Raw genomic sequence first — 70,826 nt, 5'->3', positions numbered from 1 at the left:
CTTTTTCTTTTGTCTCTTTTTATTTCACATTTTGTTTTCAAAACAACGAATGTCGGTCGTGCTTTCTTATTCATTCCATTTTTCCTAAGCAGAAGCTTTGGAGTTAAAATTGGAATTTCTTTGGATAATAAAGGTCAGGCGATGAGCAATCTTTGAATCTGCCCTTGTGGTTTTAAAAGTATTAATTGTGTATGGGCATCCCTAAACCATGGAAATTAAATACTATAGTTTCGATCAAGATCAGTTACGAGATATCATGGTATAAGGTGTGGTGTTGTGTGTGTGTGTGAGAGACGGTAGCAAATATACTAGCACAAAAATCACTCATCTCTGAAACCATATGACGGTTGGAAAAAAGTATCAGGATTTCTTTGTAAATTCATATTCTTTGATAAACTTCACTACAAATAAATGATTCGAATTGTTTAAATACATTACAAAGTAAGCTCTACAAAAATGTGTGTCAAAAGTTATAGTGCCACGGATAGAGGCAAACCCGTTGCATTATTTTTTTTTTATATTAAGTTAGTCTAACATTTTTATAGTTCTGCGCTGTATCGGAGAAATAGGATCCTCATGGGATGAAGATTGCGGACGGTAATATATATACACACAGGCAAACAGTTTTATATTACAAAAGAGTATTACTCCGCGTATAATGCGAATAATGACAGTTTCTCTGAAACTCCATGGCATTGATAAAACATTACTTAAACATGAACGATCCAATATGATCCTATATTTTTGTTCAGATCTTATCGTCTGGATGGAAGTTGGTCGTGATTGTCCATCTCCCATGATCTAGACGTTGCTGCTTCTTCTTCTTGAGTAATATTCGGATTAGGGTGATGATACGAAGATCATATTTTATAGACTACATCTAAATTGTTTCTCTAATAAAAATTTGATTTTCCACGAAAGCTTATTGTCATTATATATTGAGAGTGACTTATATTTTCATAAATTTGATCCACGGTTAACACTAATCCTCCTTCGAGATTATCATATATGTTTGCTGGCCAATATTCGGCGTCTTTTACAAGGCTTTATTAATATTCACAACCTTGAACATATATACGGTGAGACAAATTAGTATTGTTGTATGTGGTTTTGTGGTCTTGAAATTATTTTATATATGATAATAAGCATTCAAATGGTGCACTCTTGTATTTTATTTTTTCAATAATTAAAAAGAAATCATCTCGCTTTATTTACCCCACTTACAAAATTCGATTAGTGGTTTTCACTAGCTCAACGATTAATTAAGGATCTGTTTGAAAATTCTTTAGTAACAATGGTTCCATTAGAAGCCTAAGATATTTTTAATAAAAAATGCAAGTGCTTCTTGGAAAAGACTTGAAGTGTTTATTAAAAGAAACACATAACTAGTGTCTTTTTGAATCCGAAAGCACTTTTAACTTTTTAACCAAACATGGTTAGAATAGCTTTTGGTGATCTTAAAGCGGTTTTAACTATTTCAAAAATACTTATAGACAGACCGTACATTTGACTTACTAGTAAATGGAATGTTTAACGTTCAACTCACTTAGATCATGAGTTTGATACCTAACTATAGTTAACCAATTTTGTTGTTTAGACGAAATCCCCTATCTCAATGTATCGTTTTTGTATGCAATGATATTCTAAAAGGGGGAGAGAATTGGGCTCAAGCCATATCAAACTCAACACAAATATAATAGGCTGTCACTATCTATTTGAGTTAAACTTGAGACATCTTACTTGTAAATAAAGAAGGATACCGTTAGACCGTAAAACTAGTTGGTAATATCTTTGTATAATACTTTTGGAAAATAGTCGAAAGCATATATTTTCTCACAAGGAAAATACTATATTTTAATAGTTTTGGATCAGATTAATCAAAAAAATATCAACATGGTATAAGGTCTTGTGTCGTGTGCGTGTGCGAGAGAGGGGAGCAAATACTAGCAGATACTTAAGTTTTTTGTTACAGTTTTACTTGCATATATATGCATGGCACTCTTGACGGAATGAGAACTCCTATACTATGCTTTTGTTTTCTTTTGTTATGGTGGGACATTTCAACTGCTTATGGAAAAAAAATAGCTAGATTTAACGTTGGACACGATTTAGTCTTTAATTGTAATTTAAATTTAGGTTTAATTTTAAAACTTGGATATATAATTAGGTGTCAAGCATCCCAGCACCCCATTTTGAATTTGGTTGTGTCGTAGTTAATAGGTTATTAATTCTTTAATTTTGTGTGAATCTTTCTTAGTCCTTGACCTCAAAATATGACAATTATTTTGTACAAGATTTTGGGTGAAAAGGCAGAAGGCTACAATTTCTGGTTTCACATGTTCCATTTCATTGTTCATGTCACTTGCCATCGTTGTCACTTAACAGCTAAGCTTAAACAACTTATTCTAGATAATTTTAAGTTTTTTTGTCAATACGCCTCGTCAATATGGTTTTCTGCAGGTATGAATAATATACATACGACAAGAACTCTCAAGTAAAATGGGACATATATATATATATATAAGAAAAATATAGGTTTTGAATGTTGTTAAGTTTTTCATCTTTCAATGGAGTTAAGAAAATGGATGAATACGGTTCTACAAAAAAACCCTAAGTCCTTAATTCAAATGTCGTTTCAGATTTGGGTATTTTTGATAGACCTGATCTTTGAGCAAGATCTAAGAATAGATGGGTCAAATCATTGAAATACATTACGAAGTAGGTCCCCATATACATACAGGGGATGGACCCGTGACACTATTTTTTTTTACCCAACTTTTGACATAAGCTTTTGTGGGGTCCACTGCTTAATATATTTTAAATATCCGAACTGTCTATCTTTAGAACATCATTCATAGGTCATCCTTGCAAAAGTTAGAAAAATACAAAACTATTAAGTAGTGAATGAAATTGACGAATACAGAAGAAACCCTAAACCCTTAATCCAATGGTTATATGGTTCGGATCTAGGTGAATTTTAATAGACATGATTTTTTTTAAGGAATACCTAAAAGATATACATTTGGGATCATTGAAATACATTATGGATTGCGCCCACAAAAATATGTGCCAAAAGTTGTGTGCAAAGCGTTGTATCACGGATCTGAACCCATGTATATATACACTTACACTATGTTTGGGTGAAGAAATTTAAAATTATTAAGGAATTTAAAAATGATGGAAATTGAAATGACGAGATTTTATTTTCTAGAATTTGTAAATTTTCTTGTTTGGTTAACCAAAAAGAACAATGGAATTGAATACGGAATTTGTTATTTTTAAACTGTCAATCATAGAAATTGAGAAATGACACCTATTTACATGGAATTTGAACTTGGGATTTGAAGGTCCCAAATTCCAAGTTTTTTTTCCACGCGGAAATTCTAAATTTCTATGTTTATGAATCCAAACAAGAGAATTGGTGCCTGTCAATTTATAAATTCCAACTTTTACCAAAATTCTATATTTATTTCCCTCATCCAAACATAGTGTTATGGTACCAAAGACAATTAAGGAATCCTAATTACATACTAAAATTGTTCTGTTGACTCACACCAAAACTCTCGATCAAGTTGGTGCATAGATATTTCATAAGCCCAATTTGTCAAGTTAGTCATGAAACTCTCCAGTAGAAACTCCATGAGTTAGAACATCTGTTAGTGAGTCCAACCTCAAGAATGAAATGTTCTCTAGTTGAACATCCAAATTGTCCTTGATAAAATGTCGATCCACTTGAACTTGTTTAGTCTAATCATGTAGTGCCAGATTATTAGTTATCTCTCGTGCTACTTGATTATCACAAAATAAAATCATAGGCTCCTTGAGCTTGAATCATATCTCCGTGAGTTCTGATGCCACAAGAGTTCACAGATACGATTGGCAGCTAAAAATGCAACTCATAGCTCAGTTTCTGGGAAGCTTGGCTTGTGCTAAGCGTTTGTAAGCATTTCCCTTGTCCTGCTTCCTTCTTTCCAGGAACCAATCCGAGTAGCCATGGATTTTGAACCACGTTTCTTTTGTGTGACGACAATGACTGCACTGAAGCTTATCCTTCTTAGCTTCATCCAAATCCTCCGAGGAACATGGAGTTCCTATTGAAAGAGACTTGATGACCATAGCCATTGATGGACTACTATAAGCATTCTTGTCGCCAAGCATGGTAATTTGTCATTGTGCTTCACACTGAATGGTATTGAAGCACTCTTTAATCCCTAAGATTGGCTTTATCCATAGAAGACTGCTGCGAATTGGATCAAAAACATCATCGAGTTCTGTGAGAAAATCATACAGACGATCTTTTTGGAGATCATCTTTCCTGGTCTTCAAATCAGCCGCACATAATGCCTTATATGGACGTCCTTTAACCATAACTTGCCACACATTTATCAACTCTACGTAGTAGAGATTTACTAGGCGCCCATTATGCTTTGTCCTCGTTGCGTTGCATCACAACTCATAGTACTGAGATTCATCAGCCCTGTCATGGAACAATTGGGTAACACTTATCCCAAATGTCCTTGGTTGTTGGCAATTCAATGAAGAACCCAAGCAAATGCAACTCTATGGTCTTCATCAATCAACCTCGTACAATTGCGTCCTCAGTAAGCCAGGATTCGTCTCATTAATCACCGGGGTCTGTCCATTCATTTGTTCAACCTTGTTCAAGCCTTCAACATGGACCTCCATCATCCTCAACCATACCTTGTAGTTTATATCATTCAACTTGAACCCAATAGGCAAGCCATGGATGTTGGAAGACTCGGTTGAGCAGAGGTCTGGCCCATGATTGGGTTAAGAACCTTTTCCTCAGCCATTGTAGCAGCGGATTTGAGATTTAGAATTTGGTTTCTGGGTTGAGTCTTCTGTCTCGAGACTAGGGTTTTGATTTTAAGGTTCGAAGACAACAAAAACTTCACGTCCGCGGCTAGGGATTGGAAGAAGATCACAGGTCGAAACCTGCTCTCATACTAAGACAAATTTGATTTTGAATCTGTTATGTTATTCAAGGCTACACTTATGGTACAAGAGAATTAAAGAATCCTAATTATTTTACACACTAAAACAATTCTGTTGACTGGCATTAACAATATACGCGTGTGTATATATACATGTGTGTGTGTGTGTGTGTGTGTGTGTGTGTGTGTATGTATAGAAAATTGTAGCAATGGTCCTTCAATTTTAACCCAATTAGAGTAATGGTCCCATAACTAAAAATCTATGATCATTGGTCCCTTAACTCATCAAAACGTACAGATATGGTCGTTTTCGTCAACTCTGTCAAAAATTCTGTCAAATGAGTCATGTGGGAATGACCATTTCTACATTTGGATTAAAGTTAACTTGACATTGCTCCAATTGTATTAAAGTTGAGGGACCATTTCTCCGATTAGGTTAGGGTTGAGGGACCATTGTTACAATTTTTCTTATTTGCCCATTGTTTCATCCTCACATGTGTGGGAGCATTTTTGCTCACCACCATTTAGTGTGATGTATGCTCACCGCCCTATTTATCACCGTTAGATGAATTTGAATTTCGAGATTTGTGTAATGGATAAGCACAAATCTCAAAATTCAAACTCATTTAACAGTGATAAATAGGATAATGAGCATACACCACATAAATGGTAGTGAGCAAACATGCACTCTCACATGTGTGGAACGTGACTCATTTTAACGAAAATTCTAACGGAGTTGACAAAAAAGGTTATAGTTGCATGCATTGATGAGTTAAGGGATCAATTATCGTGAATTTTTAATTAAAATACCATTATTCCATCGAATTAAAGTTAACAATTCCTACAATTTCCTTATATATATCATTTTTCATTTCGTACTTTTTTTCTAACTGTAAACCAGTTATATGCACTTTGCAAGAGAAATAAAATCATGCGATTAAGACTGAAGATGAAAACACTTTCTGGGCGTTGTGACAATTTTGGGGTGAACCAAGAAACAACGTTGCGCATGATAAACAAAACATTAATTAAAGTAAGAATGACAAGAAAAGAAAAAATTCAGACATATAGGCGGCCTCATTTGGCATAAAGGATTGAATTAGAATGAATGTGTCATTATTATTTACTCCTTGTTTCAAGCTTTAACTCCTCGTTTTACGTTAGCAGATTTACAGGTCAAGGCCGGATAATTCTATGACATCTACTAATAATTATTTGCACATATAATGTAACAAAATGTTCATGGTGTAACAATCATCATTAGTGCAGTGTAATAAACAATACCATTCCATAACCTTACCATTAGTATGTGACGTAGATAATAAACTTTAATTATTATAATGTAATTTTATTAAAACAAAGGCCGCCATAGTATTTCCCTAATATCATTCAAGGTGATTTGTTTGTGAATTTTCCATACGTTAATTGAAAGTATGCATGATTCTCTAGTAGTTAATTTTGAAAACTCAAGGAAATATTGTTGAGTAGCAATCTCATATGGGGAAGGAAAGGACTTTGTGTATACTTATAAGTAACTGGGTTGCTCCTCACATTCACAGGTGGATCCATTAAGGGTTAAGGGGGGTCAATTGAACCCCTGAATTCCGGTGAATCTTAATGGATGACTCGGGTGCTGCCTTTCGATGTTAGAGTATCTTTCATAAATGCCCTCAAACTGCTTGATAAAATGCTTCAAAGAGGAGTTGCCGCTCTTATTATTATTATTTTTTAAATATCAATTTGGGCATTATTTCTATTATGCATTCAAGTAATGAATTTTCTCAATTGAAAGGAATTACTAGTCTTGCAATAAAAATTGGTTAAGACGGGAAGAACATAGTATAGAATCATGTGTATTTGCTAATTACATTGACTTTGATATTATCGGTTGCTACTGCTTCACTGGAGATAGCCTTTTCCACTATGAATATTGTGAAAAGCCCATTGCATAAGCGAATGGGAGATCAGTGGTTGAGTGATAGCATGGTTTTTTATATTAAGAGCAATGTTTTTTTTTCCATTGATAATAAAACTATATATAATGTAGCGTTTTCGAAATATGAAAACATGTCGTGGACAAGTGTAACTTGTATTGTTATTTGTTCTATAAATTATGAATGATCACAATACGGTTTAATTTGTAAGGTAATTATATATGTCTAAGAAATGTTTCTGAACTTTTACATGTGACCCTCAAAATAATTGCCAATTAGTTTTGCAGTTAAACCTCAAGTTCTTCAAGCACAATGAAAGAGCATTGTATTACTTAATCTAAATGATTCCATCAGTTTACTTACGGAACACTTTCCTCCTGGCCCTTGCAAATATTATATGGAGGAGAAATTGACTTGCTACAAGAGAAATGGAAGCTCAATGGAAATTGATATCCATTATACAACTATACAATTTTTATCTAATTATGTATAAAGCGTCATAGCTTAGCCTGAATAACGTACCGCCAAAGATTTCTTGTTCAAATTTCACAGCATTAGAAAAAAGAAGAAAGAGAGGGATTGATACTTGGTGAACATCTCTTTCATATTTTGACCAAATTAGCTAGCCATTCCTTGTTCAGTGTGTGTGACAGTATGCCGGGCGATATTGAAACTGGACCTTCCGAGCCTAGCCCTGCAGCTACCGCACGAGGGCACCGAGGGGAAGAAATAATTCCCGAGGGTAGCAATACAGAAGGGCACCCGGAGAATGAAAAAGAAGAAATTCCAAGAACAAGGGATGGGAACTCGGTGTCCATATACAAAGTTCCTGCCAGCCTCGCTGAAATCAGTCGGAAAGCCACTGAGCCTGAAATGGTCTTCGTTGGGCCATGGCACTGCGACAAGAGAAGCCAATCGGAATTTGAGAGCACCAAGCATTTGTATCAAGCTGCCTTCCTTGATCGAACAAAGCGTAACAAAAAAGACTACTTGGAAGCCATGAGAACCATAAACGAAAACACAAGAAGTTGCTACTCCAAAGATCATCATTGTGAGTTCTTCTCCGAGTTGAAGGGAGATGAATTTGTTGAAATGATGGTGCTTGATGGGTGCTTTATCATTGAGCTTTTTCATCGTATGAATACGGAAGATCCCATGGAGAAAAACGATCCCATCTTAAGCAGGCCATGGTTGATTCCAATTGTTACTAGGGACCTCCTCAAGCTTGAAAATCAAATCCCTTTCTCCGTCCTCCAAAAATTACACTTTGTCTCCACGAATCAACTTCAAGAGAAAGAAAAGGGCTATTCTCTAGTCCTTCTTGCGCTGAATTTGTTCAATAATTTGTTGCATCGACCTATTGACGTCCTTAAAAAGTCACAACCGTCAGAGGACCCCAAGCACTTACTTGACTTGGTTTACTCGAGCTTCCGTCCCCAAAAACAAAGTACTAATCCAAATGATCCATCGACCAATAAAACCAAAAAACAAAAAAATCCAAATGACCCTTCTCCAAAATACCGTCCATCCTCCGAATCAATCCAGTGTACAGTACAACTAAGATCCTCCGGGATCAACTTCAAGCCACAAAGAGTGGACAGCTTCTTGAACATCAATTTCCACGGTAGCATATGTAAGGTACTACAAATCCCACCTATAGCAATTAACGACTTCACCACTACCCTCTTCATTAACTGCATGGCCTGGGAACAATGTTACCAAAACAGTCCTACGTGGTTCACCACCTATATTGCTTTCATGAGCAGCCTCATCACTTCACCTAGAGACGTCACACTCCTTTGCTCTGATGGGATCATCACTAGTGGCTTCTTATACAATGACCACAACGTAGCGGAGCTGTTCAAAAAGTTGGGGGAAAAGGCTGTCTTCAACATAAGGGAATGCTACCTCTCCAAGCAATTCAGAGATGTGGAGGCATATTACAGCAGCCATTGGGCTACTTTCATCCGAACTTATTTTAGCAAGCCATGGTCCTTCATCTCAGTTCCCTACGCCATCGTCCTTCTTGTTTTAACTGGGGGCCAAACTGCCATGTCTATCTTGAGCTACATAAACGACCGTAGTAAGAATTGCACGAATGCATGTGGGTAAAGCCGCTCGTTTTGTTCTTGTCTTTGGATTATCCGCCTGGGAACCTTGTGGGTGTGTGTGAAACGGCCTAGAGCCTTTGGTTATTTGTTTGTTATCTGTGCATTGTGGTGGTATGTGTGACTCTTTTTCCTTCACAGGAATTTTCTCACGTAGTTTTATCTGGGTAATTTTTTCATAGTCAATTATGTTTTAGTTGTCAGCTTTATGTATGTTTTTATGTTATTAATGAAATTTACATTACTCCTATAAAAAAAAAATCATGAATTAGTGTGATTTAAAAAATATCTTCACATGTATATGGCATTGTGACACCACTTGTATGTGTTGTATATGTGCTTATTAAGTTTTCGGAAATTAAAGTGAAAATTTGAGTTTTTCAGTAGGATAAGACTGTCAAAGGGTGGCAGGAATTGCTCGTTTTGTTCTTATCTTTGGATTATTTCGGTGGGTACCTTGTGAGTGTGATAAGGAATGCATTCTTTAATCTTTTGTCATAAGGATGGCAGGAAATGCTCGTTTTGTTCTTCATTTCTGCCCGCCTACTCTCGATCAAACCGCCTTTGCGAATGGCACTTCATCACATTTTACGTTGACTCAAGATTAACTCAAATTTGTACATCAATAAAATTAATATTCTTAATTACATTGTTTGGTTGGTAATTTATTCATGTCTACTATCTAATGTAAATCTTTATTCTAAACGTGCTTCCTAAATCACATTATGTGCTATGATCAAAGACTCTTGAATCATATCATATAGTACTCTCCTTCTAAGTTGAAGGTTAGAAATCTCTTATTTTACACTCACATGGTTTCATAAATAAGTCTAGGACTTCAATAATGCGCATAAGAAACCATGTGGTTATGACATATTGTCAAAATGGTCAAAGACATATCCATAAGGTAACTATGGTGTCTCAGATCAAATGACTATTTTACATTATCTGAACGAGTGAGTTGTCATGTGACATGAGTACAAGAACTCATGTTTAATTGCATTTAGTGAACTCACCTTCTATTAATCACTCTCTAAAGAGAGACATAATATATAGGATGTACTAATTTTATTGGATTAGTACATTTCTAATATGTACTAATTTTATCGGATTAGTATGTACTAATTTTACATTCCCTCCATTGCTTATTTCTTGGGCTTATTATTTAAGTGTATAACATTTAATGAGAGAGCTATAAGCAATAATTTTTGCCTTTGGATTAAACTAAATCAATTTAATATTTGAGATGTCGTAAAATATCATCTCATGATTATGGCACATTTCTAACTCCATGACCACCACCACCCACCTTCACCATTTCATCATTGTCACCACCATTGCCCCTGATCGCCACCGCATCCTCCACCATCTCACTTTCACCGCCACCTCCACCACTACTACCATATTATTCACCGTCATCATTCTCGCCACCAAGGCCACCACCACCTACCTCCACCCTCTCATTGTCTCAACGCTACAACCTCCATCACCACCACCATCCCCCCCCCCCTCCACCGCCATCACCCTTATTATGACCACTACCATTTCCACAATCCTCGCCACCTTTCAACCACCATTTCTGAAACATCCCTTATGACCATTGTTAACACATCAGCCTCTGCCATAGTTGCCTCAACCACCACCACTCCCTCCACCACTACCTCGTTATTGCCACCACCAATATTCCACCATTACTAACATCTCTATTGTCACCATTACTACCAGCACTTCAATCACTATTGCTACCAACACCACTATCATTGCAACCATCATCTTTACCACCACCGCTGCCATTTTAATAGTTTTACAAAAACATTACTATCAAATACAAATTTATTACTTTTTTTCTTTGACATTTTAGATATTGGTACTAGACACATTTTTAATGTTTTCATTTCAAAAAATCATTCTTGGATTAAACTACCAGATGCGATCAAAAGATCATTATTGGGTTAAACTACCAGATTGTTCTCAGATCATAAAAATGCAAAATCTTATTTGTCGTTTTGTTTTATAAAATAGTTGTCCAAAAATTATTTTGTAAAACAATACCGTATGGATCCTTAAATGCTTTTGAGTTTTGTTTGTAAAATAGGGTGCCAAACGGCCCTAAACTTTGGAAGAATATTTGGACAAGAGGCTGTAAAGTTTCCAGTGACAAAGAATATAATCCACATAGAGCAAGACTAAGGTAACTAATCATGTTTAATGTTTAATCAATAAAGTGTGCAATATAGGCATCAAGGCCAAGACAGAATAAAGCCGGGCACAATTTCATCAAACCAAGCCCACTGGGGCTTTTGCCTAAAGGGATAAAGAGATATATGTTGAGCTTACTTACAAAACGAGTAATGTTGAGAGTGCATTCTATACAAGGAAAGTAAAAGATCTTTCGTGTCATAATAAGTTGGACTACATTTTATATTGTCAATTGTTTTATAATGGAATCTTAACTTCCTCCATAATATCCTAGCGGGTTACACATATCTCGACCACAGTATACATGTTAGGCTTCCACACGTGACGAGGCATATTGAGAGGTGAGTCCTACATCAAGGATGGAACCTTACACGTACTTATAAGAAGTTGATCTACTCGCTATGTTTCAAATTTAGTTTTATGGCTAAACCTCAACTTCTTCAATTTCTTTTAGGATCAACCTCTTCAATTTCAAATTTGGTTAATAAACCAGCCAAATTGGGTAGGAAATGACACAAGCAATCAAATAGCAATAAGCAATCATATTGATGATACCTTATAGCAACCAACCCTGCTTTGTATCTCTTTGTAAAATCATTAGCCATGTACTTGATTCTATACACCCAAATTACATCCGATCTTGGAGGTTACAAAACGATGCCTATTATTGACACAAATATTCCTCTTTCATCGGTCTCCAACTACGTACTATTTGACTTTCGTGTAGTTTCTGCAACAATTCAATTACAAAACATGATCGTGTAAATGGCTGCTTCTGCATATTGGCAATAACTGAAGGGCTCGCCTGCATCCGAATCATGTCTGCACCAACAGATGATTTGTATAAGGAAAATTATGGCGAAAACGTTCTCTCCGATTAGTATGACCAATAAAACTGTTCAACAGCATGTAAATGAACACTTGAAAACACAGTAAGTAAAAGAAAGAAGCAAGCAATTGCATATGCATATAACAATAGATGGTAGACAATTAAACCTTTTCAGATCCCTATATCAATTTGTAATCATCAATTTGTAATCTTTGGTGCCCACAGGAATCCGACACCATGGACAATGATAAATCTTTGGTTTGCAGTTGCTACATATCTGCACCGAGGGGAAGAAAAATCAATGTCTTCTCAGCAATCACAACATATCTGTACTGAAAACTCAACTAAAAAAGCACCTGATGCCCGCAATACAAGACCATGTTCACTGAATTACCAGCGCACAGCGTACAATCCTGTACAAGACCGTACAAAATGTTATCCTAGTAATAAATCGTAGAATCATCGTAACATAAAGTTGCAAACACATGAAATTACCCATAAAAATGCACATAAAAGCTTCAAGGGTTTCAAATTCAACACAAGAGTCACAACTACAAAATTACAATCATCAAAGCACTAAATACTCGTAGTTACTACTTTCACATTTTGGTTACAGTACAAGGACTGTACAGAACAGAACAATAAAAAAACCAGTCAAACTATGCCGTACACAAAAGACCGGCAGCAACAATAGACCTAAGCTTAATCTCATGTGATGCCTGTCTTACAAGGTTTTGAATTCAACACAAAAGTAGCTACCACAAAACTATAAACATCTACATAGTAAATACTCGCAGTTACCACATTTAAGTTTAGGTTATTACTTTATTTTTCATGAGTACCCCTTTCATAAACACATCAAAATATATCTGCATATATTAAAATGAGCTTCTAATGTGCAATATGAGGTTTTTCACCTCCGAATCTAAAATTCCCTTGATAATACAAGTACCAGTTTCTTTAGAAGAACTGTGTGAACAAAATTTAGATGTGTCAGCTTAAAATTCTGTATACCTCATTCTCATTGGTAGAATTAACAGCAGGTGGAGCCCTCTTAAAAGTCTGACCACTGTTCATTTAAAAGAAAATATAATGAAAATGATGTCAACAGGTAATCAACAGCTTTTCACGGATAAGAAGTATAGAGAACATCGCGAGGGCAACCATTTGTTAAAATTGCCATTCCAACCACTGCCAGTTTTAAAAGAAGGAATTACACATGAAGAATGGTGTCAACAGGTAATCAAATGCTTTAACAGATGAGAAATATCGAGAACACTAGTACCCTGACATAGATAAGTTTCTTGTTGCGTTATACTGCGAAGGAATTTTCATCAGAGTTGCTTGTGTAAATTCGGCCTTCTTTTGTGAAGGGGGCACATTCTTTGTCACAATGTCCGTAAAATTCACAAACTACAAACAAAAGAGATGTTCTTTCCTATTCAGTATTTTCCAATAATCAATAAGCCAAAATCATGAGTAAGAAACAAGAATGAATGAAAGTCTGAGATCTTACATGGAGATTATCAAATGCCCGACTACGAGTAGAGTCACCAAGTCTCTTAATGCTGTCCCAGGGTCCATCACCAACACCAACTAATATAATTGATAGAGGGAGATTGCTGCAATAAAAGAAGCGTACCAGATCAAAAAATGCTTGGGCGAGCAAACATTTATTATTAAGACAAAGTTTACTACTCACCTTGCTTCAACAATGGCATCAATTGTCTTCTGCTTCTGCACACCAAGCTTTGTCACATATTATCAACACTTCAAGTTAGTCACAAATCATAAAATGCAGAAAGCAAGCATGCGTTTTGAGCTAAAAACAAGTTGATTTATAGCATGACTGGCCCTCTTGTTGCATGTTCAACTAAAGAAAACGATATTTAGGTAAAATACCTGACCGCTCGTAATTATCAACAGGACATGGAATTGGCCACCACTCTTCTCAACGATAGACATGGCCATTTGAATTATAGGTGCAAATGAAGTTGGACCTGCCAGAAATAAGAATTACGAAGAATGACTAGTTAGTGAATATAAAGACTTCTTGAACAATAAGAAGAATAAATATACCTAGGATGCAATGCAACAGTAAAACCTGCAAGTTGTAGAAAAGGAACAATTTTCCTGTAGGTTGTCAATACTTCCTCAAATCCATTGCAAAGTCTGCCATCCGGATAAAAACTGAAGACATCTTCATCATGGGTTGTCGCTGAAAGTTAGAAAAACAGTGTTTCTCGACCCGATATTCCAAAGAATAAAATTGTAGAGAAACAAAGGTAAGTAATCATTTAATAATTACCATCTCCAAAGCCAAAACATGGAATTGAGTTATCCTCATCGAAACCAGCCAAGGTTTCTCCAATAATGGATATCGCCTGTTCATAGGGATTTGGACAATCCCCAATGTGGTGCAAGCTTCTTCTGTTAAATGACCTTCCAACTATTTACAGAACAAATTTCAGCATGTTTCACTGCTGCAACACACAGCATAGTACATATATTTCAAGAGATTGAAGGCTAAACCTGTCCACTCATTGCTCTTTGTGAAATCTATACCCACAATAAGATTGGGAGACTCGAGACTAGCATGTTCAAGAGCCTGAGTCACCTGCAATCAGAAAAATAAACAAATTTGCGTCAGCAAAACTGAACACTTATGGCAAGGTAAGGAAATCTCAACAACAAAGGGAAGCTTGCAGAAAATACTGCATTACAGTGCCAATCTTACCTCAATCGGGGAATTGTAATAGCTCTGAGTTTCTTCAGAAGCTGGCAAATGGGCTTGGGGATATCCACTCTTTGAAGAAGGCCTTGATTGAGACGACTTTGCCCTCCCCCGCATTGTTGAAATGCATCCACCCATTACCTCAACTCTCAACAGAAATTCTCCAATTCTGGACCGGCAATCACAATGCAGGAGGAACCTACCACAAATCAAAACCCAGAAAGATGAAAAACTTGAATCCAAAGCTGCAATACACACAAACACAAGCATTGACGAACATTTGACTAATTTTAGGCTAAAACAACATGTTCAGGATTGGACCCCAAAATTTTCAAAAAATTGACAGATTCCTAAAGATATTGAATTACAGATTCTATTCATTGACAGACATATGCCTTCTCGGTTAAGTAATCTCCAATTAGCAACATATACTAGACATCCAAGTACCATAATCCGACTCGGGGATAGGATTTACTCTGTAAACCCACCCTCTGAACGAAATGAATTTTGCCCCTGAAACGGTGGCCTCGAAATGCATCCCCCCATTAACTCAACTGTCCACAGAAATTCCCCAATTTTAGAGAAAACACTCTTCCTGTCACTTCACAATGCAGAACCCACCACAAAACCAAGAAAAGGAAAACCTTGTATCCAAACAAGAATTCACAAAAACACACACGCTCCAATTTCAGACGAAGCACCCTTCCCGTCAGTTCACAATGCAGATCCCACCACAAAACCCAGAAAAAGAAAACCCTGAATCCAAACTGCAAGTAACACACTCACAAACATACAGACTGGTCATATAGAATTCCAGATAAGGGAAGCTTACGAAATCTCCTTGAAAATTTGTAATTTTCTTGCAAACCAAACACCAAAGGTAGTGTTGGATATGATTGATTCATGTTTTACGTAATCTCCAATTAGCGACTTAACCGATGAGATGACTAAGAACTACGTGGCCTGTAGATAATTAAGGGCAGTCAGGATGCGGCTTTATCATAAAGCCAGTTAGGATGCTTTTCCGGGTGGCCAAAGTCGGAGCCAGGACGGTTTTCTGGGTGGCCTACAGCTCCGAACCAAAGTCAAGATCTGTCCGAATTTCAACAGAACCTCATCAAAGTTTAAAAGGTTGAATTTTCATTACAAATCATAAAGAAACAGCATAAGTGTAAGCTTTAGCTTCCCAAAAAACAAAACCACAGCACAATATACAACATATCATTCAATCACATATCATATAAGAACATCGATCCTTCAGTATCCCAATTAAATCAAAACATAGAATTCATCACTTCGATCTTCGATCAGTGATTTGCTCAATCTTAATTTCTATAAGTAGAAAATTTTGAAGCGATAAATATATACCTTTTTCACTTGGACTAATCAGCCAAAAACAGCAGTTAACGATCGAGTGTGATGGAACACCGAACACGGCCCAAAACCCTGTTATGTCCTCTTCCGTGGTTTCGAATTTTTGTCCGTCGGGGCAATGTGGACAATATGCATGCTTTCACGGTGCTGCAAAAGCAGGGGAAAGATCTTCAGGCCCACTATCCTTCCCCTTAAATGATGACACGTGTAAATTCCTGTCTTCGTAAATTACGCATTCCAATATATAGGGCACGTACAAGAAAAACCTTTGCGAAGAAGTTCACCGTCGGCAGTAGCCCACCTCCCTTCCCACGTCGCTGCAGTTCATGTCCTCCGCCAACGAAAGAGAGAGAGGAAGGGGACTCTCGCTCTGTTGTCTGCATTGGGTGGAGGTCAGGAGGGCGGGGGGAGGGGTTTGGCGGCGTCAGCTCCGATTCCGGCAACACACTCCACATTCCCAGATCTGGAATCTTTCTCCCTCCTCTCTCTTTCTCCCCTCCGGATTGGTTTCTCTCTCTATATTCCTAGGATAAGGTATTAGTGGAGAGAGATACTTCGGCAACGGGTAATTAAGCGGCAGATTCAGTATAAACTGGGATTCATTTTTCCTTTAAGTGCTTTCGGCCCTGGAAGATAGAGAGAGAAACTGAGATAGAGGGAAGCGAGAGAGAGAGAGAGAGAGAGAATTCATATCAGTAGAGGGGGAGTAATCCGGTTGTCCGTGCTAGCGGCTGCCGTTTCTGTTTCTGGTCTTGAGCGGTAAAAAGGGAAGTTCATTACTTATCGGGTAAAAAGCGGTACAGATAGGTTTGTTTTGTTTTTTGTGAAAGGCGGCACAGAAAGGTTCAACTCAATACAACTAATTTTGAAGAGTATATCAAGAGCAAATGATATTTATAATATAGGTAGTTAAAACTAATGCATTTGTGATATAGGTAATTAACGACAAAAAAAATCTAGGATATAGATATATTAAATAAGTAAAAAGATAAGGTAAATTGCATTCTACTTCTTTATATATATGTTCAACGGCCTTTTATACAATATTTTAACACATTACAATCTTATACATCTATTTATTATTTCATTTCAATGTCATATATAGGGGTGGGCACGGGCCGGACCGGGCCGAAAATTGAAGGAACCAAACTAGACCCCTTGGAAAATGAAACAGGGTGGGCCGAGCTGGGTAACAGAAAAATAAAAGTTGGAACCTAGACCTAACTCGGTCCGTTTAAAACGGGCCGGTTCCTACGGGTTCGCTGGTCCACGAGTCATTCTCCCTGTTGTGCTTTCTCTTGACCTGCAACAAGCAGCGAACAGATCTATGAAGCTTCAAGAAATTTCAAGTTCCCAGGTCCCTACATGCATGTTTGAGCTCAAATTCTTGCAAATAACAACAACCCATATATCCAATCACCTACAAAATTAGCAAGAACCCAAAAAACACATATATAATAATGCAATCTTCAACCTAGATTAAAAAAAACAATTCAATTTTGATATGAGCGAGCTTCATACAATAGTAGGTACTACACACTGGAAATTTCAAGATGGATCGTCATATTTGAATACTTTTTGTTTGAAGATTTGGCTTTGAGATGGATCGTCATGGTCGTCAGAGTTGATAGGGGCTGAGGAGGGAGCTCAGCTATTTAGAATTCAGTTAGTCTTGGAGACTGAGAGTTGGTTAATCTGGGAGAGAGAGATTGAGAGGGAGGAAAGTCTTCGAGTTTAAGAATCGATTAAGATGATATGGGAGAGAGAGATTGAGATGAGGAGAGTCTTCGAGTTTAAGTATCAACGAAGACGATCTAGGAGAGAGAGATCGAGAGGGAGGAAAGTCTCCAAGTTTAAGAATCGACGAATACGATAGAGGAATGACAAGAACCGGAGAAACCAAGAGAGGAATTGCAAAGACCTATGTGTGTGTGAGAAAGAATGAATGAATACATGTGTATATGGTCCGGGCCAGGGGCCCGTGTATACTCAGAAATTGGACCCGTCCCGCCCCGCCATATACTTAGACCCACCCTGCCCTGATCCTTTTCGTGTATTAAATATAAGGCTTCGCCCCGAACCAGCCTCAGACCGCGGGTCCAGGCCCGTTTGCCCACCCTTACTCATATACCTGTTAATGGATTCGTTAACTTGACCTAAAATAGTGATGTGGCAAACTTAAAACCTACATTTATGTTGAAGCGTATGTCACAAATACGTCACATAGGCACAAAGAAAAAAAAATTTAAAAAAAAATGTTTTTTTTTTTTTGTTAATAAAATTTTTTTATAAAATAAAATTCTATTTTTTATTAACAATCAATATTATCTACACGAATGGGCAGGGGGTAAGTTTTGCCTCACAATACGCTAACAATAATATGATTCAAATTCACATTTGACTATAATCGAATCTAAAATATCTCACCTACAAGTGAAGAGAATACCACTCCACCTTAGTTTAAGTGACCAAACTAAAATTCCTTTAAGAGTAAAATAATTTAAACTTTTTTTATAAAAACAATGTGAGTCCCACCCATCAAACATAGAAGGAGAAATTGGTTGGGTGGGCCTACAGCTTGTGTGTTTAGGGTGGGTTTTGGGGAAAAGAGATCTTCTCCGGATCTCTCTCCAAAATCCAGGGATCAAGTGATCCTGATCTTTGAAATTTAATTTAACGGCGAAAAACAGATAAGTTAGTAAAAAAATTTAAAAGCTATAATAATTTTTGGCAGTTTGATCAAATTTCAAAGGTTCGGATCACTTGATCCTTGGACTTTGGACGAAGAGATCCGGAGAGGATCTCTTTCCGGTTTTGGGCTCTCTATTTCCTAAGGTTATATTTTTGAGAAATTGAAAAAATGATGAAAATACAAATTCAAATGGTTGAATTAATTACTTTTCGAGATTTTGTTGATATTTCGTGAATATTAGATAGATTGATCAATGTGTGATGTCGTCATTATTTGATTTTGAGAAATTGATCGATGTGTGATGTCGTCGTTATTTGATTTTGATCATTTTATTAATAAGAATTTGTAAAATCCTTATGTCAGCCATTTTATCTCTGGCAATTATGGGCCTTCATTTCATTTTTATTGAGGAGAAAGAAATTCAAGCTCGGGTAATTTTAAAAAGGTGGGTCTATCATCACTCATAAAAATAATAGGAAAACATAGTCTGTTTAGGCAATAGCAGTACTAGGAAATTTTCACCGGATGGGTTAGCTTATAAATTTAATCTTTATAAACAAAGAAACTTGATACTATATTTTTTAGAATATGCTCTAGCTTAAGAAATTTTCACTAGATGAGCCGAGAATTTTCGTTATTAAACAAATATGTGTTAAATTTCAAACAAATCCAAACTTATACATGTACAAGAAGCGATGAGAAAAAAGATGTAACTAAAAGAAATTATTTGTAAACTGTATTATATAATTTTATATGGATTATGATTAATGACTAAATATATAATGGGGTACATTAAAAAATCAATAAAAATTACGTGTAAAATTTTAATTTTTTACGGAAAGCTCTTAACATGGCTACGCCATTGCGGTTAGGAGCGGCAAGACGGCAAGACGGCAAGAGTGTGATCCTATAGAAAGAAAGATAAATAAAGAATTTGATGAGCAACTTGGTTGAGATTGGAACCGCCACATTCATTCAATAGGAATTATGCTGTTGCTGTCATTCTCCTACCATAAAAGGGATTTGCAGACTTTGTATTGGATCATCATGATTTATTTTAGGTTATCAATGAAGATAGCATGCTATGCATGCATTACGTAGCGCAAAAATGGGGAGAATAAGAAAGAGAGTTTAATGTTAATTGGAGATTTTTAGTGGGCTTTGTTTTGTCGAGGTTCTTGCTATCGATCAAGGTGAGTGATTTATATAATGTGTTGCAAAATTTTTTATTTATGATAAATGAAAACCACGAACTATCGTGGGGTTTCTCTATTTCAGATCTTAATCTATTTTCAAGTCAAGCATATTAGATTTGTTGAAATGCTTTTAGAGTTATTATATATGGTGATATGTGGATTATTTGAAAATGTTCATGGAGCATGAGAACTTTATTGTTGCGTTATTCCGATTGATAAATGCAAACGGCACACAGGGATTAGGGCGGAAATGTCATTAGGGGTCACATGGTGAGTTACATTTGATGAAGGATATAATTAACACGTAAAGAGATGATTTGATATAAGCTCTCACTGGGCAACGATGGTTGTTGCTCAGTCCTCATCTAATGAGTTGTTTGGCAAGACAAATGCTTGATGAGGAATTTAAGGGTTTTATTTTTTATTTTTGTTGTAAACCCTATAAAAAGTTTTGGAGTTATTAATATACAAGTTTTATTTTCTTTATTTTTTTGTTTATTTGGACATTGGGCACACGGCTACTTTTTTTAACTAATCTCAAGTGTGGGGCATGACAGAATATACTCTCAAACTCTATATAAATGTAACCCACACCATCATAGTAAAAACAAAAACGACATCAAACGTCGACGTAGTCCAATTTCAAGCGAACCACGAAACATTTTGGGTTCTTGTGAGTTGATCCAAATGAATTAGAAGAGAGTTCTTCCACCAAATAGAAATGCTAAACACATTTTCTTTTGCCTCATTTTTTTATTTTTAGTAGTAGGATTGTAGATGTTGGCAAGCATGGCAGTGATGCCACCACTTTCATGAACTTTTTATTTTCTGAAAAAAAAAAAATCACTTTGAAAAAAGCCAACCTTTCTTTAATAAATGTAAAATACTCTTCTTTTTCAACAAATTTTGTTTTTTTTTTTTTGGTTAAAAATCAAGGCAACTTTATTAATATTTTATTTGCATTTCAAATGTCATCTTGCACAGTTACACTAATCTCCATACAAATTTTCCTTCTGCTTTTACACATAACGACTTTTTTTTTTATTGTCGATAACAGTTGTCTTAAATTTCGGCATTCAAATTCTTTTTGCGACTTGTCACCAAAAGGCACAAAAATAAATACCCAAACATGTCTTCCCTGTTAACTGTTAAGCCTCTTTCCAATAAAAGAGAGCACATCAGCTACAAGAGCTCATCCTTACCTGGTTTCTGGGACTCGACTGCACACCCTTTTTCTCAACTGCTATGTGCAGTTATAAAAAGTAAACTGTGGTTTGACGTCCTAAACAATTATCCCAGTTGAAATTGATCATGTGAATTATTTTTTTGGTAAATTAACTCCTTGAACTATTTAAAATCAGCCAATTAACCCTTTGCCGTAGACTTCATCCACTATTCCGTCAAATTCAAGGACAAATGTATCTTTTCATCATCCATTCTTACTTATATGTTATAACTATTGATAAAATAATGACACATGGACATGAAATAATTCAAAAACTTATAGCATAATAAGAAACTTAAAGAAACGAAACATTTACATAAGGACCATTTCATATTATCATTACACATCCACATGTCATAATTTTATTGGTGGTTATAAGTGACATGTAAAGATCGATGATAAAAAGATTAATTTGCCCTTGAATTTGGCAGAATAATAGACATAATCTAATGATAAGGGGTTAATTAGCTTATTTCAAATAGTTCAGTGGGTTAATTTCAACTGGAGTAAGAGTTTAGAGGGTCAAACGACAATTTACCCTTTAATAAATCATGATTTTTAATTGTCGCAGCCCACCTGTCAAATAAAAAGTCTAAATCTTAAAACTGTTTTTAGGGAAATAAGAGTTAATAAGTATAAAATAAACTTATCAATTTAACCAATACTAAATTTAATAGTAATAACTTAAAACTTTTATACCTGTTTTACTTTATTCATTTGAAATTTTAAAGACTAGAAGTCTAGAATAAAAACTATAAAAGTTCTTACTTTAAAATATTAATTTCAGGTTGATTACATAACTTTGTGGTGAACAAAAAAAAAAAAAATTAAGCATTTGATATTGTAAAAATAATTTGAACTTAGCCCACTCACGGAATAATTCTGACTCCACCATTGACTAGAACTAGATCATCACTTAAGCTTGTTATGCACAAACCCAAGTACGAAATGTTATCAACCGGCGCAGGCATGGGAACTTCCTTGAACAGAGACATGAGAGACATGAGGAAGATTAGCGGAACAATAGATAACAATGCAATCTATTCTTCGTCCCTCTCCTCCGCCCTGCATACGGGCATTACTTTCTATATTTTGGAAGGAAAACTAACGGAAAGTTAAAAAACTACCCTTGTAATAAAAAATCATTTTTAAAGGTAAAATAAATAGTACCAGAAAAATATATAAATATAATTTTTCGTTAAAAATAAACAGTACCAAAAGTGTTTTGTCAAACCTCCCTATTTTCAACCGATTTTAAAACAACTTCGTACTTCAAGAATACCAAATTCGCTATTCCTGTTATCGGCACGTTACAATCCCATAGCAAAGATACGTTTCGTGTAATATCGATCCTTTTTAACAGATCCCAAAACAAAAGGTCCAGGCTTTTCTCTCCTCAATCGCCTGTATGAGAGTTTCCGCCCCTAATCGCCAACCAATAGGTCTCGGTTGAAACCAAAAAACTATTGTTAACCTAGTAAAAGATAATCGCAATATTATACAATAACATACATGGACTAGTAACAAAAAATCTTAGTACTTATTAAGCTTAACAAGCACAAGGCAGTAATACTACAACCGAACTGCATCCATCAGCATCCGGACTACGGTTTTGAAGTCGCAACACATTATTTCTTTACATAAATATTAAACCTGCCTAATTCCCTCTTTTCATTTGCTTTGTATTCCTGAAAGACAACTCTGGCAGCAGATTTCCGGTTACTTTCATTTACCACCTGAAAAAGAGTTGACTGCTCGGGTGAATGAAGTATGACCATTTCCTTCAAATTCTTACCATCCTCGAGCATATACCTCACTAACTCCATTCCATTGTTCCCGCTAGAAAGCTCTATTGTTGCCTCCTTAAGCTGATCGATAAAAGCCAAGTTTTGAGATTTCCAGAATTCCCTATTAAATCCACATGCCTGGAAAGGAAACGAGCAAATAAATTCAAATTTATTATAGATTGTTACATCCCCAACCCGAGATGAGGCGTGACAAAGATATTGAGTAAATAACTTGACACTTTCTTTGAAGTGCACTACCTACATATGAGTATACTAGTGCATAATAGGGTTATACATAGCTCTGGAAACAATAATTGAAGCCCTAAAAATAACATTACTTAGAGCACAGAAACAATCTTAGAAGAGACCAAGATCAATATTTTTGCGATGGACCAATATCCTAAACCCTTGGAACAACTAATTTTAGTTACCATTGCTGGGACACATCACATAGTAAACTACGTTGGGGGGAGAGAGAGAGAGAGAGAGAGAGAGAGAAAGAGTTGAACTTACTTTAGGTTTCTGGATGAGTGAGGGTGGGTCACACTTTACATACAAAGTTTTCAAATTGGGCATTCCTCTCAGAAGAGAGACCATTGTTGGGACTATGTCATCAACCAAGCTCTCAATATGCACACCCAGGTACGATATATCATCAAACGGTGCAGGCATAGAACCTTCCCTCAACAGAGCCTGCAATATTATAAAGATGAGAGGCAGAGTCTTGAAATAGAACATACACTATAAGTAAAAAAGACAAACAAAGTTGAGCGGCTTGAGCCAAGGGCGACCCATTTCCAGAATTCATGCACTGATTTCAAAAATAAAACTTTCCGCACCAGTATAAATTTTCATTCCACTATGCCACACTTGGTTTTGGTTTCTTAAGTTTCAGAAACATAAACTAAACATCCCTACTATCTCCATGGCATAGAATCATAGTGAAGATACATTCCTTGCAACATCCTTTCAAAGATCCAAAAATGACATAATCTACACAAATTCATAGTGCAAACCATCATGTTTTAGCTAAAAAATAATCTCTCTAAAGTTTTACCTTGGCTGTCTCTCCGCTAAGAATAAGGCCTTTAACCCTGCGGATACTGCAAAGAAGCTCAAGTACATTGCCAAAGTCATTGTTATCTCCCTCATGGTTCAGAAAAATTTCAGCCGTTTCTAAGCACATAAAATTCCCAAGATTTTGGTTATTCAACAAACTCCCAGTCCATTTCAAATACTTAAGATTTGGAGCAAAAACTTTGAAGGATCTGCTGCTAGGCGAATCAAATCTCCAGTTTATACGCATAGCTTCAAGTTTCTCACATGAGATACTAAGATGACAGAGGTCACTGTGAGAGGAAAACACAAAACTAAATGATTCCAAGGACGAGCTTTCAATGGTGATATTTTCTACTCGGACATGTTCAAGGTGTAATTCCTTAATCGATTTGCAAGAACACGAGATCCATTTGCAAAACCCCTCATCTATTGTAACATTTCTCAACTTTAAGTATTGGAGATTGGTGGAGTGAACCGAGGAGGGCACTGTAAGAATTTTATTGCAGTGCACTGATAGAGACCTCAAAGATCCACAAAGAAAGATGCAAGATGGTAACTCTAGTTCAGTCGTCTCAGGTATCCCCAACTCAAGATCAAGTACTTCAACGTTGCACCTTACTGCCATATGAATCCATGTGACCACTCGGTAAAGCTCGTTATAGAGACTTGCACCTTTTCCATAAGCAAGACTCCAACGAATACGAAACTGTTGTATTTTACTGTCCCTACGAAGAACCAAGAACCTATCCAAAGAATTCAACAGCTTAAATTGCTTACTGTAAGATGATTTATTCCAGTTGTTAAATTCATCAAAGTTCAAAGAGGGTGTTGATAGATGAAGTTCTCTGCATCTTTTGGATACATTGCCAAACCGAATGAGATCCAATATAGAGAGTAATGAAAGAATTCGATGTGCAACTTCATCTGGCATACTACTAAATCTATCGTTCGTGCGCTCAGGACAAGCTCCTTGAGCATCTGAACTTGTAGTTGCCAATAACTTACTCTTATGTTCCATGATACTTGTTTTCCTCTCGCTTTTCTAATAATAACTTAGACCTGCAAGGATTAAGAACATGAGAACACAACTACGTAAATACACGACATCAACAGTACAAAACTAAGACCATTTTATTTTACGAACAATAGCGTTAGTGGGTTAAATAGTTAGTTGTTAGGGGAGAGGATAAGTGGGAATCAAACTCGCACCAAGGTGCATAGGCATCATTTATTTTCACCACTCCGTCAGCTAATTTAAACTCTACATTTATTTCTAACATGAACATAATTTTATCAATTTTCAAATTGTACCTTTGAGTGGTAAATATGAGACCCGCTACGACAACTAAACTGCAATACATTAGGAAACGACCTACATACCATCTGTTACATTCAATATCAAAGAGTTAAACTTTATATATACATATATTTTATGAAAATATGAATTATCTGCAACTAACTCATGGGTTTGCTGTAGGTTAACGAACCCAGAAAATTCTCTGCAAAAGACTGCATCTTTTCCCCATTCGAATTCAACATCTCCCAATATTAACAATTACCAACAAAAATTTGTAAAAAAAAAAAAAAAAAAAAAAAAATAGACATTAAAAGAATAAAAAACCTGATCGAAGTACTTAATAGCTTCGGATGAGTAAAGATGAAGAATTTCGAAAGGGAAAACGGATAAATGGGATCAGAAATGGCATGCAATTTTGGGGGTTGAAGGATCGGAAATCAATTCGTACCTACACATCCGGTGGCGTCCAGACGGCGAAGAGTGGTGTCCAGACGGCGGAGAATGGCGTCTCTCTCAGCGGCCCGCCAGCCGATCTGATTTTGGTGTTTTGCTCGAAAGTAAAACCTTAAAATGTTCGCGTATTGTCGAATACACTTAACATTTTCGGTAAAATTAGAATTTGATAGAATTTATTAATAGACTTTAAAATTAGAATTTTAAAATAAGAATTAAAAAGACTTGAAAATTGTAGTTAAATTAGAATTTTAAAGAATTTTAAGTTATTTTAAATTCAACTGTAGTTAATTAAAATTTTAAAAAAAATCTACACATGTCTACGTGTGGCGAGGACAACAAAAACTTGCTAGAACACTAATAAGTGAGGGATTGATAGATTTGATTGTGTGCGCCAAATATCATCAAGAATCCAACAGTTCCCCTCTGTTTTTTTTTTTTTCACACCCTATAGCCTTTAGACATAAGAGAACTTGGCACTTAAAAAAATCTATTAAAATTATCTGAAATTCAAATTGACTACATTCTTTTACATAATAGGCCTCATATTTATTTTTTTAATTAAAAATTTATCTTAATATACCTCATATATTTTTTTCATAATATTCTCACACCTTACACTCTCAAGTGCTAATACATAAGGTCAACCACAAAACTTATTTGTTTCTTCAAATTATGATGTGACTTTTCTATTGTTTCTCCTACCTTTCAAATAATGAAGATTTACATTTGAGAATTCATCATTAACAGAAAAAAAAATTGAAAATCAATCACTTTGTAGCAAAAAGGATCTAGAAATGCATAGCATAATTGGTTTTGCATTAGAGTAATGCTAGGTATATTAAATTTGCAAACTAAATAATGTGTCATCAATAAGAAATAAGCACGTTAATCAACATTTATGTAATAATCTAATCGTCAACTTTCATATCATTTAGTTTCCAAAATTTAGTTTTCCTAACATTACACTTGGCATTACACATCATGAATACTACTTTTGGGTTGCTTCAACTTTCCTAGAAGCTAGCCTACTCTCTGATAATGGTTCTATTGTTGAAAATTTGAACAAGTCAACATATATAAAAATGAACTACAATCTAAAAACTGAGTGCTGCAAAACCAAAAAGTTTCTTCATCAAAAAAAAAAAAAAAAACAAAACAAAACAAAAAAGTTTTGTTACCAAGTCTAAAATTTTATTTTTTTTAAAGTAAGAGGCATGCTTTGATGATATATGTGTGAAGGAAGAAAAAAAAAAGTTAATTTTTGTACAAAATTACTTTAATATCCATGACATTTTGTGTATGATATTTTCATTGGTTTTTTATTAACGAAGGGTGTTCTATTAATACGTAGTATAAATAAAAAAAAAACATAAAAACAAGCCCCAAAAGCTCAGATAAAAGTAAAATTCCTAAACTATCCACTTGTCATTATCTAATTGGGTCTTGCAATTCTTTTGGTGCTTTGCTTCCGTTCCAAAGTAGTGGCCTATGAAAACTCTTTTTCTTAAGAGAATTTGAACGAAAAGTTACCAGTATTATTTATTTTAACGAAAAATCATATTTTTACTCTAAAAGTCAATCCTGTATTATTTACTTACGGTACCTTTTTGTCATTTTCGTTAAAACTCAAAGTTTTTAAACTTTTTTCATTAATTTTTCTTTTTCTTAAGTGACAGGAGGGTTGAAGCCCAAAGACCAATATACATCAAGAGTTGAGTAATTTCAACGAACAGAAAATGTTATTCAACATATCAACATCAAGACTTAGGTTTCAACATTAACTCATAAATAAATCCTTCTGAAATGAGATTTAAACCAAGCATCTCTACCGATCACTTTACTCAACCCAGCTAACGCAGAACGAAACGGTGGAGTTCAGGCATTCCCTGCTTTTCCTCAAAGACAACTGTTGCAGAATTCATCTCCCTTTCATTTACCGTCCTCATAAGAGTTGATTGATTGGGTAAATAAAGTATGACCATTTTCTTCAAATTCTTGGCTTCCTCAAAGATATACCTTGCAAACTCCAATTCATTGCCCCCATAAGAAAGCTCAGTTGTTACCTCTTCAATCTGATAATTAATACAAGCCAGGTTTTAGGATTTCCAGAATCTCCTACTAAACCCGCTTGCTGAAGAAAGTTAACATGCATGCAAACCAAATGAGAATTTCTTAGAGAGAGAGAGAGAGAGAGAGAGAGAGAGAGAGAGAGAGGTAAATGTAAATGTGAGTAAACTTAGTTTTACTTACCATGGTAACTTCCACTATCCTAGGAAGCAAGGGTCGGAAAGTTGCCACATACTTTACGTCCAAAGTTTTCAGATTAGGCATTCCTCTAAGAAGAGAAGCCATTCTGCGGACTAAGAAATTACTCAGACGTGTATATGTACGGAAGTGAGAAAGGTGATGAAATAGTTCTGGCACTGAATCCTGCTCCCAAGGCCGGCCTGAGAGTAGCCCAGGTAGGCGCCCGCCTAGGGCCCCCATTTCGGAACGACCCTCAAAAATATTTTATATCTTGTAATTAACATATAAATAAATAAATAAACAAATAAGTAAGAAATATTATAATTCATTTGTTAGTGTAGTGGAAATGTAGGCTTCATTTTTCTTTGGGGTGGTTGAGTTCGAAACATGAAGGTGCCTTTCAGTCTCTAGAGTTTTCTTGTTTTTCAAATTTACTGACAATCCATCTGTCCAAATGCATATAAAGTTATAAAACTCAAGTCTCTTTGCAATTTTTTTTTCTTTCAACTTCTCATTCTCTCCATTTCTATCGAATGTTTAAACCAACTTCCAATTCTCTCCATTTCTATTGAATGTTTAAACCAACTATTATATGGTCTTAAAGATTGTACTTTAAGGTAATCAAAACTTTGAATTTCTATTTTTCTTTTCAATAACTTTTTATTCAATGGATTATTTTAATATTCAATTCGTTAGTGTGATGTTGATTTTAGAAGAAGCAAAAAAAACACAAGAGAAACAATTGGTGTTGAATTTATTATACTCATCAATCAAGTTTTATTGTTATTTACTCTCTTGATCATCAAATTTTATTGTTCTTCACTCTCAATCTTAGACTCTTGACTGCAAACATTTAGTATATTTGTGTCTAAAAACGTGAATCGTGTAATGTTTAAGTAATATTTGTATATTTATCTTCTTTTGATATTAATTTTTAATGATATTTGATGTGAAAATAGAACTTTTTATGCATTTAGCGAATTCTTTGTTATACAAATCAATATACAAAGAACCGGAGATCAAAGAATTTTAGAGCTCCACTTCGAAGACTTGCCTAGGTCCCCTAAATTCTCAGGGCCGGCCCTGTCTGCTCCCTCCTGAATAGTCGAGCCTGCAAATTATAATTCATAAGGCAACATGTATATGAGACGGATAAAGGAGAAGGGCCTCAAAATCCCATATATTTTATGTACCATTGAGGTATCATCATTTAGAACAAGAGCTTTAACTCTGCGAATACTGGAAAGGATCCCCATTACTTTGTCAATATCATGAACCCTAGCACGGAGACAAAACACAGCTTCTTCTAAACACAAAGAGTTCCTCATATTTTGGATTCTAGCCAACTTCCCAAACCATTTAAAATGTTTAAGTTTTGGAGCGTCTATATTTATCAAATGGTTGCTGGACACAGCTTTCCACTCCAAATGCATGTCTTCGAGCTTTTCACCTGAGATGCTAAGATATAAGATGTCACAGCCAACATATTGAGAACCATAGTAAAAATAGCAGGATGAATATGCAACGATTCCAAAGACGAGCTTTCGATGGTGATAATTTGTGACACATGAACAAGTTCAAGCCATAATTCCTTGAGGCATTTACAGGAACATGAGATCCATTTGCAAAACTCCTCGTTGATCGTAAGATTTTTCAACTTCAAGCTTCGGAGAGTGGTGGAACAAGCCAGGGATGGGGTTTTAAGAATGCTAAACTTCAAGTCCACCATTAGTGACTTGAAAGATTGGCAACGAAAGAGGCAGATTGGTAATTCTACTTCTATTATCCTGTCATCATGGACATGGAAGTCAAGATCAAGCACTTCAACGTTACACCTTGCAGCATTATGGATCCAAGTGATGACTCGAAAATAATCATCACAGTTGCCTACCAAGTGGCCTGTAAAGACCCAACAAATACGAAAGCGTTGTATATGATTATTCCCGCGTTGGATCAAGAACCTGTCAAAATAATTCAACAACCTCAATCTACCCCACGTAAAATGAGCATAAGGCATTGCGTCGAAATTCGATGATGGAGTTGACAGCTGAAACTGTCTACATCTATTGAACACACAGCCCACTCGAGCGAGGTCTCTTTGAGCGAGGAAGGATAGAATATGATGAACCATTTCCTCTTGAAGATTACTGAATCTGTCCATTAATCTCCCAGTATTAAAAGCTCCTTGAGCTGGAGAACTAGTACTTGCAGTTGCCAATGACTTAGTGATGAGTTCCATGATACTTTGGTTCCTTTGTTTGTGTAACAGTAACCTTACCTACAAGAAGCAATACATGAAACAATTCGAAGTTAGCTAGCATTTAGAAAATTTTAGTTGTTTTATATTTTGTATATTTATTTGTGTAGAGTATTCATTTCTCAAGCCCAATTCGAAGTTAGCTAGCTGTCGGCCTGATTTCAATCCAAGCCTATCCTATAGTTGATATTTCAATCCAAGCCCAATTCTTAATTCCTTAGATTTTTTTCCTCTTCATTTTCTCTCCAACTTTTAATTTAAAAAAAAAAAAAAATTGGAAAAACCGAAACTGAAGTGGACAGAATCGAAAAAAACGGAATTGAAACCGTTCGGTTTTCCCTTTTATCAAACTGAACCAAACTCAATAGTAATTTCAGTTTAGTGTTTTGTTTTGGCTAAAAACGAAACTAAAATGAACTCAACCAACTCCTAAATTCAATTCTCGTCAAATGTAAAGTCCAACACATTATTATGACTAGTTCATTTTGAGGCTTTGTCCACTCTCCTACCCCTTGGTGTAGATTATATCGTATGTTAAAAAATAGGGAAACTAGTTGATCCGACTCCCTTTCCTTACTTCCTATATTCCTAAATCCTAAGTTTCCTGATTCTTCTCTCATCGTTCTTGTTGGCTAAACATCTCTAGATTATCTGATCTTTTTTTAAGTGAAATGGAGAAAGATAAGGCGATGTTAGCTTTTTGGCAATGATTGTGTGTAAGGCACTTATCTTTTCTCGAAGGGGTAAGGACCATCACCTAGAAACCCCATGTCCGTCCCTCCCCCACCCTTTTTTATTAATAATAATAGCACAACAAAATATAAAAAAATAAATTCACGCAGGGGATGAAACTAAAACCCACAAAGACAGAAAGATCAACAAAAATGAGAATAAGGTAAAACGAAATATCATGAGCATGGGCATAGGCTACAAATGCTAGAATCATAGACCATCATTGATAAGCGTAGGTTTCTTACTTCCCTTTTCCTTACTTCCCATATTCTTAAGTTCCCCGATTTTTTACTTTTTGTCATTCATGTTAAGTAAACATACCATAATCACACAAAGACTTAATAATTCAAGTTTATTCAATTTCAAAGATTGTAGATGACGTTTTACTGCAATGATGGAAAAACAATCATGCCTAAGTACCCTAGTGCATGTTTGATCCTCACTGATTTCCCCTCTCTTAACAAATAACTATCTAACTCACCAACCCTAATCGCTATCGTTATACTGAGAAAATATTTGAAAGACTTATAAAAAATAAAAAAAAAGACTTACAAGAGCAAAAACACATTTCCTATAACGAACAAGGAAATATTTGATTGGATCTTCACAAGAAATCGATCATCTGATCTAATCATGTTGATTTTCAAATGTAGGGATTTAAACCTATAGAAACCGATAAAAATAGATAAGATTGAATTGCATTTGATTTGTGGGTTTGCATGAATTGATTCAAATTTTGAACACTCCTAAATGAAATTTCAAATCTTCCGATATTACTAAAAATAAATTGGTAAACAAGATTCATGAAATCAAGTAATTAGGACTAATTTGATAGGGATATATATGCTTACCTCAAGGATTATTCAACACCGAACGCCTCATTTCAAACATGCAAAACACAGGAAACGTCAGAAGTTTAGTCAGAAGAACGTTGCGAAGCTGAGAAGAACAAGAATCTTAAGTAATGAATAAGGTGACAAAATGAGTTAGGATTATGATATATAAGAGTTCGATACGTCCAAGACAATTAACCAAACAAATAAAAGGTAAAAGGTAAATGACAATGAGAGAAGATACTTATTTTTTTAAAATTTTAAAAAGGGAAAATTAGCGTTTTAATTACTAAAATTCTTTTGCTAGTTATTTTTTTTTTTCTACAGTCAAAGACTCAAAGAGGGATGAGACAACTGTATGTGTTGGTCCCAGTTTCCATCTCATTTCTCTAAAGGGTAGACGCATGGTCATGAGATTGTAAAAAATGTATTGAGTCGTGTTCCTAACCTACTGAAAAGTTTTTCGGACTCACTCTAATTAAACCCTCACACACTCCAAAGAGTTCTTATCATTAATAACCAAAATTTAGCCTTTGAATTCATAAATATCAATTTTTATAAAGAATTTCTAATGTATCCAAAATTCTACTTAAATATATCCAATTGCCCTCAAAATTAAAACCTAATTACAACTAAAACTAAAAGCCAACAGTCTTTTAAATTTTATTCATCGTTGTTCATGAGGAGGGGAGTGGCACACGGGGATATTGCATGCTTGGTCGAACAAACCAAACACCATGAATGCATGTCGACTGCACCATTGTGAAACCAGAACGCATTATAAGTATATTGTAGTAGAAATTGATTTATTAGAATTTATGGGGAGCAATCGAAACAACAATTAGATTGATGCAAAAGTGTGTGTTCCCCAAATTAATATTATGTATGCATAATACCGTAGAACCGTATAATAGAGATTTCCATCCAAAAGAAGACATGAAAATTTCTATTTTGAAAATATGCAGAGGTTGCAGGTCCATGAAATTTTCAAAAAATATCAATTGATTATTATGCAAGAATATACAGTTGTAGGTGTTGTCAATTAATAAATGAATTAGACAAGTTGATTGCTCATACAAGATGAGGGCATTTAAGTTGAAAAAGATCGTGCAATCAACTTGTCTAATTCATTTTCAGGCTTTTGATTATTTCCACATGTCTAATTCAATTTTTTTGAATTAGACATGTTCTTTTTCAATATTTTTTTTCTACTTATTGGATTGATATATATGGAAATAATCAAAACCCTAAAAATGAAAAAGAACATGAAAAAAATTGAAAGAATAGAAAAAACCGCATCTGCATGATTGGGTACGGAGAGAAAAATTCTAGGAGCTCATACAAGATGAGGGCATTTAAGTGTTTTGAAGTTCATTCTTGGCTATATATGATATTTTTGAAACTAAGGGTCAAATTTTAGCTAGATTTCATAGATACTCCACTCCAAAACCCTTTCATCATTTCACTTTTGCCGTGCTTGGAATCCGGCCCTTTCTGTCGCTCAACCTTCCAAACCCATTTTTCTCTTTCAACGCGATTCTTCGGCCGATCCTGTGCAATAAAAAATAATTAGGAAAATTATGGAGGCGACACGTGTACTTTTGGGTTAAAATGACAAAATTACCCTCGAGCCACACTGGAACTCCCACGCCCAAGCAGCGGACCATCACGACTCAATCAAGGTCAAAAGTGATCAAAATAGGTATTTATTCAAAACCCATTTCATCCATCATCATCAAATTCTCCCCACAAGGTAACCCTCAATTATTCATTCAAATTAGGATTAATTACCTAAATTAATTGATTAATTTTCTAATTGATTGCAGATATTATTTTGACATAATATCTTGCAATTACACCAAAAAACCACCATAAGTGGCCGGACCCCTTTTGTCTAAATAAGGGCCGGCCACATAGCTCCCATTTCTCCCAAAAACATAAGTCCAATTCTCTTCTAAAATTCTCCAAATTTCTCTAAACACTTTCTCTCTCAAATTCTAACTTTGACACTGGAGGTTCTTCAGCCAAAGCCCATCCCCATTCATCATGGGTGCGTGGCTCTTGGCCTTAATCTAAGGTGTTAATTGTTTTGCAGGTGCATTTTTGTCCAAGAAGGAGAAGAAGGAAATTTGCGTCCACATATCCGTTCCCGCAGTCAAGTAAGATCTCGAATCCCTAACTCTCACTCGAATGCAAAGCGCACCGTTTGACTCTCACAGAAAAACTACTGGAAGGGAAAGTTAATTTCTCTTTCAATTTGGTTTCTCAGTAACCAAACGCAGCGATTAAATATGCTTTTAATTTTGTTCGATTTTTTATTAATTTTCAGTGTAAATTTTGTTTTGTTGTCAAGTTTGATTCCGATTGTTGTTTCACGTGCTAATTTGCTGCGTTGAGTTAGCTCTTTTTTTCCTTCTTTTTTTTATATTTTTTTTATTTTATGAAATTTGATTAAGCAGGGTGTTGATCTTCCTAATCTAAGTAATTCTTTTAAAATAATTTCATGTTGATTCTGTTTATATTAGGGTTTACTTACAGTTTTTTGTTTTCAAAATCAAAACTGAATTTTACCCAATAAAGAAAATATTCAAATGATTTCAATTTAACACCCATATGAGAGTGACAGGGTAAGAAGAATGCCGGAAAAGCAAATTAAAATGAATTTTCATTTGAAATGTTATAAGAAATGTATGTACAACACACATTTTTGCAACAAGATTTTGGGCTTGTTTGGGATTTTGTTATGGAATGACTAAAATTGTTTTATGATGCCAAAAGCACTTCTAACTTCGTTTTGGGTAGAAAACTACCTTCAGACTCTTTAGTGGTTTTTGAAGAATCACCTGTTCTTGAGGAAGCAGTTCCAAGTGCTTAGTTTTTCAATAATTCTTTTTATATATATATTTATAATAAAAGCACTTCTGATAGAAGCGTCAAGGAGAAATGCTCTCAAACGAGACCTTTAACTACTTTATTGTAGTTTAGGGGTTTTCTCTGCACCATCTAATTGCAAGGATAGGGTTTTTGCTTTTTGTAATATTGGAGATGATTTTGCATCATGTCTTCTGAGCAAATAGCTTAGGGTTTTTGAGATTGAACAAAATGGTTCCACAGTTGATTGGATCTTCACAAGAAATCGATCATCTAATCTAATCATGTCAATTTTCAAATGTAGGGATTTAAGCCTATACAAACCGATAAAAAATAGATAACATTGAATTACATTTGATTTGTGGATTTGCGAGAATTGATTCAAAATTTGAACACTCCTAAATGAAATTTCAAATCTTTTGATATTACTAAAAATAAATTGGTAAACAAGATTCATGAAATCAAGTACTTAGGACTAATTTGATAGGGATATATTTGCTTACCTCAAGGATTATTCAACACCAAACGCCTCATTTCAAACTTGCAAACACATGAAATGTCAAAAGTTTAGTCATAAGAACGTTGCGAAGTTGAGAAGAAAAAGAATCTTAAGTAATGAATAAGGTGACAAAATGAGTCAGGATTTTGACATATAAGAGTTCGATATGTCCAAGACAATTAACCAAACAAATAAATGGTAAAAAGGTAAATGACAACGAGAGAAGATAATTATCTTTTAAAATTTTGAAAAGAGAAAGTTGTGTTATTAGCTTTTTAATTAGTAAAATTCTTTTGCTTTTTTCTACAGTCAAAGACTCAAAGTGGGGTGAGACTACATCATGTGTCGATCCCAGTTGCCACCTAATTTCTCTTAAGGGTGGACGCATGGTTAAGAGACCGTAAAATATGTCTTGGACCTTGTTTCTGACTTATTGAAAAGTTTCTCAAGTTCACTCTAATAAAACCCTCACACACGTCCTTTCACTTTTGCCTCGCTTGGAATCCCAACCTTTTTGTCGCTCAACCTTCCAAACCTACTTTTCTCTTTTGACGTGATTCTTCGGCCGATCCATTCCCGCCGTCAGGTAAGATCTCGAATCCTTAGCTCTATCTCGAATGCAAAGCGCACCATTAGCTCTCACGAAGAAATTGCTGGAAGGGAAAGTTAATTTCTCTTTCAATTTGGTTTCTCAGTAACCAAACGCAGCGATTAAATGTGCTTTTATTTTTGTTCGATTTTCTATTAATTTTCAGTGTAAATTTTGTTTTCTTGTCAATTTCGATTGCGATTGTTGTTTCAAATGCTGATTTGCTACGTTGAGTTAGCTCTTTTGTTTTCTTCTTCTTTATTTTTTAATTTTTTTTTTATGAAATTCGATTGAGCAGACTGTTGATGTTATTGATCTAAGTAATTCTTTTAAAATAATTTCATATTGACTTTGTTTATATTAGGGTTTACTTACGATTTGTTGTTTTTCGAAATCGAAAGTGAATTTTACCCAAAAAAGAAAATATTCAAATGATTTCAAATTAACATCCACGTGAGAGTGACGAGGTAAGAAGAATGCCAGAAAAGAAAATTAAAATGAATGTTCTTTTGAATTGTTATAAGAAATGTATGTACAACATGCATTTTTGCCACAAGATTTTGGGCTTGTTTGGGATTTTGTTATGGAAGGGCTAAAAGTGTTTTATGATGTCAAAGGAACTTCTAACTTCGTTTTGGGTGGAAAACCGTCTTCCGACTCTTTAGTGGTTTTTGAAGAATCACCTGCTCTTGAGGAAGCACTTCCAAGTGCTTAGTTTTTCAATAATTCTTTTTATTTTATTTTTTTATATGTTTATAATATAAGCACTTCTAACAGAAGCGTTGAGGAGAAGTGCTCTTAAACGAGCCCTTTAACTACTTTATAGCAGTTTAGGGATTTTCTCTGCACCATCTAATTGCAAGGATATGGTTTTTGCTTTTTGTAAAATTGGAGATGATTTTGCATCATGTCTTCTGAGCAAACAAATTAGGGTTTCCGAGATTGAACAAATTGGTTCCACAGTTGTTTGGATCTTCACCAGTGCTTTGATCTAATCATGTCGGTTTTCAAATGTAGGGATTTAAGACTATAGAAACCGATACAAAATAAATAACATTGAATCACATTTGTTTTGTGGGTTTGCGTGAATTGATTCAAATTTTGAAAACTCCTAAATGAAATTTCAAATCTTCTGATATTACTAAAAATAAATTGATAAACAAGATTCATGAAATCAAGTAATTAGGACTAATTTGATAGGGATATATATGCTTACCTCAAGGATTATTCAACACCGAACGCCTCATTTCAAACTTGCAAAACACATAAAACATCAATAGTTTAGTCAGAAGAAAGTTGCGAGGCTGAGAAGAAAAAGAATCTTAAGTAATGAATAATGTGACAAAATGAGTCAGGATTATGATATATAAGAGTTTGATACGGCCAAGACAATTGACCAAACAAATAAATGGTAAAAAGGTAAATGAGAATGAGAGAAGATAATTATCTTTTAAAAGTTTTAAAAGGGAAAGTTGTGTTATTAGCTTTTTAATTAGTAAAATTCTTTTGCTAGTTATTCTTTTGCTTTTTTCTACAGTCAAAGACTCAAAGTAGGGTGAGACTACAATATGTGTCAGCCCCAGTTTCCACCTAATTTCTCTTAAGGGTGGACACATGGTCAAGAGACCGTAAAAAATGTCCTGCACCGTGTTTCTGACTTATTGAAAAGTTTCTCGGGTTCACTACAATAAAACCCTCACACACTCCTAAACCCATTCGTCATTTCACTTTTGCCGTGCTTGGAATCCCGCCATTTATGTCACTCAACCTTCCAAACCTACTTATCTCTTTCGACGCAATTCTCTGGCCGATCCATTCCCGCCGTCAAAGTAAGATCTCGAATCCCTAGTTGTCTCTCGAATGCAAAGTGCACCGTTTGGCTCTCACGGAGAAACTGCTTGAAAGGAAAGTTAATTTCACTTTCAATTTGGTTTCTCAGTAACCAAACACAGCGATTAAATGTTCTTTTATTTTTGTTCGATTTTCTATTAATTTTCAGTGTAAATTTTGTTTTGTTGTCAATTTCGATTTCGATTGTTGTTTCAAGTGCTGATTTGATGCGTTGAGTTAGCTCTTTTTTTTCTTCTTCTTCTTTTTTTTATATTTTTTTTTATGAAATTTGATTGAGTAGGGTGTTGATGTTCTTGATCTAAGTAATTCTTTTAAAATCATTTCATGTTGATTCTGTTTATATTAGGGTTTACTTACGATTTTTGGTTTTCGAAATCGAAAGTGAATTTTACCCAACAAAGATAATAGTCAAATGATTTCAATTTAACATTCACATGAGAGTGACGAGGTAAGAAGAGTGATGGAAAAGCAAATTAAAATGAATGTTCTTTTGAAATGTTATAAGAAATGTATGTACAACATGCATTTTTGCAGCAAGATTTTGGGCTTGTTTGGGATTTTGTTACGGAAGGGCTAAAAGTGTTTTATGATGCCAAAAGCACTTCTAACTTCGTTTTGGGTGGAAAACCTCATTCCACCTCTTTAGTGGTTTCTGAAGAATCACTTGCTCTTGAGGAAGCACTTCCAAGTGCTTAGCTTTTCAATAATTCTTTTTTTATATGTTTATAATAAAAGCATTTCTAATAGAAGTGTCGAGGACAAGTGCTCTTAAACGAGCCTTTTAACTACTTTATAGCAGTTTAGGGGTTTTTCTGGACCATCTAAATGCAAGGATAAGGTTCTTGCTTTTTGTAAGATTGGAGATGATTTTGCATCATGTCTTTTGAGCAAATAAATTAGGGTTTCGGAGATTAAACAAATTGGTTCCACAGTTGATTCACAAGAAATCGATCATCTGATCTAATGATTTTGGTTTTCAAATGTAGGGATTTAAGCCTGTAGAAACCGATAAAAAATAGATAACATTGAATTGCATTTGATTTGTGGGTTTGCGGGAATTGATTCAAATTTTGAACACTCCTAAATGAAATTTCAAATCTTTTGATATTACTAAAAATAAATTGGTAAACAAGATTCATGAAATCAAGTAAATAGGACTAACTTGATAGGGATATATGTGCTTACCTCATGGATTATTCAATACCGAACGCCTCATTTCAAACTTGCAAAACACATGAAACATCAAAAGTTTAGTCAGAAGAACGTTGCGAAGCTGAGAAGAAAAAGAATCTTAAGTAATGAATAAGGTGACAAAATGAGTCATGATTATGATATATAAGAGTTCGATACGTCCAAGACAATTAACCAAATAAATAAAAGGTAAACACGTAGATGACAATGAAAGACAGTAATTATCTTTTAAAATTTTAAAAAGGGAAAGTTGTGTTATTAGCTTTTTAATTAGTAAAATTCTTTTGTTAGCTATTTTTTTTTTCTACAGTTAAAGACTTAAAGTGGGGTGAGACTACAGAATGTGTCAATCCCAGTTTCCACCTAATTTCTCTTAAGGGTGGACGCATGGTCAAGAGACAGTAAAAAATGTCCTGGACCGTATTTCTGACTTATTGAAAAGTTTCTTGGGTTCACTCCGATAAAACCCTCACACACTCCAAAACCCTTTCATCATTTCACTTTTGCCGCGCTTTGAATCTCACCCTTTATGTCGCTCAACCTTCCTAACCTACTTCTCTCTTTCGACATGATTCTTCAGCCAATCCGTTCCCACCGTCAAGTAAGATCTAAAATCCCTAACTGTCTCTTGAATGCAAAGCGCACCGTTTGGCTCTCACGGAGAAACTGCTGGAAGGGAAATTTAATTTCTCTTTCAATTTGGTTTCTCAGTAACCAAACGCAACGATTAAATGTGCTTTTATTTTTGTTCAATTGTCTAATAATTTTTAGTGTAAATTTTGTTTTGTTGTCAATTTCGATTCCGATTGATGTTTCAATTAAGTGCTAATTTGCTGCGTTGAGTTAACTCTTTTTTTTTTCCTTCTTCTTTTTTATTTATTTATTTTTTATTGAGCAGGGTGTTGATGTTTGATCTAAGTAATTCTTTTAAAATAATTTCATGTTGATTCTGTTTATATTAGGGTTTACTTATGATTTTTTTTATTTTTGAAATCGAAAGCGAATTTTACCCAAAGAAGAAAATATTCAAATGATTTCATTTTAACATCCAAGAATGCCAGAAAGGCAAACTAAAATAAAATTTCTTTTCAAATGTTATAAGAAATGTATGTACAACATGCATTTTTGCAACAAGATTTTGGGCTTATTTGAGATTTTGTTACGGAATGGCTAAAAGTATTTTATGATGCCAAAAGCACTTCTAAAATCGTTTTGGGTGGAAAACCGCCTTCCGACTCTTTAGTGGTTTTTGAAGAATCACTTGCTCTTGAGGAAGCACTTCCAAGTTCTTAGTTTTTCAATAATTCTTTTTTTATATATTTCTAATAAAAGCACTTCTAACATAAGCGTAGAGGAGAAGTGCCCTCAAACGAGCCCTTTAACTACTTTATTGCAGTTTAGGGGTTTTCATTGCACCATCTAATTGCAAGGATAGGGTTTTTGCTTTTTGTAAAATTGGAGATGATTTTGCATCATTTCTTATGAGCAAATAAGTTAGGGTTTTCGAGATTGAACAAATTGGTTCCACAATTGATTAGATTTTCACAAGAAATCGATCATCTGATCTAATCATGTCAGTTTTCAAATGTAGAGATTTAAACCTATAGAAACGGATAAAAAATAGATGACATTGAATTGCATTTGATTTGTGGGTTTGCGTGAATTGATTCAAAATTTGAACACTCCTAAATGAAATTCCAAATCTTCTGATATTACTAAAAATAAATTGGTAAACAAGATTCATGAAATCAAGTAATTATGACTAATTTGATAGGGATATATGTGCTTACCTCAAGGATTATTCAACACTGAACGCCTCATTTCAAACTTGCAAAACACATGAAACGTCAGAAGTTTAGTCAGAAGAACGTTGCGAAGTTGAGAAGAAAAAGAATCTTAAGTAATGAATAAGGTGACAAAATGAGTCATGATTATGATATATGAGAGTTCTATACGTCCAAGACAATTAACCAAACGAATAAAAGGTAAAAAGGTAAATGACAATGAGAGAATATAATTATCTTTTAAAATTTTAAAAAGGGAAAGTTGTGTTATTAGCTTTTTAATTAGTAAAATTCTTTTGCTTTTTTCTACAGTCAAAGACTCAAAGTGGGGTGAGGCTATAATATGTGTCGGTCCCAGTTTCCACATAATTTCCCTTAAGGGTGGACACATGGCCAAGAGATAGTAAAAAATGTCTTGGACCGTGTTTCCAACTTATTGAAAAGTTTCTCGGGTTCACTCCAATAAAACCCTCACACATTCCAAAACCCTTTCGTCATTTCACTTTTGTTGTGCTTGGAATCCTGCCCTTTCTATCGCTAAACCTTCCAAACCTACTTCTCCTTTTCGACACAATTCTCCGGCCGATCTGTTCCTGCTGTCAAGTAAGATCTCGAATCTTTAGTTATCTATCGAATGCAAAGCGCATTGTTTGGCTCTCACGGAGAAACTGTCGGAAAGGAAAGTTAGTTTCTCTTTCAATTTGGTTTCTTAGTAACCAAATGCAGCGTTTAAATGTGCTTTTATTTTTGTTCGATTTTCTATTAATTTTCAATGCATATTTTGTTTTGTTGTCAATTTCCATTGCGATTGTTGTTTCAAGTGCTGATTTGCTGCGTTAAGTTTGCTTTTGCTCTTTTTTTATGAAATTCGATTGGGCAAGGTGTTGGTGTTCTTGATCTCTGTAATTCTTTTAAAATTATTTCATGTTGATTCTATTTATATTAGGGTTTACTGTTTGTTTTTTGAAATCGATAAACTACGGCTCAATATCAGAGATCCAATAACTTTTGAATATCTATGTCAGAAGTTCGCTAGACAACGCTCAAACCTCAAAAGCCATTCCCTATTTGTTTCCATTCATTGGGTTCAAGCTAAGTAAGAAAGCTTAGAGCACCGAATTAGGGTTTCCGAGATTGAACAAATTGGTTCCACAGTTGAATTAACTGTTCGAAGCACCAGCTCAGGTACTTCCTCTTTATCAAATTTACATTGTTTTTCATTAGATTTTTTTCTCCAATTCTTATATATTTTTGGGGATTATTTTTGTTGAAATATTCAATTTTATGTTATAGTTTTCTAATTTAGATCCCTGAAAATGGAAATTAATGGTTTTTGTTCACTTGGGTAGTGTTGTTTTGTGTAGAAATGTAAAGGGGGAATCCGAAAGTAAAAATTTTTCTGAGAAAGGGTTGGAATCGAAACGAACCAAATGTTTGGTTGGTTGGCTAGGTTTGGGGAAATTGGGGTCACTTTTGGGGTGGTTGGTACTGTTTAAAAGTTCTAGAATTTAAGGCATTTAGTTGGTTTTTAATTGGATGGGATTGAGCAAGGGGCTCTGTAGCTCAGTCGGTTAATAGCATTCGCCCTTGAGCCTGAGGTCCCTAGTTCAATGCCCCAGTCTCCTAATATCGCTTGTATGGAATAAAAAAAGGGTTGGGATTTGGTTTCATCCTTTTCTCAAGCTTCAGTTCAGTATAATCTTGCTTTGTAAATAGTGCGGATTTTAATCGAATGGAATGCTAGAATCGAAAATTTTCAATGTTTTGTAAAATGTCAGCCTCATATTGTTTCAGTTGTGATGTTCAATATGTTATCGTACATATGATTTCTTTTGTATTTTGTTTGATTTCTTATTCATATTCTTTCCTTTTTATTTTTTATTTTTCTCTTTGGGCATGAAATTCTCCAGATAGATATTTAAACAATTACACCATCCATTTACTGTTGAATGTTGATATCTAAATATTCGAGAAATTCACTTCTTCATTGTTTTATTTTGCCTGCTGAGCATCATCATCATCATCCCCTTGATAAAACATGCAGAATTCTTCTATTACCTGTCTCTATTACTAGTTTTACTATGTTATGACCCCTTAATTGAAAATCATTGACTTTGCAAGTCCTTGAACCCATACCTCATGGCACAAATTCTTTCAAAATTCTTTCTTTGCAACTTCGTTTGGCCTCTCATGTTGTTTCCACCTTTCCATATTTGTATTCTTTCTTCTGCGAATGCTTTTGGCTACTGTGCTTTCTTCACAATTGCCTTGCAAGCTTGTCATTGCAGATATATAAGTTGCCGAAAACAAGGACAAATATTTATGGGGATGCATCTGAAAGGCATGTAGAATCTAATGAGCGGGTGGACCTGGATGGAGACAATGATCTTGAGGACACAATATAAGATGAGGTTGAGTATGAAGGAGTAGACGAGGAGGAGGAAGTTGAGGTGGAAGAAGAGGAGGATGCCGGTCTCTGCCTTGGTCTGTCGCCCGCATGCAAGCGTCTCTTGGGGGTTTCTGTCACTCAGGCACCGAGTTTCACTCACTCTAGTGGGGTCCACACCATTTTCTGGGCTAAATCCTAGTTGGTTTCTGGTTTTTTTTTTTTTTAGGTTTTAGGCCCAAATTAAAACTTGGGTTGGAATAGATTGGGGGTATTAGAAGGGAAATTATAGGTTTTAGGCCACAAGTTGGAGTTGGCCTAAAGGGTGGACGCATGGTCATGAAACCATAAAAAATGTACTGAGTCATGTTCCTGACCTATTGAAAAATTTCTCGGACTCATTCCAATAAAACCCTCAAGACACTCCAAAATCCTTTCGCCATTTCACTATTGCCGCGCTTGGAATCCCGCCCTTTCTGTCGCTTAACCTTCCAAACCTACTTCTTTCTTTCAACGCCATTCTCCAGCAATTCGTTCCTGCTGTCAAGTAAGATCTCGAATCCCTAGCTCTCTCTCAAATGCAAAGTGCACTGTTTTGCTTTTACAGAGAAACTGCCAAAAAGGGAAAGTTAATTTATCTTTCAATTTGGTTTCTCAGTAACCAAACGTAATGCTTAAATGTGCTTTTATTTTGTTCGATTTTCTATTAATTTTCAGTGTAAATTTTGTTTTGTTGTCAATTTTGATTCTGATTGTTGTTTCAAGTGCTGATTTGCTACGTTGAGTTTGCTTTTTTTATTTTCTTTATTTTTTTTTTTATGAAATTCAATTGAGCATGGTGTTGATGTTCTTGATCTAAGTAATTCGTTTAAAATAATATCATGTTGACTCTGTTTATATTAGGGTTTACTTAGGATTTTTTGTTTTTCGAAATTGAAAGCAAATTTTACCCATAAAAGAAAATATTCAAATGATTTCAGTTTAACATCCACATGAGAGTGATGAAGTAAGAAGAATGCTAGAAAAGCAAATTAGAATGAATTTTCTTTTGAAATGTATGTACAACATGCATTTTTCCAACAAGATTTTGGGCTTGTTTGGGATTTTGGTATGGAAGGGCTAAAAATGTTTTATGAATCCAAAAGAACTTCCTACTTCGTTTTGGATGGAAAATTGCCTTCCGACTCTTTAGTGGTTTTTTGAAGAATCACCTGCTCTTGAGGAAGCACTTCCAAGTGCTTAGTTTTTTAATAATTCATTTTTATATGTTTATAATAAAAATACTTCTAACAGAAGCATCGAGAAGAAGTGTTCTCAAATAGGGGTGGGTTCAAAAAACCGAACCGAACATCAAACCGAGACTGAAAAAACCGAACCAAACTCAAAAATTGAATCGAATTGAAAAAATCGAACCTAACCGAACCGAATTAATTAAATTAATATTTATTTTATTTTATTTATTTAATTATCTGTTTTGGGTATTGTTTTCTAAACCCAAATATGCTAAAGCCCAATGTGCCAAACTTTTAAGCCCAAAATAGTAAAAAAAAGCCTTTAACTGTTTAACAACTATACTTTTAAGCCCAAATGTGCCGCACCTTACCATCTAGGATTTGCCTCCCGTATTTACCTAACCTCATATATCCCACTTAACTCATCTATTCCCCCAATTTCCTATCCTTCCTCGACGACATAGCCAAATCCAGACGAGACTATCATCGATTCACCACCATCGTCACCCCCATTACAGCCGTCGCGACCACAACTCAGATCGAATCTCGATAGCTGAGCTTCCTCCTTCAGCTCATGTGAAGTCGACTCCGACCACGACCATCAGCTTCTCTAAACTCCGACACCACCTAACGGTTCTTGTCGAAGCCAAATCTTCAATCAAAAGGTATTCAATTTTAGGGATTTAGGAAGAGTAACTTAGGGTTTTCTAGATTTAGGGATTTTGGGTTATTGATTTGCTGCTAGTGTATGAGTTTCAATATTTAGAAGAAAAACCGAAAAAAATCGAACCAAACCGAAAAAAACAGAAGAAAAACCGAACCGAACGGTAACTTTGGTTTGGTTTCCGGTTTCGGCCAAAAACTGAACTGAACGGAACCGAACCCACCTCAAACGAGCCCTTTAACTACTTTATAGCAGCTTAGGGGTTTTCTCTGCAGTCTGCACCATCTAATTGCAAGGATAGGGTTTTTGCTTTTTGTAAAATTGGAGATGATTTTGCAACATGTCTTCTGAGACCTTTGATTTGATTTGCAGGATATGGATACATCAAATCCTGTAGTTTTTGTCAATGCAGAGTTGTTGCGACTGTATGTTGGAAGGCGGGTTCGGGCACTGATTCAGGTGGTGCGAACTGAGGGTGGAACTGTCATTGGAAAATCTACTGATGGAAAGGAGCTAGTTGTGAAGGGCACCCCGCCGGTTCCTCTTACAAAATTTGTTGAGGTCATAGGCATTGCTGACAGTGATAAGTCCATCCATGCTGAGATATGGAACAACTTTGGAGAGACAATTGGTATGCCTTTTTCCCTATGTTCTTCAATTTCTACGTATGGTTCACACTATTTTGTAATGGCACCTCTTTTGTAATTGTTACTGTCGGAAGTTTATTGTGCTTGGATTTGGGATTGGGTGAAGTTAAATCTGTAGGAAGGGGTTTCAGCTTAAAATCGCCAGAAAACAGTTCATTTTATTGACACTTTTAGGAACCCGAAATATATAGTTCCTGCCTAAGTATTTAAGCAATTAAACTTGCGTGTCAACCATAAAAAGTAAGTTCCCAATTTAATCACGGGTTATGTTAAATCTTCAAACTAGTTATTTTGCTTGAAACTTCTATAGAATGCTTGCATTACTTGAGCGTCCCAAATGTTGTGTGTTATCAAACTGTGGTGTTTAATCTTTTGGAAGCAATCAGAACTACGTTCGGATTCTTCAGAATTGGTTGTATCAATAAGAAACCCGAAATGTAACCCTTCTTCGGTTTTCATATTAGTGTTCATCTTATTGGTCTATGTAGTGCTTAATCGTTTGGGTAGTAGTCCATGTTCTTTTGCTGGTTCTGATATAATTCAATTTTTTCTTATCCTACTGGCAGATACATCCTCTTACAATCAGCTCTGTCAGCTTGCAAATGGAGAATATAAACAGTTGTTCATCTGAGTTACAACAAGATTGCGTTGTAAGCGGGAAAGGGCTTCCTTTTAATGTAGTTGGTCACGTAGTTTTAGAACTATCTTTGGCAGTTTTTCGAATTTATGGCAGTGAAGTGATTAAGATCTTGGCTATTCGACATTTGCAGAAGTCTCAAATATTCAAACCTTTTTTACTGTACCTGCAATCTATTTTGCTAAACCTTCAAAGTTCATGCGACTCATTATCCGCGAGATTGCTGTGTTTGAGTTTTTTATTTTATGTTTTGCAGATCCAATGCTTTTACCCTTCGTTTTTTACTTCGACTTCATATTTTTCGATGCCTTGAGCGGCAAATTTGCCTGATCTGTGCCAGAAAAATGGGAGCTGGGTTGTCTAATTGATCGAGGACTTGGTAGTTTCCGTGATATTCATTTCATTTGTAAATCCGTGATCTTTTCTGATGGAAAATGATTTAGGCTGATCCATTCGTGTTGAGGGGATTATATGCCTGGAAATCTAACACCATGATAGGGCTCGTTTGAAAGTGCTTTAAAATGATTGAAAATGTTTTTAGTGAAAATATTTTTGGGTATTAGAAAACTTGAATTGCTTTCTGCAAGAAGCAATAGTTATGTGTTTCATGCAGAAAACACTTCAAGTGTTTTTTTCAAGATTCAATTGCATTCTTATCAAGGATTAGTATAAAAAATACTTCCACAAGAAGTGTTTTCAACTATTTTAAAAACACGTATTTGCATTCCTATGGAACAGTGTGTTATCCCACCTCTTGCGTATATATATTTTTACTGCATAAATTTTACAATTGGCATCGTTCAATTTCTTTATCTTCATTTAAATTTCATTCCTTAAAAAACATATAATCATTCCAATCAGAAATCGTATGGTCATCTAAATGTAATGATTTGTTTTTACAAGGGAGAAGTGAGAAGGCTCCGGTGTGAAATAATGGGCTGGAAGCCCATAAGTTGGCCATGTCACAAAATTTACGGGCCGAAACCCAAAAGTGCGGCCCAATATCAAAAGATCACATAGTCCAATAACTTTTGAATATCTACGTCGGAAGTTCGCAAGACGACACTCAAATCTCAAAAGCTATTCCCTTATCGTTTTCGTTCGTTGGGTTCGAGCTAAAGTAAAAAAAGCTCAGAGCACCGAATTAGGGTTTCCGAGATTGAACAAATTGGTCCCACAGTCAGGTACTTGCTCTCTTTCCAATTTTACATTGTTTTTCATTGGATTTTTTCTCCAATTTTTATATATTTTTGGGGATTATTTTCGTTGAAATATTCAATTTTCTGTTCTAGTTTCATAATATGGATCTCTGAAATGCAAATTAATGGTTTTTGTTCACTTGGGTAGTGTTATTTTGTGTAGAAATGTAAAGGGGGAATCCGAAAGTAAAAAAATTTCCGAGAAAGGGTTGGAATCGAAACGAATCAAATGTTTGGTTGGTTGGCTAGGTTTGGGGAAATTGGGGTCACTTTTGGGGTGGTTGTTATTGTTTAAAAGTTATAGAATTTGAGGCATTTAGTTGGATTTTAATTGGTTGGGATTGAGCAAGGGGCTTTGTAGCTCAGTCGGTTAATAGGCTTTCGCCCTTGAGCCTGAGGTCCCGAGTTGAATTCCCCAGTCGCCTAAGATCGCTTGTATAGAATCAAAAAAGGGATGGGATTTGGTTTCATCCTTTTCTCAAGCTTCAGTTCAGTGTAATCTTGCTTTATTAATATCTAAATGCGGGTTTTAATCAAAGCGAATGCTAGAAAATTTTCAATTCTTTGTAACATGTCAGCCCGATACTGTTTCAGCTCTGATGTTCAATATGTTGTCATATCTATGATTTCTGCTATATGTTGTTTGATTTCTTATTCATATTTTTTCCTTTTTATTTTTTGTCTCTTTGGGCATGAAACTCTCCAGATAGATTTTTAAACAATTACACCATCCATTTACTGTCGAATGTCGATATCTAAATATTCGAGAAATTCACTGCTTCATTGTTTATTTCGCCTGCTGAGCATCATCATCCCCTTGATAAATCATGCAGAATTCTTCTGTTGCCTGTCTCTATTACTATTGTTACTATATAATGACCCCTTAATTGAAAATCATTGACTTTGCAAGTCCTTGAACCCATACCTCATGGCACAGATTCTTTCGAAATTCTTTCTCTGCAACTTCGTTTGGCCTCTCATGTTGTTTCCACCTTTCCATATCTGTATTCTTTCTTCTGTGAATGCTTCTGGCTACTGTGCTTTCTTCACAGTTGCCTTGCAAGCTTGGTATTCTAGATATATAAGATGCCGAAAACAAGGACAAATATTTCTGGGGATGCATCTGAAAGGCATGTAGAATCTGATGAGCGGGTGGACCTGGATGGAGACAATGATCCTGAGGAAACAATAGAAGAGGAGGTTGAGTATGAAGAAGTGGAGGAGGAGGAGGAAGTTGAGGTGGAAGAAGAGGAGGAAGAGGAAGAAGAAGATCCAGAAGAGGAGGGTGAGGAAGAGGAAGAAAATAAGCAACCTGCTACAAAATCTGATGGACAGAAAAGCTCAGATGGTGATGAAGAGATGACAGTTGCTGGTGCAGAGGATGAGGAGGAGAAAAAGAAGCATGCTGAGCTTCTTGCACGTCCTCCACATGGGTCAGAGGTGTATCTTGGTGGCATTCCTCATGATGCATCCGAAGAGGATTTGAGGGGATTTTGTGAATCTATTGGGGAAGTGACTGAGGTAAGACATGTTGATTGTAAAGCTCTGCAGCATCTTTTACATTTAGGCTCATAGAAATCTATATATGTTCACAGGTTAGAATAATGAAGGGAAAAGATTCAGGTGAGGCCAAAGGTTATGCTTTTGTAACCTTCAGAAACAAGGAATTGGCTTCTAAGGCCATTGAGGAACTGAATAATTCGGAGTTAAAGGTAATCTGAACTCACTTTTGGTCACTTATTTTCCCCAAGCATTGCTTTTGTAAATTATCAACTCAGGTTTGTGGCGCTACTAATTTCTGCATCCACTTTCTTTCGCACATTTCCTTTTGAGATAAGTACTTGGTTTCCTTATCTATAATGGAAAGTGGAACTAAGGTTTATGTTTCTTGCAACACTAACTTTTCTGCTGGCTTCCTTTTCTAGGGAAAAAGGATTAAATGTTCAACATCTCAAGCAAAGCATAGGTTGTTCATTGGAAATGTTCCAAGAAGTTGGGGAGAGGAAGATATGAAGAAGGCTGTAACAGATATTGGACCAGGAGTCATTTCTGTGGAATTGTTGAAGGTTTCCTATCATTTCCAGATCCTAACTGTCTTCTTGATGATTTTCCTTGTTTCTTGATCTAATTCAGTTTTCCGTTGAATCTTCTTTATACAGGACCCACAGAATTCCAGCCGAAATCGTGGATTCGCGTTTATTGAGTATTATAATCATGCCTGTGCAGAATACTCAAGACAAAAGATGTCCACCCCAAAGTTTAAGCTTGACACAAATGCTCCAACTGTGAGCTGGGCTGATCCTAAAAATGCAGAATCCTCTGCTGCTTCTCAGGTTAGCTGTCGCTGCCTTTTTTCACACACAAGTCTGCTATTGTATAGTTCTGTTTTTGGCTCTCTTATATTTCTTCCCACAACATTTTATCACGGTTCCTAATTATCTTTCCTGGTTGTGGGAGGTTGCTTCTTGGATGTATCTATGCTCGCTCAGTCTTTATACATGGATGCCTAGGGTTGACCCCTTTAAATTTTATTTGAAAAAGAATAAATTATATTTAGTTAGATGTATATGGGGATTAATTGGCTTCAGATTACTCTTACATGTTCTCCTTTACAGTTTGAAATTGAAAACAATTTTGAATTGTTAATGCTCGCCTTTCGGTTTCCTTTTGCCTTTTTTAATCTGAATACTCCGTTCCATGATCTCCACCGCACTAGACCTCTTACTTCTATGTGCAACATTACACGTGTAGAGTTCTTTTCCCTTTGTATTATTACATGCACTTGTGGATGTTGCTCAAGTCATGACATCTTTGTTTTGATTGATACAGGTTAAGGCTGTGTATGTAAAAAATTTACCAAAAGACATTACTCAGGATCAGCTGAAGGATCTGTTTGAACATCATGGAAAGATAACAAAAGTGGTTCTCCCGCCTGCCAAAGCGGGACAGGAAAAGAGCAGATTTGGTTTTGTGCACTTTGCAGAAAGGGCATGTGCCATGAAGGCATTGAAGAACACTGAAAAATATGAAATTGATGGTAACTTTCTTATGCTCTTTTACTATTCTCAATAGTTAGACCAAAATTTTCGGGAGAGAATCTTAATTCATAATCTTTTGTTTCATAGGTCAAGTTTTGGAGTGTTCTCTTGCAAAGCCACAATCAGATCAGAAGTCTTCTGGATCATCAAATCATCAGAAGTCGGCTTTACTTCCAACCTACCCACCACGTCTGGGGTATGGCATGGTAGGGGGTAGTCCATACGGTGGTGGCTTAGGTGCTGGATACAGCGGTCCGGGATTTGGACAAGTAAGATTTAAATTATAGTGTTCTCATGGCCTAAAATAAACAAATAGGGCTGTCTGTGTTAACTTGATGACATATTGAACATACAGGGATATTGCATTTGTCTTGTAATAAAGTTAGTCACAAGTTTAAAGTATCTTTGTTTATGTAACAATTTTGACAACAGAAACTACACGTCTCTCTCCCATGAGACAAACTTCAAAAAGTTAAAAATTGCTCATTTAACTACGATACTTCCTATTTCTACGATACTTCCCATGTCAATACTTGGTCTATAGCAAACTTTCTCTGGATATGTTTGCTGATATAGGTCTCAATTTCTTGCAGCCACTGATATATGGTAGGGGACCAACTCCTGCTGGCATGGCAATGATGCCTATGCTTTTGCCTGATGGAAGGATTGGATATGTCCTGTAAGTATCGTTTCTTTTGGTACTTGTTCGCCGCATGTACTGTCTCATAGTTGATTTGCGGGCTTGTACAAATCAGTCTTGTATTGTTTGCCTGTTGATCTTGCATTTCAATCCAGTGTCTCTTGCATATGAAATGTAATCTGTTTGTTTCAAGTTCATATTTTGCATCCGAAGTTGAACTTCTGCATTTCTTTTTCTAGGCAACAGCCCGGAGTACAACCACAGACGCCTCCACCGCAGTCCCGAGGTGGAAGAAGCGGTGGCGGTGGCAGCTCAAGTGGTGGAAGGCGAAGCGGTGAGAACAGCCGTGGCCGCCATCGCTACAACCCGTATTAAATTAGTGAGATCTGCCTCTTGTTTCCAGAATGGGAAAAGAAGACAGCATATCGGATTGACAATCAGAACTTTCGGCGTGTGAAGGAATGTACACATTTGGGTTGTGCAATTCGTTATAAGTTGTAAAACAAAATCAAATGTAGTTGATTCATGTTAAAGAAAGACTTGCTTAGAACCGATGTCCGTGTAGTATGCTTAAACTATGTTTAGTTAACTATGAAATTTGTGCTGTTGAATTTCGTTGCACTTTCGCGTAAAAGAACTGCGGTTTCAAAGACAACCTCTGTTTGATTGCTTTTCGCTTTAAGATTCTAGCTCTTCATCTTGTCGAATTTCCGGTTGGATTAGATGCTTACCTTAAGAAAACCACATCGAACAAAACTTCAGGGTAGTAAAAGAGCGCCACACCTGCTGAACTCAGCCTTGTGCAACTCAGTTTCCCTACTCGACTTTGGTGTCTTCAAACATAAGAGGTAAGCTAAAGTTTAAGAACCTAGAAAATGAAGCATTTGTACATATTGTCTGAAAATGTTTATGTAACTTGCACAGAAAGAAAGAAACAGTTCAGATTTGAATGAGTTCTTAAAGGAGTATAATTGACCCCTTGAGCAACTTGTTACACATAAACTATCTATAGCACAACATCCAATTGATCGCACAGACGCGAATTACTCGCTACAACTTTCACCAATTTAAGGTTGAGAAGTCTTGAGGCGCTTCAATCCAAATCTTCTTAAAAGGATCTTGCTCTCCCCAGTCATGACACTCCTTGCGAGGATGGTATCTACAAGAGTCGAGAGAGTAGGATATGCAACATCTTCCGTAGAAACGAACTTTTGAGAAGTAGACACTGTTCCTCATTATTCCAGGGAGGTCAATTCTTGAATGAGATGACAAGAAACTCGCAAACAGTGTCAGACCGTCGAGGGTCATCATTTCTTCCCAAACCATGTTTGTCTGATCCAGCTTAAATATAATCGGGTTTTCACTTGAACATGTATATATAACTAATATGTTTCCCTCATGCTCAGCCATAAACTTACCTTTCCACCAATTTTTGGCAAAAAAGTTCTCCGGGCACTTGGGTGGAGGAACGGCAAGAACACTCCAAGTGCGTTCTTCAGGGTTGAATACTCCTAGCCAACCGGTGAGGCTCAGACAATAAAAGAGTCCGTTGCAGAAAACAAGCTTGTTCCAAATGCTACTCACAAAGGGCAACCGGTTTTGGAAATTAACAGTAGTCCACTCTCTTTCCCCAGGACGACAAGTGCTAATAGCAACAACTGTAGGGCTGATGTGTTTCACCGTAAAGAGTATGCAACTGGCAGAAGTTGGGGCACAAGAGAATGCAACTATCTGATAAGTCAACTCGAATCTTGGTACCTTTATTATCTTGCGAGTGAAGGGATTAAAGAAGAACACGCGGTGAGATCTGGGTCTGTATAACAGTAGCCAACCGTCTTTAGTGTAGCAAATCCTAGACCCAGTCAGCTCAGGTAACTCCAAGGAGTAGATTTTGCGCTGCGATGGATCATAGAATTCATATAGGTCACCAAATCTGGGAAAGTACATAAGCAGTGGTGATTGGTTGACCACCCGCACAGATATGGCAGCTGAGTGCCATCTCTTGCATACAACAGATACACGAATGTTATCCCGCAGAGTTAAAGTAGACACAATGAGTTCCAAAAGTTCAGCAGGAAGGTCAGACCAAGTTTGCAGGTCCAGTTTCTCCTTTTTTGTCTTGCTTGCTTTTCTATTACTATTTGTAATTGTTTCAGCTAACCTATACATCATAAATTCATATAAGTTATACGAAACACAGATATGAGCTAAAGACGCTATAAGGAAATGCTAAAGGAAAAATAATTACTTCCATAAAAGTAAGACACAGCTAGCAATAAATCAACATTCTATTATTAATCCAAATTCTTTGGCATATAACCGCCAAACCAAATGCGAAACAGAACCCTTCCCCCTAACTCGTCAAAACAGCCACACACCACATTCACACCCACCCCAAAACAAAAGAGTATAAGTAATTTCGGATTTACTAAAAATCGGACCGTTTCAATAACATATGATTATGGTTAAAACTACTACCAAGAAACACAAAAGAAATCAATAGTTGTACAGGCCCCCACAACCAACAAGAGAAAAATGTGATTGTAACTAATCAACTATCATATTCATTTCCACCGCTATCGTTTCTTGTCAAAACTATCATATTCATTTCCAGGTAACATACGAATCCAACAAATAAAACAAATCCCCACAAACGACAAGAGAAAAACCTGGTTGTAACCAATCAACTACCATATTCATTTACTGGTAACATACGAATCCGACAAATAAACACAATCCCCACATCATACAAGACAAAAACCTGGTCGTAACTAATCAACGATCACATTGTTTTCGGATAACGTATGGATCGTGTGAATTCAACAATTAAACACACAATCACCACACCCAACAAAGAGAAACAACCTGGTTGTAACTAACCATCACTTTTTTTTCCAGGTATGTACGGATCGTGCAAATCCAACAATTAAACACGCAATAACCACAACTGAACAAGAGATAAACCTGGTTGTAACTAATCAACTATCATATTCTTTACCCTATTCTTTTTGGGTAACGTACAAGATCGTACTGGTACTTTTGCTTAAGCAAGATAGGCAAACAAGCAATTAATGAACCTAAGACATAATGAGCTCATATAGAAAGGAAACTACGATCACACAAGAACCATTAAAAACCCTTACCTTGGATGCCCAAAGTTATCAAAAATTTAAAATGAGCACAACATGAAACCGAAAACCATGAGATTGCTCCGAATTCATCCAATTTAAAATTTTTCCACAACTAAAGCCTACCCTTTATTTCTTGATAGTACTACATTCCTAAAAGACGCTATGATCTAGCAATGGCTAGGGTTATAACTTTTAACCCATTTAACAACCCGGTCGAAATTTTCAATTTTGACGCTTGAATCCAATTTTAAACAAATTCAAACCAATTCCTATCCAAAGAGCTTATTGACTTTCTACTATAAAACCCAAATTTCTCCAAAACCCTAAATTCACAAACTTTAGCCACACACAAAAACCCTTCCCCCAAAACCCCATCAAAATTCTCACAATTGACTTCAATTCTCAACAATTAAACCTAATCCTTGACTTAAAAATAATTGCTTTTCAATCATAACCCCTAAATTGATCCAAATTCCTAAAGTCCTCACACCCATTTCCCAAATCCAGAGTGAAAAAACAATGAAATGAAACATGCAAATTACGAAATGCTTTCAGTGAGTAAAAGAGAATTGAGAAAACAAATCTTACGATTTCAGCTTCCTCTTTCTTCCGGCCATGGCGAACCCAATTGCACTGCTGTTTAGAGAGAGAGAGGGAGAGAGAGAGGAGAGAGAGTTTGAGGGAGGAGAGACGGAGGTGTTATATTATCACTCCCGTCACTACTTGCATAGAAAACAACACGTGTGAGCTGGCCGGTCAAACCAAATCAAGTGCATGCGTCTCCACAATTTTACAGAGAATACAGCGAATAAGCAGGTGAAAAGATGAAATTTTAAAAAATATATATTATGTGGCAGTTTTCTAATGGTTGTAGCTCGTGAGGTAACTTGGAGGGGTTTGTAGGTGAATGAAACTGCAGTGTAATCACTGGAACCGGATGCCGTGTTACTGTTTGCGTGCGTGTGCGGTTCATTTTTGTCTGGGTGCTGTTGACTGTCAGAATTAGTTTACTGCACAACAAACTGACTACAACCGTTTTTCATGCAGAAATATAACCGATGGGAAGTGAAAATTTGGGAGCAGGATTCTTTTCCTAAATTTTTAACTTTTATTTGAACGGTCATGATTAAATTATGTCGATATCTTATGTTAACTTTTGTTTATTGAGAGAAAGACAAAGAGAAAAGTGAAAGAGAAGGGGAATGAAAGCGAGAAGATTTGAAAAGGAGAAAATCGTACTTCAAAAATTTTAATTAAGTTACATAATTAATCACTTCTAGTTTACGTCATTGGACTGATAGTGACGTGTGATTAATAACGTTGAATGCCGCTTGTTTTATTTTTCTCACTCCACATTATAAAATCATAATTCATGAAAGTCAAAAATCATTTTTTTTATCACGTAGTACCGCTGCCTAATGGATCTACCACTTAGCTTCTTCGGTTCATGGATCTGAATTTTTTTTTTTTGTTTTTTTTTGAGTCAAATGATAGATTTTGTTAGATTAACCACTGACGAAATTTGAACCCATGTCGTCATGCAAGGGCTCAACACATTTCCACCACTGTTGTGGTAAAGAGTCACTTGCAGTTCATGGATCTGAATTTAATCATAAGGTCCACAATTTAATTATTTTTCACGTTTCTTAGGTTCATATGTAATAGTGTGACACACTGTTTTGTCAAGTTTTGTTGGAAATTCTTTAGTCTGGTTTGAGGATTTGCTCTCTTTATGCAGCCATGGCATCACTGCACCAGGAGTTGACATTTTAGCAGCATCGTCACCGAGTAAAAATCAAGCGGTCAATGCACCTTTCGTACAATGTGCACTCGGGTACTTCAATGGCGTGTTCTCATGTCGCGGGGGTTGCAGCAGTTCTAAAAGCTCAACAGGTGCTTCAATGGCATTTTCTCATGTCGCGGGGGTTGCAGCAGTTCTCAAAGCTCAACAGGAGCTTCAATGGCGTGTGCATTCGAGTCCTGCAGAAATAATGTCGGCCTTAATGACAAACAGTTTAAGTTCGTTCCCTTGATAAAGTTATTGGCCAATTCCCTAACAAATCAAACTTTTGCGGTCTACTTGTCTAGCGGTTGTCTAACAAGTTATCAATTTTCGATTCTTATGCAGCAAACACCAAGGACAACAACGGAAATACCATTCGCGTTCGGTCTGGTAAAACTGAATCAGCACCCTATGACATGGGATTGAGCACTTGAAATCCTGATCACGCATTCAATCGCGGCTTAATGTACGATTTTGACCTGGACGACCTAACTGCATGCATTTTTTGTGCTCCCATTACCATTCTAGGCCCCAACTCGAAGCACTTACTGGGAAGCCTATACCTTGCAGTCATGTACCTGTTCCTCCATACTTTCTTAACTACCTGTTCATCGGCATTGGAGCTATGAGCGGACATTTGTCATTTTATCTAACGGTGACCTTCAAAGGCAGACGAAAGGACCTACAGATATTCAAAGTTTCCGTGGATTCTCCTCCGAATGTTGATGTAGTAGAGGAGCCTGAGGTGTCGGATTTTTCTAGTGGTGTGAAAAAAGGCAAGTTACAGGGTTAATTTCTATCCAAGTAGATTTCGGTTCTCGTCTATGGCAGCATAACTTGAAGGATGGATTCAATCATGTCAAGAGTCCAATTCTCCTAAACCTTGTTATGGAATAAGGATTAACGAATTCATATATTTTTTAGGAGAATTGGACTCCATGACGACTGAATTCATCACTCCAAGACCGCAGGATTTCAACCCGAAAAATCCAACACTGCAGGATTTCAACTTACAAAACTGGAAGCTATACATAAATTCATGCAATTTATCATAAATTAACAAAAGAAGAAGTAAACTTACAAAGCAGGATATCAACTTCTAAAACAAGCGTGTGAAAAATCACATCAGTCTTTTAAGTTAAAAAAAAAATCTGTAAGTACAAACCCAGCAGCAAAAGGGGCCTAAAACACACTTTAGAATCCCACTACTCAAAACAAAAATCTTCGTTCTGCCGGCAGAATACCAAAGATTTCATAAGCCCGAAAACCCAAAAACCAAAATCTGTCGGTGGAATTATAGTTAGCTGCAACAAAGTGGACAGTGAATCAAACCGTTCTCATTGCACTCACCGCATTTCACCATCTTCTTTTGCACCTTATCCAAAACTTTGCAGCTTCCATTGCAAACCATGCACATCACAAATCTCATTCCGGCACAGCCTTGGCATCCGATGACCGCCCTCGGAATCCCATCAAACAGAATCCCAAGCTTACCTTCCTCCTCCAACTTCACCACCTCGTCGGCGCCGCCAATCAGCCTCCCCTTTACAAATACAAGTGGAACTTTAACCTCCTTGGTCCCCATTAGCCTCCTTATCTCCTCCTTAAAACCAGAATCCATCGATATATCACGCTCGAGAAAATGAACTAGGTGTGACTCCACGATGGACCTCAAATTGTTGCAATCCTCAAAAGTCTTCCTAATTCCTCTCAGTGTAGTGGTGTACACAACAACTGCATTCTCGCCGCCCGGTGGGCATTTTTTCTCAAATAATTGCAGCATAGACTCCGAATCCTTGGAAGAATTTCTCAATTTATGGGGCCTTGGTGACGGTGGAACCATCCTCTTGATGTGCTCTTCCTTCTCAGACATTTCCTTCTCGTAAGATGCAACGAGTTCCGGATCAAACAGGGGACTTAAACTCCTCCGTCGCGACAAATCGCTGCCAAAGCTCTGCCTTTTCACCGCAACGGGCGACCCTTTTACTCCAGGGCTCCAATTCAACATCTTCTTACACGAATTTTCGCCGCCATTGTTCGGTTTCAGAACCTGTTTCGGGCTATAACCCAACACATTAACATTCACCACTCTCTCTTTATTATTCTCCTTCCCTCCAAATCGCTTCGATTTCATCGGCGACCCGATCTGACTCAACAACTTGAACGGAGTCCTCGAACCGAAATCTGCAAACCCCCGAAGTAGCGCACCCGATTTCGGGCTCTTCTTCGTCGGATTCGAGATGGGTATTCCTTCTTCGAGCCCCTCCATGAGTTCCCAGGCGTTGATAACCTCCGGATCTTCCCGGGGCGGCGAAGATTTCATCGCGGCCCTCTTGCTCCCCGCAACGCCGTCTTTGATGGGTTGTTGGCCGTTTTCGAGGTTCAGAACGCCGTAAGTGCTGGAAGTGAGAGAGACGACGTGGTTGATGACGTATTCACCGCCGCCATTGTTATCTTCTTTCTTGAACAGTTTCGATGAAGCGCAGCCCATTGACGAGTGGGGCTCTCTCTCTCTCCCTCTCTCTCTGCGATTTCTCTGTCTCTCTGTTTTCTGATTTGAAGCAAAAGATGTTTGTGGGGTATTGGATTGAGGATTGGGCAAGGCGAAGTGGGAGTTTTTCTTTTGATGTTGTTTTTGAATCTCAACGGTTACCTTGTCGGCCAACGGACCACAACGGTCCGAAAATTCGAATGATATCGAGGAATTTTGTAGGTAAGTCCTTGTCATCTTTTGTTCTCGCTAATTTTTATCTTATATTTCGTGTAATTATGTATTTGACCCACAAAGTTTTTGTTTGCTGCACCTTTTTCTTCTAAACTTTTAATTTCATGCCAATGTCTCACCGCATGTTAGCTTTATCAAATATTTCGTCAAATTGAAAGTTATTTTTCTTTATTTTGTACACGTAAAATCCTTAAATTTGTTGCAGGCATGTTAAGTTTCGATTCGTCTTAAGAAGTTCAAGTATGTACTAACATTATGTTCACATATACACCCTAAAAGTTAACCATATGCATTACATGTGATGGAATTAACGAAACTATTGTCACAAAAAATCAACAGTTGTGATGAAATATTGGAACTAACAAAAAGTTTATCCTCAAAACCAAATTGAAAGTTTAGAGAGTAAATAGAAAAAGTTCAAATTTAGTGGGGTGTGCTTCGCTTAATTTTGCCCTTGAAAGTTTATCTTCATACACCTAAGTCCTTCTTTAGCTCTGTTGTCTCCTCCCTCTCTTACCCACTTTTATAATTAGTTTCACAACATTTTCATAGTTTTTTACTTTGAAATATAATATTTTCTTTAGAAATATACTAATTTAACGAAAAAGTGATTTTTTAAAAGTAAACAAGAGAGTGATTTGAACTTGAATACAAAAAAGACAGACATATATTACCCTAGCAAAATAGCATAACTTGCGAATCAACATGTTGTGTTCGATTTCCCTTCCCGCATATCGTTTGTATTAAAAACAGCCACTAACACGAGTGATGAGCCAAAACTGTTCCCTAGAGGGTTGTTACATTGATTTCCTACCAAAAGAAAAAAAAAAAGAGTTAGTGAGATTGTCTAGGAATTGAAAGATTTGGATAAAATGCTACTGAGGTGAATTCATAGTTAGGAGCTGGAGTGGAGTGTAAAGTAAATTTTACAAAAATATCTTGGTGAACAGACCCCATCTTTGCTTATGCATATAATTTTTAGTTATAACGGGAACACAAGTGGTACACTGCGTGTTTTAATAGGAGTGATGGGAAATTTTACTTTTTAAGTTATTAACTTTTTAGCACACATATCCCACCATTTGTATAATAACACGTTGTGTACCACCCCTTGTACCGGTTACACTGAAAAATCTCTCGTCAACAAGGACGGCTTGCTTTGCTTTCTTATTATTTAAGGTTTTTTAGGGTATCTATGAGGGAGACAGCCTACGTTGCAGCTGCGGCATCTATCTCCTTGTATCCCTCAGAGGGGGTGTTGAGGGAGAGCGAAATGTGCTGTCACACATGGCCTTAAATTTAAAAGGACCTTTAAATTTTTGCCATCTAGCATCATGTAATAATGTTTTATATTTAAAAAATTGTTTTTATTAGCATTTTAAATTGCATTGTGCACTCCTTATAAAAGTTTTTTTTTTCTTTCTAAATATAAAAACTTGGAGTACAATGAGATATTTTGAGTGTCAATAATAACACCGTGAAAAGCGGCAGTTTCTTAATTTTATTATATAACAACGTTATACATTCAAGTGAAACTTCAAAGTTAGAGGTTTGATGTTTTCTTTTTTCATATTTGGCTGTTTAAGATAAAACTGTTTTTGATTATTTAGTGAATGTTATGTTTGTAGCTCTTTTTACTTATCATTAAGGACATTTGTAAATATGCAATCAATGAGTGCTAAAGTTTGTTTTGATTTTTTTTTTGTTTTTTTTGAACAAACAATATTATCTACGCTAAGAGAGTGATGAAGTGGGCTAAGCTTGATAATGAGCTAACAATAATATGGTTCAAATTCGCCTTTGGAGAGAATTTAACATAAGACCTCTCATTTACAAGTGAAGAAGAATACCACTAGACCGTAGTACTAAGTGACTTTGTTTTAATTCAACTGAATGTTTTCTAGTATCAATATATTGTTATACTTTTTTGAAACTTAAAACTATCTTAAGAATGACTCCTTTTACAAATTTCACACAGAACCCCCAAAATCTCAGAGACGGCCCTGGTATTCCTTTTAGGGGCGTTTGTTTGCCCTCACTAACTCGGACTGGACTAGACTGGATTAGCTATTAGTCCAATACTGTGTTTGTTCCATGCTGGGACTAACATTAATGAGACTAAAGGGGACTAGCATGGACAAAACCCTTCACTAAGAGGTCTTAGTGAGACTCCCCAATAACCATGGGACTAGCTAAGACTATCCTCTATTTCTCGCCCTTGTCATGCTCAACGACCACTCCTGACAGACTCCTCGTCATCGCTGGTCACCTAGATCAATCATTAACATCTCGACTCTCTTTCAGATCCATTTCACAACCAACTTTCATATAAAATATACCAAATTGAAGCTGGGAGTGACAAGATTACGATTTTACTTGAATCGAGGCCAAAATGTGGTCAAATGTGGCCGGAAAATGGCCTGGAAGTCTCAGCCTGTTTGGGCTTCTTCAAATCCATGACAAATTTGAGCATACAAAGCTAAGATCTCGGTCCAGGGATGGTGATGAATGTTTTGGCGGTGCTAACTTCATCCAATTTAATGAGGGTTGGCCAAAAAACATGAGGGTTGGCGGTGCTAACTTCATCCAATTTGAGCATGGACAAAACCCTTCACTAAGAGGTCTTAGTGAGACTCCCCAATAACCATGGGACTAGCTAAGACTATCCTCTATTTCTCGCCCTTGTCATGCTCAACGACCACTCCTGACAGACTCCTCGTCATCGCTGGTCACCTAGATCAATCATTAACATCTCGACTCTCTTTCAGATCCATTTCACAACCAACTTTCATGTAAAATATACCAAATTGAAGCTGGGAGTGACAAGATTACGATTTTACTTGAATCGAGGCCAAAATGTGGTCAAATGTGGCCGGAAAATGGCCTGGAAGTCTCAGCCTGTTTGAGCTTCTTCAAATCCATGACAAATTTGAGCATACAAAGCTAAGATCTCGGTCCAGGGATGGTGATGAATTTTTTGGCGGTGCTAACTTCATCCAATTTAATGAGGGTTGGCCAAAAAACACATCGGGAAACCTGCAACTCGTCCGGAAAATTGGAGCCGTGAGGTTCCGTTCGAACAACGCATAGCTAGAGAGGGAGGGAGGACAGAGAAATAGAGATTGGAATCAATAAGGAGTTTGACCAGGAATGAGAAAGAGACATGAATTGAGAGGTCTGAGAGGAAAAAACGAGGGAGAGGGTGGGACGATGAGAGAAGAGGAAAAGAGTGGGACGGAAATGGTAGGAAAAGATGGAGAAAAAGATAAGATCATAATAAAATATTAATAATTTATATATTAAATAAAATAATATTAGAATTTGTTATTATCCAGCTTCTTAGTCCAATACTGCACCAAACGCTTCACTAAGTTAGTCCAGTTTAGTCTAGTCTAAGCTAGTCCAGCTTAGTCCTTGAAGCTAATCCAGTCCGAGATAGTCCGGCGCAACAAACGCCCCCTTACAGTTTTTTCTTTGTTGGAATTGTCAGTTTTTCTCATTGGTTACTCCTTTGTACGGACTTTCTTTGTAACCTTTGGCGCTTGTCCCGGTATTGCACATCCAGCTCACTAAAATAAAAATAAATAAATAAATAAATAAAAAGGGAGAATCTGTGTGGAGTTCGTTTAAATTTTCAACCAGTTTTATCCATTAATTAAATATCATAAATCACCAGAATTCATAGAGTTTGAGCATCATGCAATGCAGTTTCAGGTGTTGCCTAACACATGGATGGATTGTCTGCTCTCTTAACACCAGGTCAAAATTCTCGAACACAAACTATTAAACAAATTCGGAATATTATGTACTGCAATGTAACGCTTAGAAATTCTCTATCTGGAATTCTATACTATCTATACTAACAAAATAGCTAAGAAAAAAAAAAGTAAGGTCCAGCTCCAGTTAATGCAGGACTTATATTCTTGTGCTTAAGTTTAAAAAGTTATGGTGGTGAGGTTGAGTTTTTTTTTTTTTTTTTTGGATTTCTTCCCCAATGCAAAGACTTACAATCTTAAACAATTATAGTATTTTAATTTTTAAGCCTTGAGTCTAAAGTTTTTTTGTGCATATTGAAGATGTCCTAAAAATTAAAAATTAAAACTTTAATAATTGTTGTACCATATAAATGGGTCTCACTATTTAGCCCATCAACAATGTAAAATAGCATAAAACCATTGTCTTAAAAGGATAACACGTTCCGGTCCTAATGTCATCTGGACATCAGAATTGACACTTGCTAGCCGACACCTGAGGGTGACGAAAGCCATCCTAACATGCATATGCAAACAACATGTAAAACATGCATGGGCGAAGCTACGTAGGGGCAAGGAGGGGCGGCCACCCCTACCCTCACCGGAAATCAAGCCCAGCATCGTGGTTCCGCCCCTATGGTTTTCTGGTGTTCTAGGTTTCCGTGAATGCAGACTCTTTTTTTTTTTTTTTTTTTTTTTTTCAAAATCCCCAGGCCTTGCATTTTGCAACTTCTGAAAAGTAACGAAGAAGAAGAGAGAGGAAGAAGAGAGACTTTCTCTCTCACCCATCTCACCTCACCTCACCCCACGTGCCATTTCAAAATCGGAAGTTTTAATGAAACATTCCTGGTACTATTCACTTTTAACGTTAATGACACTTTTACTCTAAAAAGTCACTCCTAGTACTGTCACATCCCGGCCCAGGGCGGATCACTTCCCGGGCCCGCTCCACCACCGTAGCACGATATTGTCTGCTTTGGGCTTACCATTCCCTCACGGTTTTATTTTTGGGAACTCACGAGCAACTTCCCAGTGGGTCACCCATCATGGGATTGCTCTAGCCCCCCTTCTTGCTTAACTTCGGAGTTCCTACAGAACCCGAAGCCAGTGAGCTCCCAAAAGGCCTCGTGCTAGGTAGGGATGAGAATATACATATAAGGATCACTTCCCTGGGCGATGTGGGATGTCATAATCCACCCCCCTTAGGGGCCCGACGTCCTCGTCGGCACACACGCGACCAAGGTTAGGCTTTGATACCAAATTGTCACATCCCGACCTGGGGCGGATCACTTCCCGGGCCTGCTCCATCACCGTAGCACGATATTGTCCGCTTTGGGCTTACCATTCCCTCACGATTTTGTTTTTGGGAACTCACGAGCAACTTCCCAGTGGTACACCCATCATGGGATTACTCTAGCCCCCTTCTCGCTTAACTTCGGAGTTCCTACGAAACCCGAAGCCGGTGAGCTCCCAAAAGGCCTCGTCCTAGGTAGGGAGGGGAATATACATATAAGGATCACTCCCCTGGGCGATGTGGGATGTCACAAGTACTATTCACTTACAACACCTTTTTGTCATTTTGATTAAAACTCAAAGTTTTCAAGTCATTTTCATTAGTTTTTCTTTCAAAATTACCTACTTTGATTTGTTTTTTAAACTATTGTAACCAATCAGTATGGTCCACATAGCTAGCTATTTAATGTGCTGGTTTATATTTGAGATTTGTTTTGTTTTTTAATTATTGTTTGATTAATTTGTCCACTTTTTCAATATTTTTGTAGCCACTTCATTGACACTATTATTTATCTTCAAATTCACTACAAATTCATACGAACTTAAGAATATTTTGTAAAGTATTATGAACTTGTAATCATTTTGAATTTTTATCTCCAATCATCAAATAGAACAAAGTAATAAAGAAAATTTGTCAATATTTTTATATATTATATGTTTTATAGTCAATGTTTTTAGATATTATATGCTATCTAATAAATAGACATTTATTTATACGATACATAATAAATTTATTCAAATCCACCTAGTCCGCCTAAGTCCTCGCCTAAGCGTTAGGCCATGTCCAAATCCTCCTTCGAATATTTCAGTTAATGCAAATTCTCCTACAAATATTCTGGGTAGTTCACATAATTTCCTTGCAAACCCTAGACTTAGACCTTGAATGGATGTCCACATATTTTCGGGACTTTAAACCTTTTAAATTTCGCCCCTCGCTCCCCCTGACAATTCCTTGCTTCGCCACTGAAAACATGCATGCAAATTTATGCCGAAAAGATCAAACCTAAATAAAATACGTAACTTTAAACATTAAAAATATGAGAATGTAGGGACATGTTTAGACATACCACTAATCAAGAATACGGCGGAACGAATATTATTTAAAAGTGCAATTACAAAGGAAGAGATCCTATATAAGAGAGAAGACTCGAAGCTACCGATACAGGAATGCCTCAATGCCGGAATCATACAACTCGTTTCTAAATCCTTAAGGAGGCGCAAAAACAAAGGGTGAGCGGAGGCCCTTACCCCCAATTTAGGGAGATCCTCTCATTGTAGCCTAAACCCTAACTATTACCCTGTCAAATGCTCCAGCCTCCATGTACCGTATGTAATGAACCCGATTATGTAGTGGAAATGATAACTAAACTAATATGGACGTAGCCCAACTTCGAGTGAACCACGATGTATATTGTGTTTTTGTACGCTTGTGTAATTTTACGATAAGTTCTAAGGGAGTTCACATTTGTGCATCAACCATAGTCAAGGTGGTGAATTTGAAACATGCATGATTGAATTTGAGCAATCGAGGTCACAATCAATCGTTTTCCCTTTTGGTTTGTCCATTATTTTGTTTAAGGCAGAATGATGCTATAGGATATATTTTCTTGTGTTGATTAAGTACACTTTTGACTTTAATTGTTTAAAGAGGGCAAAGGAGAAACGAAATGTCACACGAGTCTTAGCTTAAGTTTCTCACTGCATGCTGGTCCCAGGCTCCAGCTGCTAGCTTCTTATTCATTTCCTTAATTCTTTCTCCCCTCCTTTTTGAAAAGGTATGAAATATACGTCTTCAAATTCCAAATTGATAATCTAGAAACCTTTTTATGGTAAGGCAACTAAAATAAAGCTTGATGCGATTGTATAACCATTGCCCTTAAAAGTGCTGTCCAGTGCTTTACTTTTGGTTTTCTATGTATTAAGTTACTTTCTCTATGGTTGACAAAATGAATCCAGTCAATGCTTAAAAAAACTCATAACAAAACAAAATGTTGGACAATATCCACTCTCTTATGTATTACGGTATAAATTTATAGGGCTAACTACATTTTACACTCAGATTATAAAAGTAATTTTTGGAACACGTTATGAGGTTTCAATTTTCTCAAATAACACACTATGAGGTTTTGGAATTGTATCAATTTACAACTTTTTGTCTCTTTAAATGTCTACTAACCCATTAGATTAAAGAGTTTCTTTGTCAATACGGTCAAGGTTTAAAAAGACGTTAGGGGCTAGTTGAGTGACGGGCTAGACAGGTCATAGGCAAGGGCCTAGGCGAACTATGTTGATTTAAGTAAATTTATTATGTATTATATAAATAAGTGTGCCTGCTTATACTTAGAAAATACATAATTTCAATGAGATATATAAACTGCAAAACATAATGACGTATAAATTATAAAGTATTGGAATATAATGAAAAAATAGGAAACAAGCATGTAGTGTGTGTTTATTTAGCTAAGTATTTAACAAGTTTCTAACCTTTGCCGTTTTCCCTGGTAATGCACTTCCAGTTCACCAAACAAAAAGGGAATTTGTGTAGAAGTGAAAATTTTCAACCAAGTTTATCCATTAATTAAACTTCATTAATCACCAGAATTCAGAGATGTTGAGCACAATGCAAATGCAGTTTCAGGTGTTGCCTAACAAATGGATGGATTCCCTGCACTCTTAAATCTTAATACCATGTAAAAATTATCGAACTCAAACTATTAAACAAGTCAGGTCGGAATATTAAGGTGTTTGGATTTCTTCACCAATGCAAAGACTTAAAATTTTAGACAATTATAATGTTTTAATTTTTAAGACTTGATCCAAATTTTTTTGGTGCGTATTGGAGATGTCCCAAAAATCAAAATAAAAAAACTTTAATAATTGTTGTGCCATATAATAGGCTCTCACTATTTATTTAGCCCATCAACTAGGTAAAATAGCATGAAACCATTGTCCTAGAAAAGGATTCCCTTACCCTCAATTTTGGGAGATTCTCTCATTGTAGCCTAAATTCTAGCTATTTTACCCTCTCAAAGGCTCAAGCCTCCATGTACCATTTCTGCAATGAACCCAATTATGTAGTGGAAACGGAAACTGGACCAATGTGGACGTAGGCTACCTTCAAGCGACCCACAATGTATATTTGTGTTTGTACGTTTGTGTGATTTTATTATCAGATCTAAGTTTGTTCATATTTGTGCATCAACCATAATCAAGGTGGGAATTTGAAACATGCATGATTGAATTTGAGCAATCGAGGTCACGATCGTTTTTCCCACTGCATGCAGGTCCCAGGCTCCAGCTAGCTTGCATGTTCCTTTCCTTAATTCTTTAGGAAAACTAATAAAAATTATTTGAAAACTTTGAGTTTTAACGATAAGGACAAAATAAAAGGTAAAATAAATAGTACCAAAATTGATTTTTTTAATGTAAAAATATAACTTTTTGTTAAAATAAATAGTACCGAGAACTTTTCATTAAAGTTCTCTAATTCTTTCTCCCGTCCTTTTCGAAAGGTATGAGATTCATATCTTCAAATTTCAACGTGATCATCTAGAAACCTTTTTAGGGCCACTACCCTTAAAAGTGCAGTTTAGTGCTTTACTTTTGAGTTTTGACTATGCCTAGGATTTTTATTTTTTATTTTTTTTAAATGAGACATTAGATCATCATCGAAAGATATGTTAAATTATAAGAGTTAAATTATAATTGATGATTGATGTGGTAATTTGAAATCTTGTGTTAAATTTTGTACTTTTTCAATCCAATTATCAAATGTTGTTTTGTTATTATTTAAAAAGAGCTTTAAATGCTTGTAGTTATTAAAAAAAATGTTAAAACAAAATTTTAGTGGAATAAGGGACCCACTATTAAAATTAATTTGACATTAATGTTAAATTTGACTCCAAATCACAAAGTTTTCAAATCCAGATAACAAATAACACTTCAGTTGAAGAGATTTTTGATGTCAAATATGCACATTGACATTCCACCTAGGATTTTGACATCTCCTTTAAAGATGCTCTTAGAGGGAATAGGATTCGGCGAGAATCCTTTTCCTAGGGATCCTGTAATCGTGTTTGTTCATCGTACATCGTGCGATCAATTTTCGTTAGATACTATTTATATTTGAATTTTAAATGATTTTTGACCATACGATGTACAATGAACGAACACGATTGCAGGATTCCTAGGATCTTTGAGAAAATGATCTGGTGATGATCCCTTTCCCTCTTAGAGCATCTCTAGAAGAGACGTCAAATTCAAAACATTAAATTTTAATTTGATGGCTGACTTGACATTTTGATATATTTGTTAATATTTTCCTTCCACCTGATATTCCAAAATTTATTACTTCATTTTTTTTAAAACAAAAATAATAAAAATTGCAGTTTCGTTGGTTTAAAAATAAGAAAACAATACTTAAAATGCTACCATTGAAGACAAGGCGAGTGGAATGTCCTTCGAAATATCAAAAATCATATTTGAAGGCAGTGTTAATTTTGACATCTCTTTGTCCATGTCAATTTTGCTTTCGTTTCCATGTCAACTTCGATAATATGTCAAATTGCCAAAATCAACCATCAAATTGAAATTTGATGTTTGAAAATTGACATCTACTTTAAAAATGCTTTATTTTCTTATTAAAAGGGAAAAAAAAAAAAAACCAAACAAATCTTAGGCATTGTCAAATCATAGGGTCAAAATATTGTGGTTTTTCAATGCGTTAAGTTACTTTCCCTAGGGTTGACAAAATGAATGCGACCCAACAATGTCGATTCTTAAAGAAAAACAAAACAAACAAAAAGATGTTGGACACTTTCTTATGTATTAGGGTAAAAAAAAAATTTGGGCTAGCAACATTTTAATTTTAAGGTCTTGAAATTGTATCAATATACAATTTTTTCTCTTTTTAAATAGAGTTTTTTTTTTATCATTACGGTACAAATATTTACAATCATCAATTTAGTAAATTATCATACAATCACTTAGATCATATACACGACATAATTTTAATGTTTTATAGTGCCACATGAGACAATTAAAACTTGTGGTCCATGTATTCCTACTTCTAACGCGTGAAGACTATTATATGGTAAGCAGAGAAAAGAAAGGTATTACTAGTCGACCAGTGTTAGAAAGCTTTGTCTTTGAGAAGTGTACAAGAGATGAAGGTTCATCGTGGCTCACGCAAATAACTTATTAGGTCCTTTTTGGCGGCTTCTTTGCTTAATTACTTTGGAATTTGGATGGGGAGCTATATATATATATATATATATATATATATATATATATATATATAATATGTAATAATTAATCCACCATTCGTCTTCATTTGTAAAGAACACCACGTGACTTTTGCAATTTTAGTAGTAACTCCTGCTTTTATTTAACGATAGATGAATACATGTCTAAATAATTAAAATTATAAAAACAAAGTGAACACATATTCATTTATAATTGAGTAAAAATTGATAACAGTTCTGCAAGAATGCAGAAGAACCCAGAAGAACAAAGAAAAGCTAAGAAACAATTGAGAGAAAACAAGAGAGAGAAATGAAATCTTTTGTATTGATGATTCTGAATGAATACAATTGCATAGCTAAGATTGTTATATATACTCTCTCAAGACTTAGCAGCTAAGCTACTAATCTAACTATATAACTGACTTCTAACAAATCAGTCTAACAACCTTGCTGACATGGCACTCCAGTCACTATCTACTTATGCTGACATGGCATTTCATTCAACATCCCCCCTCAATCTAAGCTGGGATTTCCAAGCTTTAGATTGTAACAATGCTTGAGAAACGAAGGACTATGCAGCCCTTTGGTCTAGATTAGCAGTCATATGATGAGTAGCCCATGTGTCAATGATCCAATTATCTTCATTTGAAAACCCATGTCGATTGTTATGTGGTGCATTCTGTCCAATATTGGCTTGTGCAGTCATTGCAATCAGTGAAGAGGGTGGTGGATTACCTTGATAGGCAAAATTGTTTTGATGATAACACTCCAGTGCAATGTGTCATCTCTTTCCACAAATCTAACAAACAATGAAACCTGAATTACCAGTATTAGCCCTATGATAGCAATTAGCTGCAGCGTGTCCCCTCCTAGAACATATTTGACACTCAGGTGAGATACCAGATTGAGCATCATTAGACTGTTCTCCTTCATATCCTCTTTGGTACCTCTAAGAGTTTGAACTTTCACCAACCTCAAAACCATTATAAGCACTTGCGAACCCATTAAAACCATATCTTGTCCTTGAACATACATTGCTAACATGGATGCACTTAATGATTTCACTCTTGACTCAATACTTGCTTCTGCACCAAGGAGTTGAGCCGCTTAGATCTTTATATGAAATAGGAGAGTCCCGAGCCAATATCACAGTCTTTATCATTTCAAACTCAGGTGGTAATCTAGACAACATAGTTATAAGAAAGTCATTGTCTGTAATCCTTTCTCTAGTAGACACAAGTTGATCCTTGGTAGCTATAACTCGTAAAAGAAATCGATCCACTGATTTCCTACCTTTTTGAATAGTATGAAATTCACTATTCAATTGATTGATTCGAACAACGGAGATCAATGCAAACCTTTCTTGTAAACATGTCCAGGCTTCATGAGATGTCATGCACCCAATGACATGCTCCATTGCCTCATCGGATCAAGTGGCAATAAGGAGACTTAGCAATGTCATATATGTCCTTACCCATTCTTTATAAGCTGTAGTAATTTCCTTTGTTACACCAGTTTCTGTATGAATCACAAACTTGGGTGGACAAAGAGCTTCTCCAAGAAAGAAACCAAACAAATCATATCCCTTTAAAAATGACTGGAATTGATAACTCTACTTAACAAAATTATCATCCTGAAGTTTTACAGTCAACATTCCCAACAACCCTTCAATCTTGACACATGAATCGGCCATTGTATCAACTCTAGCAAGAAATGAAAAACTACTCGCTACAAACAAATTGAATCTTTACAAGAAC

The 70,826-nt window shown here is 36.0% G+C and overlaps 8 protein-coding genes across 9 annotated transcripts; 3 read left to right on the top strand and 5 right to left on the bottom strand.

Moving 5' to 3' along the window:
- Positions 1–7,543: 7,543 nt before the first annotated feature.
- On the top strand, positions 7,544–9,001 carry LOC137713346 (UPF0481 protein At3g47200-like). Its single transcript, XM_068452637.1, has one exon. It carries the CDS (start codon positions 7,544–7,546, stop codon positions 8,999–9,001), a length of 1,458 nt encoding a protein of 485 aa, XP_068308738.1.
- A 2,717-nt stretch (positions 9,002–11,718) lies between these two features.
- Positions 11,719–17,068, bottom strand: LOC137713486 (E3 ubiquitin-protein ligase RGLG1-like). The gene is made up of 13 exons (XM_068452786.1): positions 16,128–17,068; positions 14,763–14,958; positions 14,558–14,642; positions 14,334–14,474; positions 14,130–14,225; positions 13,928–14,025; positions 13,728–13,774; positions 13,542–13,647; positions 13,311–13,438; positions 13,040–13,094; positions 12,382–12,438; positions 12,193–12,302; positions 11,719–12,018 (listed from the first exon to the last, which is right to left on the bottom strand). Exons 2-12 carry the CDS (start codon positions 14,895–14,897, stop codon positions 12,210–12,212), a joined length of 1,041 nt encoding a protein of 346 aa, XP_068308887.1. The 5' UTR covers positions 14,898–14,958; positions 16,128–17,068; the 3' UTR covers positions 11,719–12,018; positions 12,193–12,209.
- Positions 17,069–22,761: 5,693 nt separating this feature from the next.
- LOC137713471 (F-box/LRR-repeat protein At4g14103-like) lies at positions 22,762–25,995 on the bottom strand. Of its 2 annotated transcripts, XM_068452771.1 has the most exons (5): positions 25,838–25,947; positions 25,404–25,475; positions 24,091–25,151; positions 23,547–23,726; positions 22,762–23,171 (listed from the first exon to the last, which is right to left on the bottom strand). In XM_068452771.1, the coding sequence occupies exons 3-5, from the start codon at positions 25,108–25,110 to the stop codon at positions 22,875–22,877; spliced, it is 1,497 nt and encodes a 498-aa protein (XP_068308872.1). In that variant the 5' UTR covers positions 25,111–25,151; positions 25,404–25,475; positions 25,838–25,947; the 3' UTR covers positions 22,762–22,874. The 2 variants fall into 2 exon arrangements, with proteins under 2 accessions (XP_068308872.1, XP_068308871.1); XM_068452770.1 differs by lacking the exon at positions 25,404–25,475 and having other exon boundaries at positions 25,838–25,995.
- Positions 25,996–29,485: 3,490 nt separating this feature from the next.
- Positions 29,486–30,331, bottom strand: LOC137713345 (FBD-associated F-box protein At5g56380-like). The gene has a single exon (XM_068452635.1). It carries the CDS (start codon positions 30,329–30,331, stop codon positions 29,486–29,488), a length of 846 nt encoding a protein of 281 aa, XP_068308736.1.
- Positions 30,332–44,811: 14,480 nt separating this feature from the next.
- LOC137712935 (replication protein A 14 kDa subunit B-like) lies at positions 44,812–46,483 on the top strand. The gene is made up of 3 exons (XM_068452142.1): positions 44,812–44,982; positions 45,354–45,612; positions 46,195–46,483. Exons 2-3 carry the CDS (start codon positions 45,357–45,359, stop codon positions 46,257–46,259), a joined length of 321 nt encoding a protein of 106 aa, XP_068308243.1. The 5' UTR covers positions 44,812–44,982; positions 45,354–45,356; the 3' UTR covers positions 46,260–46,483.
- Positions 46,484–47,324: 841 nt separating this feature from the next.
- On the top strand, positions 47,325–51,763 carry LOC137712610 (heterogeneous nuclear ribonucleoprotein Q-like). Its single transcript, XM_068451716.1, has 9 exons — positions 47,325–47,449; positions 48,517–48,985; positions 49,060–49,176; positions 49,390–49,530; positions 49,624–49,797; positions 50,294–50,501; positions 50,590–50,771; positions 51,096–51,181; positions 51,382–51,763. Exons 2-9 carry the CDS (start codon positions 48,551–48,553, stop codon positions 51,515–51,517), a joined length of 1,479 nt encoding a protein of 492 aa, XP_068307817.1. The 5' UTR covers positions 47,325–47,449; positions 48,517–48,550; the 3' UTR covers positions 51,518–51,763.
- Positions 51,764–52,035: 272 nt separating this feature from the next.
- On the bottom strand, positions 52,036–54,953 carry LOC137712611 (F-box/kelch-repeat protein At1g57790-like). The gene is made up of 2 exons (XM_068451717.1): positions 54,862–54,953; positions 52,036–53,303 (listed from the first exon to the last, which is right to left on the bottom strand). Exons 1-2 carry the CDS (start codon positions 54,888–54,890, stop codon positions 52,202–52,204), a joined length of 1,131 nt encoding a protein of 376 aa, XP_068307818.1. The 5' UTR covers positions 54,891–54,953; the 3' UTR covers positions 52,036–52,201.
- Positions 54,954–57,148: 2,195 nt separating this feature from the next.
- Positions 57,149–58,629, bottom strand: LOC137711871 (uncharacterized protein At3g28850-like). Its single transcript, XM_068451027.1, has one exon. The coding sequence runs from the start codon at positions 58,545–58,547 to the stop codon at positions 57,357–57,359; it is 1,191 nt and encodes a 396-aa protein (XP_068307128.1). The 5' UTR covers positions 58,548–58,629; the 3' UTR covers positions 57,149–57,356.
- Positions 58,630–70,826: the final 12,197 nt, after the last annotated feature.

This window comes from Pyrus communis, chromosome 13 (assembly GCF_963583255.1).
Source record: "Pyrus communis chromosome 13, drPyrComm1.1, whole genome shotgun sequence".
Lineage (NCBI taxonomy): Eukaryota > Viridiplantae > Streptophyta > Magnoliopsida > Rosales > Rosaceae > Pyrus > Pyrus communis.
The sequence above is the reverse complement of the archived record's forward strand: the minus strand, read 5'-3'. Positions and strand labels throughout refer to the sequence as shown.

Coding starts and splice junctions, on each gene's coding strand:
- LOC137713486 (XM_068452786.1), bottom strand. CDS start 14,897: ATGGGTGGATGCATTTCAACAATGCGGGGGAGGGCAAAGTCGTCTCAA. Junction 13,095..13,310: donor AGAAACTTATCTATGTCAGG/GTACTAGTGTTC, acceptor TTAAATGAACAG/TGGTCAGACTTTTAAGAGGG. Junction 12,303..12,381: donor TCTTGTATTGCGGGCATCAG/GTGCTTTTTTAG, acceptor CCCTCGGTGCAG/ATATGTAGCAACTGCAAACC.
- LOC137713346 (XM_068452637.1), top strand. CDS start 7,544: ATGCCGGGCGATATTGAAACTGGACCTTCCGAGCCTAGCCCTGCAGCT.
- LOC137713471 (XM_068452770.1), bottom strand. CDS start 25,110: ATGGAACATAAGAGTAAGTTATTGGCAACTACAAGTTCAGATGCTCAA. Junction 23,727..24,090: donor TTAGCGGAGAGACAGCCAAG/GTAAAACTTTAG, acceptor ATAATATTGCAG/GCTCTGTTGAGGGAAGGTTC. Junction 23,172..23,546: donor CACTCATCCAGAAACCTAAA/GTAAGTTCAACT, acceptor TTTCCTTTCCAG/GCATGTGGATTTAATAGGGA.
- LOC137712935 (XM_068452142.1), top strand. CDS start 45,357: ATGGATACATCAAATCCTGTAGTTTTTGTCAATGCAGAGTTGTTGCGA. Junction 45,613..46,194: donor CAACTTTGGAGAGACAATTG/GTATGCCTTTTT, acceptor TCCTACTGGCAG/ATACATCCTCTTACAATCAG.
- LOC137712610 (XM_068451716.1), top strand. CDS start 48,551: ATGCCGAAAACAAGGACAAATATTTCTGGGGATGCATCTGAAAGGCAT. Junction 49,177..49,389: donor TGAATAATTCGGAGTTAAAG/GTAATCTGAACT, acceptor TTCCTTTTCTAG/GGAAAAAGGATTAAATGTTC. Junction 49,531..49,623: donor TTTCTGTGGAATTGTTGAAG/GTTTCCTATCAT, acceptor TTCTTTATACAG/GACCCACAGAATTCCAGCCG.
- LOC137711871 (XM_068451027.1), bottom strand. CDS start 58,547: ATGGGCTGCGCTTCATCGAAACTGTTCAAGAAAGAAGATAACAATGGC.
- LOC137713345 (XM_068452635.1), bottom strand. CDS start 30,331: ATGGAACTCATCACTAAGTCATTGGCAACTGCAAGTACTAGTTCTCCA.
- LOC137712611 (XM_068451717.1), bottom strand. CDS start 54,890: ATGGCCGGAAGAAAGAGGAAGCTGAAATC. Junction 53,304..54,861: donor AGAAAGAGGAAGCTGAAATC/GTAAGATTTGTT, acceptor TATGATGTATAG/GTTAGCTGAAACAATTACAA.